The sequence below is a fragment of the Thunnus albacares genome, chromosome 9 (genome assembly GCF_914725855.1).
Source record: "Thunnus albacares chromosome 9, fThuAlb1.1, whole genome shotgun sequence".
Lineage (NCBI taxonomy): Eukaryota > Metazoa > Chordata > Actinopteri > Scombriformes > Scombridae > Thunnus > Thunnus albacares.
Genome location: NC_058114.1, coordinates 25,187,158 through 25,239,474, shown reverse-complemented (window position 1 = coordinate 25,239,474; position 52,317 = coordinate 25,187,158). Strand labels below are relative to the sequence as shown.

Sequence of the window (52,317 nt, the reverse complement as noted above, 5' to 3'; positions counted from 1 at the left end):
GCCTTAGTCACAAAAACTGCTGCGTAAGGGAAAGTGTATGTTTGCAGAAAGATCTTAGTAATGTAAAGTGTTCTGGGCTAAGAATATCATTGTCATTTTCAGGCGCTACTTCATTTGTGTAATCACTCATCATGACCACAGCTACTTCCATTATACAACAGAGAGCAGGAAGAGTGCGCGAGAAACACAGTACTGAAAAACTTACTGATTCAGTGATTCATTTTAGTCTCCCTTTTCTGGTTATTTTAACTGGAGCAGCAACACTGAACACAGCCTGGTTAGACCCCAAACCCCACCCTCCCACTAATACCGGTCTGTGCTGCCACTGCTGTTGCACTGCTGAGTCTCTTTCAGCATGACACTTCTGGGAAACAGACTCATCAGCTTGTAGAATGCAGACACATTGTGCAGTTTATGGTTAAGTTTGACGTAATTACCCCTTAAGTTACAGCTTTGTATGCACAATGCAAGGTGGGTTTCTCTTTGCCTTTACAGGGGCCTGGAGAAACGAAACGAAACTACTTTTAACGGTGGACAGGGCTGGGTCCTTAGAGCTTCCTTTGCAGTTACTATAATACACACACAAAATACAAAATTACTTTTTGCACAGTATAAAATACTGGCTTGGCTTCACAACATAATGAGGCTTTTGTGTAACTGAAGTTTTATGCAACACTCCTCTTCAGCAAGGTTATTTTTCACAAGTTCCCATGTATGAGGTTGGAAATATGCCCTTTATCAAAAACCACCAAAAGCCCACTAAAGAGGGCTAATTACTATTAATAAACGGATTTTCTTGATCAACCAGCAGAGAAGTGCTAATGTCTTATGGAAACTGCTGCAACCACAGTGTAGGAGCAGCGTAATCGTGCAGTATCCTGAACGAACCCCAAAGTGACAGAAAGACCACAACGGTATGAACTGAGAGGGGAGGAAAGCGGCATTCTGCTTTCCTGTAAGCTCAGCTCTGTATTATCTGGGGTTAATTCTCACCTCTCTGAAGTATCACTCCCTCTGTCACAAACCTGCCTTTCTGTCTCTTGCTACTAGGTCCTGGCAAGCAGCAAACAAAAAAGCCAATGCAGAGACATATGTCTTTTTCATGTGGCAGCACTGTCTACCCACCAAGAATACGCTGTGTACTACTGAAACTGCTGTATCACTGTTTACTAACACACTTTGCCTCATAAAGAGTAATATTCAGGAATAATGCATTTTACTTATAATACAACAATACAATTTGAAGAGGTTGAATCCCTAAATCAAATATTCAGATTCAGTACATGGTTAAGAGTTGAAGAAGACACCCCTGAGAGGCCTGTATGGCGTGCCCAAAAAGAAAAAAAAAAATCCCCAGTTCTGTGAAAAAGAAAGTTAACATGTCCACTAGACCAGATACATTGCATATGAAGTGCTAGTCAGGTAACTTTGTTTGCGGTAACTCAGTCTTTCCTCTCGTGGAACATGTGAAAAGGTCTTGGTGGTTAGTGAGGTGGGGGTCAGTTGAAACCTCTTGCTTCCTTTCTCTCACATTTTGCTACTGTTTTACAGTGGTGGAAGAAGTACTCAGATCCTTTACTTAAGTAAAAGCATAAATACAGCAATGTAAAAATACTCCATTACAGGTAAAAGTCCTGCATAAAGTAGAAACTTAAAGTACTCATTTGGTCCCTCTGACTGATATATTATTATATGTTATCATTAGATTATTAATACTGAAGCATCGGTGTTAGAGCAGCATGTTACTGTTGTAGCTGCTGGAGGTGGAGCTAGTTTCAACTACTTTATATACAGTTAGCTAGTTTAGTCCACTGGTTCCCAACCTAGGGATTGGGACCCTCCAAAGGGTCACCAGATAAATCTGAGGGGTTGTGAGATGATTAATGGGAGAGGAAAGAAAAAAAAAACAAAAGTTCTGATACACAAATCTGTTTTCAGTTTTTGGACTTTTGCTCTAATCTTTTTTTTTCTTGGTGAAATCTTGAATCATTTGAACATTTATTGAAATGAAACCATGTCAGAAGTTTAGAGGGAAAAATCACTATTTGGTGGAGCTGTTAACAACTCATAGACGTCTGAAATGTGACCTCGACTACACACTGCTTTTTGTAAGACGTCAAAAACCAAATAGGTTGGAAACCACTGGTTTCATCTTTAACAATGTGTTGTATTTTAAAAGCTTGTTATATTATCCATTGTGTCAAATCTTCAACTGAAAAGTAACTAAAGCTACCAAATAAATGTAGTGGAGAAGAAAGTACAACATTTCCCTCTGGAATGTAGTGGATTGGAAGTATAAAGTAGCATCAAATGGAAATACTCAAGTAAAGTACAAGAACCTCAAAATTGTACTTAGGTACAGTACTTGAGTAAATGTACTTACTTACTTCCCACCACTTTGTGGCGGTCAGCTAAAACCTCTTTCTCTCACACTTTGCTAACATTTTAGATGTACACAGTGAAAAGAAAGTGGAACTGGTAATCACTTACAAGAACCAAACTGTGATAAAGTTTAATAAAGTTTTGTAGTTGTAAATAAATACTGTTTAACAAGTAATTACAGATAAATACTTTACAGCAATGCAGACCAGAGGAGAGTAATATTGTAGATGTATGGACAGATACAAGTAAATGGATGGGTTGATATAGTTTCTTGGGTTGTGTGAGTTTATGAAAACTACGTTGCACTTGTCTGCAGTCCATGCTATGTGGGAGGGACCTATGTGGGAGGTGAATATCTTGACAGCTGATGCTTGGTTTTTAAGACAGAGGTGCTCAGACAAAAGTACACACCTCCTGTATGCAGAGGCAGTAGATGCACACACAGTTTCTCTCACGGTAGGACCTACAACATGATGGGTGACCAGAGCTATCCATTCCCACAGGTGTTTCTTGTGGATGGAGGTGGAGGTCAACAGAACTCTGGCCAGCTTCCAAATCTTGTGCCCTGCTGGTCCTTTCCACCTGCCCAGGGCAGAATGCGGAGCCGTGGGAAGAGTCGGGGATGCATGGGGGTCAGTCCTGGTCTGGCCATGGTTGTGTTGTTCCTGTTCCTGCTTGTGTTTGCAGCTCTGGGGTTCGAAACCTACCAGATTTACAAAATAAAGGCAGAAATGAAAGAGATGAAAAAGGTAAGAAGCCACTGGGTTTGGATGGATGTGGAGGTGTACATGGAGAGTGCAAGAAAGGACACATAAGAGAAATGTTTGAAATTCAGTGAGCTTTTACTGAGTTAAGAGGATAATGATGACTGCAGCAGTGTTTGAAAATGAATTGTTTCAAGGTGGAAAAACAGGAGGAATGTGAAAATGGAACCAAAAACCGGTAAAGATGTAGCAGAATGATGATCCTATGCAAATTATGTAGGAAAGTAGTTGAGTGTTGATTAAATGATTTGGCTGTAATACTGCCTCTTGTGCCATTTTTAATGGGAGCATAGCTGCAAACATTTTACAAAGGTGTGACCTTTCTCCCCATTACATAGAGAGGGGGTGATAGGTGTAAGGTGGGAGTATGGAAAAAGTAAACTGGAAAGTTGCCACAGAGCCACAGACTTTAATAACTTAATTTATTCTTTGTTATAATTTAAAGAATTAAAATACCTCAACTCTGCTCTGACATTTAAAAATGCAAACCAATGACTTAATCGTTCCATCTGTGGTCACTGGTCCAGAGAGACAGGATATCCTCTCTCTGCCTCTCTGCTCTGAGAGAGGTTTGAAAGAGAAACACAAGCGTCTGTGTGATGTGGTATTGAAGTTTCTCTGTCTTTCATCTCATATAAGGTTGAACGTGAGCCAGAGATTAATACACCTGCAAAGCAAATTGGTAAGTTGAACACCAACACCATGAAAGAGTTATTCCCAAAACAGGGAAAAATCTTCCCAAATAAAGGAAAAGAGGTGATGTGACTTTAATCTGATGGTTGTTTCAGGTCTCTATAAACCTGCGTCGAACGGAGAAAACATAGACAAGAGAGCTGCGGCACATGTGATAGGTAACATTTATAATAAAAGTGAAACTATACTCTGATTCTCTAACCTACATAGGACTAAAAGAAGTAACATAATCTCTCCCTTCTTGCAGGGCGGATTGAAAAAAATGGATTCCATAAAACCTTGCGATGGGAGCCGAGGGTCGGTCGGGCGTTCACAGCTGGAGGAGTGACGTACCGGATTGAAGATGGAGCCCTGCAGGTCAATGAGAGCGGACTCTACCACGTTTACTCACGAGTGGAGTTAATCTTTAAGCAGTGTTTAGCTACAACTGGGTTTGATCACACTGTGTTTGTTAGGAGAGTAGGACACCCCTCACCTCTGACCCTGATGGACGCCCACAGAGCAGGTTTCTGCAACCAGCTGCCGGGGCACCCATGGACCACCGAGAGTTACCTCGGCTCCACCCTGCAGCTGCAGAAATACGACAGAGTTTTAGTAAATGTGTCGCAACCCTCTCATCTTAGCCCTGCACATTATGCCAACTTCTTTGGTCTCTACAAGATCTAAAGAGGACAGGTTGATGGGCTTTGTGGTTTTTTTATGTTGCTCAATCTCTTAAGTAATTTTATCCCAATGAAAGAATGTAAACTGCTCAGAATGTCTCAAGCGGGAGTACTACTTACTCATCACTTTACTCAAATGATTCCTACTCTGTGATACCTATGAAGTACAATAACTGCACTGAACAGTGTAATATTCTGTAATGTTAAAACCCAGAGAAAATATGTTGCACATTCTGTTTATTGCCGCCAGCTTTACAATGGGTGATGAAATGATATGAAACAAATATTGTGCCTTTTATCATTATCGATGTAGAAACAATCTGTTAACACTAAGGTGCTGATTTAGTTGTAGCATTTTTTAAAAAAAATATTTATTTCAGTGTGGATCGACACTGTTGATGTCTAAGTGTGTGCTTATGAAACAGAAAGTATTTTAATGGCGGGTGTTTTGAAGCTAATAAAGACGTAATTTAACTTAATTTCCATTTGCTGGAACAGCAAAGTGCTTTGTTAATGGTCGAAGTCTTTCTCATTGAAATGTTTCAGAGTGTGTCATGTTTGTTCAATCTATCATATAATAAACACCCACATGAGTTTTGTTCATGCCCACAGGAAAGTATGTAGATAAAGACAGACACCAACTCAAATTTGGTTTTGCTCCAGGCTCATTTTGATTCCTCATCATAATGAAGTTGATTTCCATAGATTCCACTGTGGTAAAACAGGGCCAGGTTTTGAAAGCAGCCAGTTAAAATCTCCAATCAGGCTTACATGGATAAGAGTTCCTGGTTAATATAAAGCTTCAAAAAATGATTTAGAAACCATAGTGCAAGCGCACTTGCATTGCTGCAGTACGTTTTTGTTTTTTTTAACATTTAACACCCTCATCTTGCTGCTCTTTTTCTGCACACCACAAACACAGATGTAAGTTGATGCGAAGAGGCTGGGCAGAGACAAGGGGACAAAACAGTAGCAAGTCTGACGTGCATTTCCTTCCTGTGTGATCATGAGGGTCTTGTTCGCGAGTTGATTTTTGTTAAAGGTTGCACGGCATTCAAAGAGTTTCTTCTAAACTCATTTATGTTCAATTTTGTTTCCTTGTGAGCGTCACAATAAGAACTGAATCTTATACACAAATATGAAAGGAATACTGTAAACAAAATTTGAATGTACAAACCTCAATGTTTCAGTCATTTGGGTTAAACCACATACTGCTCACAGAATCTCAGTGGTTACTGATCAATGAAAACAAAAATGGAGTCGTATCTAACAGTTTTGATGTGCATTACACTTAAGTGTGTGTACTGTTTCCATATGAGCATGTTATCACAACAAGTTGATTCATAAGAATATAGCAGAGTTGAGCTACTGAATCATCTCCATTCATTTTTGCATTACTGAGCAAAAGTGGACCTTCAGTGCAGAGCACGACATGTCAGGAAACAAATGAGCAAAACATAAAATACAACATTTCAAAAAAGAAATTAATTGATAATTCATTATGTTAAGCATATCTGCTGTGTATGTTCTGTATTCCGAAACCTGCTCGGAAATGCAGGTTTCCTTGGTTATCTAGGTATCTTTTTTTCAGTGAGACCATAGATTTGTCTGCAATCTACAATCAACATACTTGTGGTTGCATCTTGTTCCATCACTCTATACTCATCCCAATACTGGCAGTTCAAGGTGAAGTTTTAACTGTTAAACGTTCAACCACTGCAGACTGAGAAGGGGGCTGTAAAGATTTACATGTTTCCGTCTCAGTCCTGACACACTACACTGTCGAGTTTGTTGGAATCAGACGAGGCTGCACAATCCTCAAAATTAGCCTTTTTTATGATAAAGAATGTTAAGAGATTGTGGTCATTAATACCTTAATGCTTGGAATATTTGGGCTCTTGGAACAACGAATTGTGCAAAGTTTCATGTGAGTCAGACTCATTAGTTATAACCATTTAGATTAATCATTTTGCCGGTGCCTGATTTTCCTGTCGTTGCCTTCAACTTTAAACGTCATTGTATTTGCTGATCTTCATTCTCTAGATCTGAATATCAGTAAATGCTTTATGAACCATCCTGTAGGTGGGTCTGACCTCTTTAGTGTGAAGTAACTGAAATGTAGTCTTAAGCTCTTCCTGGTTTCATGGAGGGTCTTGAGCCGGAGAGTGATGTCTTCATTTATTGTTCTCATTTAATGGTTACATTTCTTGTCACATTACACTGGCCTAACTGTTTTGTAATATGTGACCCCTTGGACTGATTTTTTAAATAACGTATTGTTGGAATTTAGATAGAAACTAGATTCAAGATTCAAGAGATTTGTTACATGTACAGCAACCCAGCAGATGGCAACACTGAAGGCAGTGAAATCTGGCTTCTTCGAATTCTAGTTCCAGCTAGAGTATATAATAACATGAGAGAAAAGAGGAAGATAAGAGAGAGACAAACTAAATATATATATATATATATATATATATATATATATATACATTATATCACACATTGGTGTGCAGGTGCGGTATCGCACATAAAGTAGTAAATAGCTGAATAGTGTATTGAACATAAGTGATAGATGATAAATATAAATGCTGTCTAGTGGGGAACAGAGTGTGTGTGTTTGGTGGGGGGTGAGTAAATGTGTAGGAGAGGAAGACTGAGTGTGTCTGTGTGTGTGTGTGTGTGTGTGTGTGTGTGTGTGTGTGTGTGTGTGTGTGTGTGTGTGTGTGTGTGTGTGTATTGGTCTGTGATAGATGATAAATATAAATGCTGTCTAGTGGGGAACAGAGTGTGTGTGTTTGGTGGGGGGTGAGTAAATGTGTAGGAGAGGAAGACTGTGTGTGTGTGTGTGTGTGTGTGTGTGTGTGTGTGTGTGTGTGTGTGTGTGTGTGTGTGTGTGTGTGTGTGTGTGTGTGTTTATCTATGTTGGGTGGATCATCATATTTAAAGATCAGCAAGGCAAGCTGTGTTCCCCATTGAAGTTTCAAACCACACCGTGAGATAAAGCTATGAGACAGGTTAGAGAAGCAGCTGTGTTGTAACTCACTGCCTGCACAAAACATGAGCGGAGGTTTTCTACACCACCAAATTATAATATTTGCAAAGCACATCATGTACAGCAACTGAAGTTTAAAAGTTTGCTCACCACAGTCATGCCAGGGCTCACACTTCATCTGTATAAAAAACGGATGATTGAAGTTTACTCATCACCATTACTGATGTTAGAAATGCTCATTTTTATTGTAAGCATAGACATGTATTTGAAACATTGATTTAAACTAACTTATCTTAGAATAATTGTTTATTGTATTAAAAGTAGTTGCAAAATAGATTCCAGATACGCTATAAAACCAAATAGACACCCTGTCCACATACTTTTGTGCACTTTTGGTCTGTGGCTGTTTTCCCAAATTCCAGTTAAGGGAATGATATTTCAGACTGTAGCGTGCTTCCAACTTTGTGGCAGCAGTTTGGGGAAGGTCTTTCCTGTTTCACCATGACAATGCTGGTTGGCACACAGCCACAAAGACATAGTTTTCCCAGTTTTGGTGTAAAAGAACTTGACTGGCCTGCACCGAGCCCTGACCTCAATACCAACCAATACCTTTTGGATGAACTGGAATGCCGACTGCAAGCCACAGCCCAACATCGGTGCCCGACCTCACTAATGCTCTTGTGGCTGAATGGGAGAAAACTGCTGCAGCTAGGTTCCAAAAATCTTGTGAAAAAACTTCCCAGAGGAGTGGAGGCTTTGATAGTAGCACATTAATGCTCGTGGTTTTGGAATAAGATGTTCTTCAGTCACGTATGGGTGTAATGATCATGTGTTCTGCAGATGTTTCCAGACATTGTATAACCCATGTTCTGAAATAGTGACAAGGAATTAATAGGAGACCTGAAACTAAATGCTGAGTACCATCTTCACCTTGTCCTTAGCTCCATCTAGCAGACATTCACTGAACTGCATCTAATGCGACAGCATGATGACATCAAGAAAGAAAATTTGTCCTTATTTCATGGATCATTCTTGCACTGATATAAGTAAGTTAACTGTCATAGAAATCAAACACCACACTCCTTATTGTCTATCACAGATTTTGTACAGGTTCACTTAAGACTTTGATTATCTTTAACTCTGACCATCTTATGTTTACTGTGCATAACTCTAAATGATTCATCTGAGATTGCTGGTGGTTAAACTAGAGATGATGATGGCTTGTTATATCTCAGTGCTGTCTCCTAACTATATCTTTGTTCCATTTAAGAAATCTCATAAACTTTAGCACAACACATGCCATTCACGCAGCGATATTTACTACAAAGCTCAATGAGTTGTTGTTTACTGAGAGGATCGGACTGAGGGAACTTACATCATCCCATCAAGTAAGAACCACTCTTGTCTTCTTGACCTTTGGCCCCATGGAAATTCAAATCCAGCCCTGACATACTTGTGTGTACAAACCCTAATGCTAAAATGGACACACTTTGGATGTAACTAAATCCTCCTAATAGCCAATCAGATCAGATCAATTTTAAAGTGCCTTTATTAACCTCTGTAGTATGAACTTTCTCTGCTTGGTGTCTGTTCAGCTCAGATCATCCTATAAGAGGATTGTTTTTCAGTGCAGGAAACATAAGAAAACTGAGAGTGTTGGATGCCAGTAGTGAAAATGTTTTTTCTATCTTTTTGTTTAAGGAAGGAGACACCAAAGACACAGACACACACCCTGCAACACACCGCAGTAGTTCCCAAATACTGAAGTTCAGCTGTGTCACAGTCTGTGTGTTTTTTATTCACAACTAGTCAGACAGAAAATTAGCTGTCAATTCAATCATCATACTCCAACTACTCCTAATCAGAGGAGAAATCATTTCACAAATTTCAAACCACTATGGAATAATTGAAACTTTGGCGCCACTCACAGGTGGTATTAAAAAAGACACAGTGTCACACTGATGCACCTTCAAACTCCTCTCAGGTTGAAGGTGGGCAGCGCTATGCTGAAATAATATGATATATACCAACACTGCAACAAGTCTAACTAGGACTGGGATATGTATATAATTAGAAAAATACATACATACTTTTTTTTAATTGAATGCATTTGTTTGTGTCAATTCAAATAAACCTCATACAGTTAATCTTTGCACCACTAGAGGGCGTCAAAGTATTTCATGCTAACGGCACTCCCTTCTCAATTAATTTAGGGGACACATAAAGTATATGACATAACTCAGTGAAAATAACCATCACATTTATATGTTTGTCTTGGACTTTTTCACAGCTCCTGAGGGATGCTCAGACTCTAAGTTTGCACTTTGACTGCCAAGGTAACATTGGTTTTACAAACTCAGGTCCCAAGTTATTAAGTTTAAGAGCTTAAAATACTGATGTGGTATGTTTTAGTGTTTAAGTAGGAGATTCAAAAGTGCTGTTTACTATCCTGTAGAAAGCTGTCAGTCATTATTCAGTTGTGTGCTAAGTGGCAGACTCACCTGCTGAATTTTGTGAACAGCAACCACAGAGCTGTTTGTCTTTAAGAAAACTTTAGAAAGATGAGAGTTATGTTTTGTATTCTACAGAACTGTACAGATGCTTGATGCAGAGTTGTTTTCCCCCTGAATACACATTAAGAGTTAGATTTTGTAGGGTGGATAACTTTAATAATAATTGGCTACAGTTTCATCATAATATGCCTCCAAAATATCGGAAAACATTTGTTATCAACTCTTTCATGAAAAGTGCAGTGGTTGCAGAGTGCAAAGTGCAGTTAACTCTCCAAATGAACTCTCAGTTTCTTCTTTGGCTGTTATGTGGAAACATGCTGAAACATGAAACACTTAACATTTAAAGCAGCGGAGACTGGTGTTGAATTGATATTTAAACAAATGTTGGCCCTATGGAATGACATCCTCTGTTTAATTTACAATGTCAGGTTGGCATATATATGATTTTAAAATGTCATTTTAATTACTAGTATTGCAGAGCTGCCAGTAATGATCATGATCCCATTCCTAAAGTAATTGGGATAGGGAGGGAGATGTCAATCAGTCCTGTGAGCATGTCTAATCAGCCAATATAATGTATGTGAAATCACCTGTCTAGGCGTGCAGGGCCTATAAGTTTACATGGCCGTCATGCAAGTGAAAGTCATCAGAGTCACATGATTTTCAGTAGGATGTGAAAGGGTGTGGGATGAGAGTGAGGAGAGTTTGTACAAGCTGACAAGTGATTCAGCAACATGGGGGTGGTGAGGAGAAAGGTAGTGGATAGACATTGACAAATCTACACTATTCAAACTTTATTTTGGTTATGTTCATAAACCTTTGCCTCTCTTTTCTTAGACTGCCTTACACTGTTAAAAAATCACAAAACATGTAAAGAAGTTAATTTTCTAAAGATGACAAACATAATTTTAGATGTTATACCCAGCAGGCTGAAGTAGCCTGAATTATGCATCAGTTACATCATGAAGGATGTCATGAACAGTGACGTCATTGCTTTTATATGATCGTGAGCCACAGCACAAAAACTAGCATTCACACTGAACCGTGTAAATAGATTTGACATGTTGAAAGCTATATGTACATTTACAAAATACAAAACATCTGCAGTTCTGACAGTAAATGTCTTGCAACAACATGCTAAACAGTTTTATGTTTGCATATGGAAGATACATTTTTGCGAACTCATGAGAACATATGAGATAGTTCATGTCAAATTATTTCATTCTCTAGTTTTTTTAGTCAATTATTTTACTGTTTTTGCCTTTTCTTTCTTTCTTTTTTTTGCTCACTTTTTTCTGAGGTGGCTGAAGCTAAATATAAAAAGCAGCATGGCCTTCAGTGAAAACATACTAACATGAACAAATACAGTCAAATTAAATCAGAAACTAACATGAATAATATTACTTTGACTGGTTTCTGCATGATAAAATATTTAGGAATGTATTTCTTAAACTCATTGATAAAAAAGGAAGCTCAAAAATCACATATCATGATAAATCTGAAATATTAGTTAAATATTTTAAGTGATAACCATCTGTGGAGGTCAAAATACCAAAAAAAAATGATGTAGCATGTATAGATGTGAATGAAATAGATGTCTGATTGTTTTTACAACAAAGAAGTCAGAGGTTCACCTTAAAATCAAACATTTCCCCGCCTAATTCTGATTTTCTTATTAATCCTTTTTCAAAACCACCAAGTATTTTATTACTCTGCTATTATTGCATCTTTTATCATTGTAGATGTCATGAATGTGTAGAGTATTTCTGAAATATGTAGGAGTACAGACATCAAAGGTGTTTGTTGATTAAACAAACCATCTTTTTGTGATGTATTGCGGGATGCCCTTATATCTGATTACCACTCCACAGTGGCATCAAGCGTGGGTTAAGTGTTGTGTGTGTCGGCATATTTTTGGATGTGGGACAAAATCACCTGCTTATTTAATGCTTGACATCATAAGTGTGGGTGTTTACACAGAAATGAGTTGTACAGAACAATTCATTACTATAAGTATGAGTATTGTTATTATACTCTTATTATACTCTTTAACTTAATATTATACCACATTGCAAGTAGTAAGCAAGCAGAAGTCTGCAGCATATGGTCTCCTAGAGAATACTGACAGCTTAAACATTTCTCTACTTATAGACAGTGAAGAGGAAAACAGAAAATTCAACATTGGTGATTATGGTGCAGATGAGTAGTGTTCCTCAAAGTCAAAGTTATTCCATTTTCACCTGTTTTTTTTACTAGTGTGGCTAACTATTGAAAATAGCTTAAGTTAATTTGCTACAGCTGATAAAATCAGCTGGTGACAATGTTAACTTGATGCTAACTGCTTTCAGTTTCTTCTTTGGCTGCTTTGTAGAAACAGTAGGTGGACAGAAGTGAGAAGCCCTCTTAAGTAATATATAAAGCAGCCATGGATGTATTATAAGAGCTGGATACCAGATAAAAAATGGCACCCATTCAGTACTATAGGAATTGCTTGGCTGGTGTATACACCAAAAAGTTTCTAGCTTCCGTGTTTGCTTCTGCATTTTGCAACCCACTGAATATGTGCAATGGTGTTTCCCCCGCTGGCCCTCCCCATGAGTTCCCGCTCGGCCCATAGACTTTACATTGTGATGACATCACAGATCTTTAAATGACCTTTCTGGGCTCAATGAAAATTTTTACAAATATAAAACCTCCATGGATCAAAAATTCATAATAGAAAGAGTCATAATTGATGTTGTTTGCAGTTCCAGGTGTCCTGTCAACAGTTTTACAGACGTTTCTTTTACAATGGTGGTCTATGGGGAAAATGCTTTTTGCGCCACAGGGGGATTTTTCGTTGCAATACCACAAGTGACCACTGGTAAAAATTGGCTGCAAGGCTGAGTGGTGCAGCCCTATCCAGCTCTTATAATACATACATGAAAGCAGCATAAACTGGTGATAAGGAGTGCAGGGTTTTGCCTTTCATGCTCTGGATATACACCCTGCTAACTCAGACCGAAGCAAATGCAAGCTTAATGGTGACCCGCCTTACTCCGCCTCTGATTGGCTTACCCTGATATTCTTACCCTAACCCTAACCAATCTCACTCCTCATACCAAAACCTAACTAACGAAGACAACGAGTACTAGCCAATCAGAGGCAGAGAAGGGCAGGTCATGATTTTGCCATCCTAGGAAAAACAAAATTTGACGACCGGCGCATACTTGGGCTATTGTTAGCTACGTCAGCTATCTATGACTTAAGCTAAATTGTGCTAACAAGCCAGTATCATAATCAAATAACATCCTGTGACAGTCTTGTTAGTGTAACTCCTTAACCACAAACACAGTAGAACTGGAGAAAAATCTGTATTTATTCTTTAAGCAGAAGCTCAGAAAGACAGCATGAGCAGGGGAGAGATGCAGACGAGCAAACTGTTAATTAATGCCCTTACAGCAGGCATCAAAGCCTACATGTCTTCAAATCTTATTAACAAAGCAATAATTTCCAAAATTATCACCAGCACACTTATTGGGGGGCTTAAATTTAGCGATTGAGACCATGATGACTTGTTGAAAAAAATTATAGACTTAGGCTATTTGGGAGATTATCTGTGTTCCCAAGGTCCTATGTTCCCCAGTTCAATATTTTGTTAACACAGAGGCAAGCCTGGGGCATGAGGGACGGCCAGGGGGAGAGGGACCCATCAGGAGCTTCCTCGAGCCCTCCACTGGGGCCCTGGAGGGTCCTGGAAGCAAGCTTACTCCTAACCCTTAAATTTGATACTTAAGTCATGATGTCTTGTTTTTAGAAGACAGATGTGAAGTGTGAGAGTTAGATTCAAAAACATGTATAATAGGCTAGTTTTCACCTAAGGAAACTTTAAGATATGACCTTTGGTGATTCCATGACTCCAACCATTTGATTAGTCCCCTCAAGGGTGGGCTATTATATTGGGAGCCATACAGCAGTGGTGGGGAACAGAAAACCACTTGGCCAAGTTCCCACAACAGCCCACGTCATATTAAGCAAAACAACTTTTTAAGGTTCCCATTATGTGCTATATAGAGCTGGGGAACATATAGGAACCTGGGAACACAGGACCCTGGAAGCACAAGACCCTGGTAACATAGGACCCTGGAAGCACAGGACCCTGGGAACATAAGACCTTTGGAACACAGGACCCTGGGAGAGCACATATGTAGAACGGGGAACATAGGACCCTTTGTCAAGTTCCCATTATATGCCGTATAAATCTGGGGATTTTTAGACTATTTTTAGAGAGTTGATTCATTTTGAATGTGAATCAATTGGAGCCACTTCAAGGTACTTCCACATTGGCTTCAGCCTCAAGCTGTGGTAGTTGCCGCTTCATGGTTAACATCATGAAAATCATGTGCAGGCACAGGTGTACACATAATAGTTTTAAGGTTCAGTTGTGGCTTTGACTGTATTCTCTGTTTAATTTACAGTGTCAGCCTGGCATATAGATGGTTGAGGTTTAATAGCACAGCAGGTTTAATAGCATAGCATTAATAATTGACATTATAGAGCTATTTATAATTATCAATAAATCAATAATTCCCCCCATCCCTAAAATGCACAGGACAGTGAGGGGGTATTAGTCAGTCTGTGTACATGTCCACAGTCCTGAAATCTGTACCATGTGTGTGTTGTGTGTGACACAAAAGACAGAGCAACATACCAAGAGTAATGCTGCGTTTATTTTGTTTTCATAAAATGAGGTCATGGGAGATTCTATGAAAGTGTGTGTGTGTGTAGGAACCGTTCACATTGTCTGTGCGTGGGTAAGAAAAAGAGGATTAAGTGAAATTTCCAGATGTAATACTGATAATGTCACACTTTTTAAAGAAAAATAATAACAGCAATAATATCTGTACCACTATGGAGACCTAAGGAAACGATTGCTGAGAAAAAAAAAACTCATCCTCACAGCACAATAAGACAGTAAGACACATCAAACATACACAGTACAATAAAGTCTTTGTAAGGTTGGGCATTATGGAGCATCAAATTATGGCATTATTTGACACTGCTTTTGTTTATCTAAAATGAACATTTAATTTTTTATTAACTTATTAAATATTATGAGTCATTTTTATCCATTGAATAATACATTACAGATAAATCTAGCAGAACTTGTGAGACTTTGAAACCCGAAACACTAGACTTTGAGCTGTTGCTAAAACATGGCCTGTGACTAATCATAGTGATGAGAGCCTGTCTGCAAGGTGAGGTTTAAACTCAGTAAAGTGGCTCTTTATGTCTGGAGATCTGGCCACAAAAACATTACATGTGCAGAAAATTTGTAAAACTGATGAGAAAAGTCTCAATAGTATGTAGAGTTTAAAGAGAAAACTGGATGTGTACCTGGAGGAGAAGATGCAAGGGAGTCATTCAAGCTGCTAGAAAATAACATGTTTTGCAGATGACTTGATTTTTTACTGCGGTGTTATTGTTTTATTATCTGTCTATTTCTTTTTTTTCTCTCATGTCCTTTTCTGTGCAGTTACCAATATTCCACACAGGGGTCACTGAACCACTTTTCTTTAATCTAATACAATCTGATTCCCTCAAACTGCTTCATTTATTATCAAGATAACACTCATAGATTGAGTTGAACTGCTTATCTGAAACTGAGACCACAACTTTCTCCCAAATAAAAAGGTAAAGAGCAGAATCCAACTGTTGTTGGGACTGCACCTTTTTTCTGACAGTGTATCAAAAACGACACTGAGGGGGTCCACCAGTATTTATTATTTTAGTCATCAGAAGGGTTCCTGGAATGGTACAGTATGCATTAAACCTCTATAAATTGCTCATATAAGCCTATAACATGTCTATGAAGTTTAATACAGCTGGAGAAGTTCACAGATACTGGCAGAGAGCTGCGGGGGGAGATTCCCCGTGTCATTTTGAAGCTCTATGAGCCTGTTTAGGGAAGGCAACGATAAACACAGGCAGCCGTAGACAAACATCTTTGACAAAAGCCCACTCATGATGCGAGATAAAGCCTATCACCCAGTGTGGAGGTGGGACGAGTAAGCCGCGGCCTAGCTAAGCCCGGGGACTCCCCTGTCCATATATTGGGAAATCTATCTCTCTCTTTGTCTCTGATTCTCTCTTTCTCTCTGTGTCTGTCTGTTTCTCTATCTGTCTGTGTTTCTTCCTCCCATCTCCTTTTCTTTCTTTTTTTTTTCTCTCTCAATTTCGATCTCTGCCTGCCGTAGCATCCTCTCAGCAGTTTCATCTCACCCCAACTACGCACACACACACACACACACACCACACACACACCACACACACACACACACTCACACACACACACACACACTCACACACACACACACCACACACACACCACACACACACACACCACACACACACCACACACACACACACACACACACACACACGCCAGTTTTTGATTTTCCATAGAAGGTGTGAGATGTTTATCTAGGTCTCTCTCTCTCTCTCTCTCTCTCTCTTGCTCTCTCTCTCTCTCTCTCTCTCTCTCTCTCTCTCGCTCTCCTTCAGTGTCCCTCTGACACTGTCCTTTCTGATGCATAAACGGGTTCATAATGAGTCAGCCTGCAGCAGAAACCTGTTCCACACTGCTCTCCACTCCCCACAGCCATCACACTTGCTGTTTTGGGAGCACAATACCAAAAAGTGTGGGTGTATTGTCCAAGAAATGTGCCCATCTTCTCCCTGTGTGAATGAAATGGAAAGTATGAATTTACCAGAAATGTAGGTTGCAGATCATTAGATTATATAAACATTTCTGTAAATAACTAAGCAGTTTTTATTATTTTTTTTTGTTCATCACAAGTTCATTGCAAACATGATTACTGCAAATTTCCAATGTGATGTCACATAATAGACATGAAGGGTTTTTTGTTTGTTTTTTTTTTAATTAAAGGTGTTACAGTACATGCAGCATTTAGACATCAAAAGACCATAACCATACCATGTAAAAACTGTGGTGCAATTACCATAAACAAGCAGACCATGCCACGCATGCTGTATGTCGAATCATGTAAAGGTCACATTCTGCAAAATGTGCTGTGTTGCTTTTTCAAAACAGGAAAAGGGGCGCTGCTTTTCAAGTGCAAATAGAGTTTCTGGTGAAGCCACTATAGAAATGTAGAAATTGTTTCCAACATGTTTGTTCTGTTCATCAATAGGAAAAGAAGTGGTGCCATAAAGTGGGGTGATTAACAAGAAGCAAGACTGAGTTTATGGCTTTATGAGAAGTTTGAGATTACCAGTAGTGTGAGACAGCAGTTTTAAAATGTTTAAGGTAATTTCAACAATGAGATGTAAATGGACATCACAACATGTAGGAAAAGCAAAGATGTAAGTTAAATTAATGATGGCTGAATTTCATTTAGCTGCTTCAGTTTCAGGGTCCCGGTGTTGTACACGCTGGATCGCTGTCACACTGTTATGTCTTACTGGGACACTTGAATGGAACAGAGCCATTGTTAATGTTATTAGTAGCACCTGTTCTTTTCCTACTATGACCACTTTCTCCTTGAAAAAGGCCCATTAACCTATATAATAATTTTGACAATGAAGGAAAGAATCCTGTGACTCCATTTAAAATGCAAAGGTTGATAGCCCCCCGCTGTCACTCAAATCACCACCCAACATTTTGCAGGGTTTAGCCACTGTTTGCTCTTTGCTTTGGTTAAGTTTAAAGAGCTAAATGCTAAGTTAATACTGAACATCAATTAGGTGGCAAGCAAGAAGATTCATGGCATGCTCCTGTTAAACTGTGCTGAATGTTTAAGTTACATTTGCTGATATGTTAAAGGCCGTGAAAATGTATGTAGTCAATACTATGAACAATGGTGTCCTACTTGAAAAGACTATTTTCTGCCAAAGTTAGAACAGTTTTGGTTATTTCAAATAGGAAACTTCTGCATGTGTGTTTCTCTCGTTGTTTTTCTCTCTGGTTTGAAGTTGACAGGGTTCAGTTGGAAAAAAAGTGATGTCACACACTCCAGTGTAGCAATCATAATTACAGCAATTATCACTTTTTATCTTTTACAAATCAGACAAAAACATGAAATCTAACCTATTGAGCCACATATCAAAAAACATATTTCATTTATCACAAGGCCTAACAACATAATTAATAAACAATAAATGTATAAACAGGACATACTAACAATACTAAATCCTAATTCTCACATACAAAGTAATAACATTATCAAAAAACTGGAAAATTAACTATCTCTCAGAACAAATACTTGAAGTAAATGTGTTCATATTTAAGTCAGTGACAATAACCCTCTCCAATCTCTTCCCCCATGAGCTTTAAAATAAACCTTTTTCTTACCAAACTTATGTTAATAATGTAGATGTAACATCACCTAGTCGAACAGAGAAAAAACTACACAACTTGAAAAGGCAGAAACAGCATGACTGTGCCAAATCAGAGGAACTATTGACTCAGTTTCTACAGAGCAAACACAGCATTCATTTTGTCCCTTTAGTTGGATGTTTGAGCTTCTCTGCGCAGAATGATGTGCATGCAGACTTCACCACTAGAAAGTTGTTTTCACATTCATCTGCTGAAAGTGGAAAATTTTTCTCAGATCACCTTAAATCTCAGTTCAAAGTGTGCAGATGCAAACATGATATGTGACATCACAACTAGTTTGGAAGCAAATCATGGTCCAATATTCAACTTGCACAAGTGTGATGTGGAGACTTTAGGCCTTCAGTGAACATACACTGAGAATGGACTTTTCATTCTGTAGGAGACATGTTGTCTCCAGCAGTTAAACTAAATTAAATGAAATATATTTGCATAGTCATGAATTCTGCAATATTTAGAGGGATAAGGAGTAGATGCCATTTTACAAAATTTAACGTAGTGATTCAGTTCAGTTTCAGTTTATTCACAAATCAGTTGAAATACAAGTGCAATCATATAAGACATAATGGAGATGTGTGAAATGCGACACCCTGATAAGCTATCTGAAGCTTGAGAATAGGGGCCCATTTTAAATGTAGTGCATGTATTATATAGTAACACTTAAAACCTACAAAACACCTAAAACTAACCCAAGACTCTAAAAAATACTACTAAATGGTCCCGACATTTTTCAATCAGTCTAAACATTAATTAAAAAGGTAAGATACAATAAATAGAGACGTTTGGCAAATGGAAATAACAGTACAAAAGCATACAACAGTACGCTTTTTGAAAACAGACACAGACACTTTTATAGTGTTATCAAGCTCATTCCACACATGTGAACCTCTGCTAACCACACTAAAGCTTATACATTTAAGTTTACATTTCTTACCCTTGTTGAGCTTATATACAACATTATACATTATACAAGCACTGTGAAAGATATTACATTCAGTAGGCTTCAGATGACTGTAGCTGTGGAGAAGAGGGTCAGTCAATAGTGTCAAATGCTTTTGATAAATCTTATCAAATTCATCTTATCTAATTTTATACACGTGGTGCTCTTTGTTCTAAAGCCATACTGTGATGGAACAAGAATATTTGATCAATCTAAATAATCACTGAGTCTACTATACAATCCTCTCCAATACTTTGGAGAGAGAAGGCAATATAGATATAGTTTGGTAGCTGTGCATATCATTTTTATCACTAAGACTTAAAGATCAGTACAATTCTAGCAATCTTTGTCATTTTAGGCAGAAACCCACAAAGTAGAGAGAGACTGATAAACAAGTGGCACCACAATTTTATCCACAATAGCTTTAAGCATTTTGCTAAAGATTACTGTAGCAAAATGCTGTATGGGAGCTTTTCATATTCATAATGATTTTAAAGACTTCATTTCTGTCAGTTGGTGTCAAAAAGAATGACTTAAAATAACTGCCTTGAAGATATTGACTGAAAGTAGCACCCTCTGGTTGACTAATTTTGTAAGAGTGATTTTCACCTATGGCGATGAAATGATTGTTGAAAGTGTTAGCAAGATCGGAACAGTGAAAATCATTTCATTTCTGGCATTGAGTTTGATTTTGGTGTCAGGAAGCACAGTGGTTTTGTGACCCTGGCTGAGGACTTCGTTGAGCACCTTCCAGGATTGCTTCTCATCACCCTGAGAGGCTTTAACAAGCTCAGTGTGGTGTCTTTTCTTCCTCTTTTATATTACATGTGTGAGCTTTTACTTTACTTTTACTTTTTATTTTAAGATACCCCTAGTAAGCTATAATTTCTGATCTACAGCACCACGTTTAATCATCTTTTCAGGTATGGTGTGATCAGTGGAGCCTGTTATTTCATCATTGAGAACATTATATGTTGTGTCTGAATCTTTACAGTTACAGACTGAGTCCTGAAGGTTTTTGCATTGTTGTTGCAAGGTTTTTCATTTAGGACTTTAACTCTTGCTTTAGTACATGAATGATCAATCTTCTTAGCGAGATCAATGAAGAGTACAATATGAAAATGGTCTGTAACGTCAGAAAGTATTACACCTGAGTCAATACATATATTGAATACAGTGGAGGCTGGTGACTCAAAAAATTGGGGAGGACAGGAGGAAAACCAACATGGAATCTTACAACAAACCACATCATACTATATCATTGTCCCACCTGATGAAATCCGAGGGGTGGGGGGCAATTTTATATGCCAATAAAACAATTTGCTTTCAAAAACAAAAACCCCTGAGTGGTGAAAAGGCTGCTTCTTTAAAGACATTTAGCATATACATAATGTCTCTAAACAACAAAGTGCTCATTTTAGCCATGGAGTGGTTCAAATGTGTCATTTTACCAACAAAGTGAAATTCAAATTTATAGTACTGTTCTATTGTGAAAACAAATGTATGTTCTCATCAAAAACAGACAACATATCACATGATTTACACGTGTTTCCTTTGTATTTTCTTAGTATACAGAAATATATAAAGTAGCACAAAGCTTATAATGTGATACAGGTTCAGATCAGTGCTGAATACTAGAAAGATTGAACACTAAAAACATTCACAGATCTAAAAGTGTAGGTTCACATCAGAAAGTATTAATGTGTATCAAATACATGACTTACACACCCTTATCTATATGTACAATATACAAAATATAGGCCTGGTCTACAAAGCTGACATATTAACACTGGGGGTGTTAACATGAACACAAAACTCACGGTTTGGATCATATCACGGTTTTGAGTCACGGATCAGATCATTATTAGGATCAGTGAAAAAAAAGGGGGGAGACAAATAAAAATGTGTTTTCCATTTATTCTATAACACACTGACAGCCAGAAACAGCAAGGAACTTTTGTCCATGGTCTTAAATGTAAACAACATTTAAGATGTCCAATGTTTAAATAAAATAAAATAAAATATTCAATGCTCAGTTATTGCAATATGAGGCACGAAACCTTCCTCTTTTAAACAGTGAACGAAACAGCCTCTGTCCACATCATCAAAACTTGATGATAACAAACATTCACCGCTAACGTCAGTTAGCAGCTAGATGCTAATTAGCTGCTCAGCTGCAGCACATTAAACAGCAGCCCTGCACTTTGGCTTGACAGCAATTAACACAACTCTGAATAGTCTTACCCTTTTCTCTCAGGTAACGTTACATCCAGCATTGGCACAGTGAAACAAACGGATCATTCCAGAGCTCCACAGTTGAATAACATGTAATTGATCGGTAGGAGGTTTAACTTTTCCTGGCCCCTGGTTTTGACTTATTGTTGTAGCCTATATGCTCAGTTCACAAAGTTTGTGAAGAGTTCATTTAGCCTTCTGACTACATTTAATAAAATAAATTTTTTGGATCATAGTGTATGTGTTTTTATGTTTTATTGCTGTTTAAATGCAGGTTATTATATGGCTATTTAAAACCGGTAGTTTTTCTATATGGCTGGAATTCTGCAATATTAACGGCCATATTGGCCATCAAAAAAAAAAGTCTAGCATTAACTCTGGTCGATAGCCTTCGATGAGAGATCCACCAATATCTTGCTGATTTTGCAGATGAAATTAGAGTCCTGAAATAGAGTATCAATCTTGCTTTCTTACTCTTGTGTCTTTGATATCAGCTCTGGGCACAATTATTCTTCGTTCAGATTCCACCGATGTATCTGTGCCATCGCTTTACTTGATCACCCGTAGCATGTTGAATTGATTGTTGGTCAACGTGTACGGTCCCGATTACCTTTTTTTTGTGGAAAAACATATAAGACACAAATTATTATTAAAATCAGAGTATTTTTTACAAGTCTTTAAATGTGTGTGAAGGGGATATTTAAGATCTTTATGATAAGTTTATATGATGATGTCGCTAGAAATATCTGTGGATGCATGTGCAGTAAACACACTGAATTTGTCCTTTCTTAATTCCTTTAAAGAACATTTTGCAACATCTACTGCACATGTGCTTATATGAAGATATTTACGTGCATCAGCACTGGCACCAGTTGTAACCACATACAGTATCTTTTGAAGACAGTTTCTCTGACCCATATAATTCATCTGACAGGAAGCAAACTTGCCTTCCCAAACATCCCACGCTGTTGTTGTTTGTATCTTTGACAGTAAATCAATCAACTTAATCACAAAATGGAGTAACTAAATTGAACTGACCTGTTTATTGACCTGTTTAGTAAAATGCACAGTTGCTCTACTTACAACAAAGTCCCTCCTCTCACTCCTCTGAGTTTGACATAAAAAATAACTTAAGATATAAATCTGATCCAAACTAAGGTACTTTTTGACTGTCAACATCAGAAAGTTTTCGTAGACTAAATCTCCTATATTTTAAAGAAACTGAACTGAACTAAATTTTTTTTACAGACAGAGGTGGGAGGTGGGAATGAATAAGCCCCTGCAGAGCTGAGCCCGTGGGACACCCCCTGTCCATATCTTATCTGATTCTCTCTCTTGAAAACATCTTTCATGTTATTGTAAACAGTGTGAATGTCCCACACTCCCTGAACATGAGTTGCTGAATAATCAGACTTGCAAGAATCCCCTCAGGTCAACTGCATGGATGTGTGCCATGTGCATATACTTCTAAAATATACAGCACATCATAACACTCTCTACATTACTAAACAAGAACATCTACCCAAGCAAGTAAAGATATAGTAGCAGTGCTGGTGATGAATGAACAATGAAGGCCTCTACCTGTCTGGAAACATTGACTTTACTAATAACTGAGAATTTTGTTTCAAGTAAATCTTTTCTCAAATCTCCAATAGTCATTCTGCAAATATTGTCACATTATTGATATGCTGAGATATTAAGTCAAAATTATTATCAAGTGCAGCTGCATTTACACATGCCATTTAGGGGTTTGTTTGTAATGTTTTCTATAGAGTTGTGAAGTGTGAGAGGCTATTTTGAGCGCCCGTGGTTCTGGAATTAAAAATCCTTTTGTTTCTCATAAACAATGGCCGAGTGTTTAATACTTTCCAGCACTTGGATGGATTGCATACATTTAAAATTTCAGAGAGAATTCAACTATGACTATCCAATCAGCAAGCTTAAAATGGTACAATTATAGCCAAGTCTTGGCAATCATTCTCTTCATATAGGGCAATGTTTCATTCCAGACTCTTAATTACTGAGATGGTTTACATTGATGTAAGGCATTCCATTGATTTCTGAAGTCGCACTCCACAAAAGATCTGACTAATCAGATAAGCTAGCCAAATATGCCAGTTGAACCTGCCCATCTTAGTGTACCGTTTTTGCTGCATAATCTAATGAGAAGTAAACACTAGAATAGTCTTTTTGGTAGTGTGAGTTAGCTAACTAACAATGTAACCTAAATTATCATCTTTACACTTACACTATCAGTCTCAGGCAGTGGTGGAAAGTAACTACGTACATTTACTCAAGTAGTGTACTTAAGTACAATTTTGAGGTCCTTGTACTTTACTTGAGTATTTCCATTTGATGCTACTTTAAACTTCCAGAAATATTGTACTTTTTACTCCACTGCATTTATTTGACAGCTTTAGTTACTTTTCAGATGAAGATTTGACATAGAATAACATGATAATAAACTTATAAATCACACTGCATTATTAAAAATTAAACCTGCGGCTCCCAAAATTTTTGGCTTGTGGCCCTTTATAAAGAATCTGTGTGTATTTGTGTCTCTTTGTCACATTTCAGATGTCTCTGAGTTGTTGTTCAGTTCCACCAAAGAGACATTTTCCCTTACATAACTGCTATATATTAACTGTTCAAGGCCAAAAGTAAAAAAAATGCAGAGATTAAAGAAAAGAAAACAAACAATAACTAATCCAAATTGATGTAGCAGAACGTTGTTTTTTCTTCCGTCCTAATCTATCATCTCACCACCCCTCACATTTATCTGGTGACCCTCACAGAGTAGTTTATACTAGCTCCACCTCAAGCTGCTGCAACTGACTCATCAAGATTAATAATGCACTTTGTTTAATATATGTAAAATATTACAGCCTGATTTTCTGCAAAACCGGTACTTTTACTTTAATATTTTAAGTACATTTTGCTGTTAATACTTATGTACTTTTACTTGAGTAGGATTTTAAATGCAGGACTTTTACTTGTAATTGAGTATTTTTACACTCACTGCAATAAATTGCTGTAAAAATATGACCAAATTCTAACAGTAAGGTACTGTTCTTCCTAAATATGCTAAAATACTGTAAATTTGGATGCTTTTTGGAACCACAATGAAGAACGGATATTAACAGTAGGGCTACTGTAAAATTTGATGGTAAAATACAGTATTTGTCATTTGAATGGTTATTTTGGTTATCTTACCTCAACCCAAGTGTGTTTCTGAGCTGTAGGTTGCTGCAAAGAAACAGTAATTTTTTGCCAAGCTGTACTAAAACCTGGGACATAATAGGTGGTTTCCAGGTTGTGTTGTTTACTCATACAAGTGTTAGATGTTGTTTTAAGGTACTTCATTGTGATTAACCCTGAGAAGGGAACAGAGGCCAGCCGGGGAAAGTAAATAATACCTAAGAAGACAAGTGAGCTGATGGTGAATCCTTGTCACAACTCTTCTGAAGAACTTCACGTCACTTAATAAAGGTAAGTGAGCTGTCCCTCTTGTTTAGAATGTTTCTCTCTCCCGTTCAAGTGTTTCATTTCTCTTTCTTTCAGTCTATCTCTCTTCTTTCTCACTCAGTGAGCTGTGAGCCTGGAAGCCTGGATGGCATTACAAATCGTGTATCCTGCAATCTGTTTACTTGTGCTTTTATATTTTTTAACAGTAGTTTGCAAAGCAGTTGCTGTTTAGACTCAAGACAAGGTTTTGCTGGTATCTCAGGATATTGTAATTAACAGGTTTACATTGATCCCCTGTGAAAGGGGCGTGAACCTTGAGAATTATTTTTTCAAACATGCATATTTGAAAGCTTATGAATAAATGTTCAGTTCCGTAAAGCTGTCACTTGTCTTACCCTCTTTTGTGCTAGATGTTAAGGGTTATGTGTTTTTAAATGTAAAACTGAGCTGATCTCATTACTGGACCATTAAGATAGATAGATAGATAGATAGATGGATAGATAGATAGATAGATAAATAGATAGATTCTTTATTGTCATTGTATTACAGTTTGGCAGCAATCCTCGGTTCAACAACTTGTCCACAGCTCTTGTGAAAAAGCTGTTTTTCAGACGGTCGGTCTGTGCCCTAATGACCCTGAGCCTGCCTGAGGGGAGGGTGGTGAGTGGATGTCTGTCAGTTTTGGAAATGGGGAGCCAACGATATGCTGAGGTGTCTTCACTATCCACTGTAGGTCCTTCCTCTCCTCTGCAGTGCAGCTCGAGTACTAGACTGTGCAGCAGTATGGCGGGGTTTGTATTTGTGTTTGCCCGCCAGAAGTTGTGTCCCGCTAGAAGCTGTGTCAGAAATCGCCTTTTAGCCAGTTTTTAACCAGTTTTATGCCATATAAATTCAATACTCTCAGATATTGGTCATTTTAACAATGCATTCTAACTGGATAAGGTTTTTCAATCATCGGACGCAGATCTTAAGCGGTTTTAAGGACCTGATTTCTACAGTAAATTCAGCCATAATGGCTGTGTGTGTGGGCTGCAATCATCAGTGCTCACAGTTGAAGGACGATATCCACCACCTAAAGACAGAACTTCGAAAAAAGGATCAGCTGATTGACAGCTGTATCTCCATTACCGCCGCCCAGGCAAAGCATATCTCCCATATGCAATCCTCCAGCCTTATCGCCCCGGTGGCCCGGTCGCTCTCCTCCCCAATGTCACAGCTGATCTCGGCCTCTGCTGCTACTCTTCTTTGGCTGCCTTCAGTGCACACCGGCACAGCCCGCCCGGAGAGCCCTGCAGTCGAAGCGGGTGGCTCCAAATGAGAGCTCGTTGCGGTGGCACCGGACACCACCACCTCCGTCGCTGCATTGGAGCTGCCAGCTGATCCGGATGTCGGCACGGGAATGGCCCCGGTCCACAGCTCCACTCCGATGCCATCCCAGCCATCCTGGGCTGAGGTGGTTCATCGCGGCCAAAAGAGGGATTTGGTCAAAGGGAAAGTCTCTCTGCCACCTCCTTTCACTCTCTCTAACTGCTTCATTTCCCTGATGGATGGCTCCGTTCCATCGTGGTGATGCCCCTGCAGACGCGCCGGCGTCCGAGCCAGCGGACCCCACTCCGGCCCCTCCCGTCACCGCTGCGTCTCCTCCACCTGTGGCCAGCGCAGAACGGGCGGGTCGCTGCTCCACGAATGGGAATAGGTGCCGTAGGATGCTGCAGGAGGCCGTCATCAGACGCTCAGGAAATCTTCCTCGGACTGAGTCTCCTCGCTCCTGCCCACTTGCACAGACTCTCCCACCTGAACAGCTGTCATTACAGAAGGAGTGCCCGCTGCCCAGTCCAGGTAGATCGCACACTTCACCTCCTCGTCCTCTCATTCCCCCCACTACATTAATCATCAGTGACTCCATAATCAGGGACATCCGTTTCATCAATGCTATTACTCACTGTTTCCCTGGTGCCACAGTACCCGTGATTCTGGACAAATTACTGTGCTTGCTGCCCTCACTCCCAACCGCTATTACACGAATAGTCCTGCATGTAGGGACGAACGACACTTCCTGTCGGGAGTCTGAGCACACTAAAAACGACTTTAATCTCCCTTTTAACGTTTTAAAGGACACTGGAAAGTCTGTTTTTATCAGCGGGCCTATTCCCTCTTTCGGGCGCGGAGCTGAGCGCTTTGAGGCTTCTCAGCCTGAACACCTGGCTCCACTCAACATGTAGTGCTCAAAACTTGGCTTTTATTGACAATTTTAACCTGTTCTGGGATCGTGAGTTGCTCTTCAAGAGATATGGGATTCATCTCAACAGGCAGGGTACTCAAATGCTGTCGGCAAACCTACAGCATGCAATCTAGTCTGCACCACGTGCATGACTATGTACACAGCATACACCCACTCCGAACCCCCCTCTTCTTCTCCTGTCTCATCCCATCCCACCGCCTCCTGCGCCAGCACCCCCTGCTGTCCTCCGCCAGCAGTAACTCTTTCACCCATTCCTCTCCCCACCTCAGGTCCTGGCCCACTGATTCCAGGTATAACAATGCTTTGTGATAAAGCTGCTAATGGAGTGTCTAATGTCACTGGAGCTGTGCCTGTTACCCCTGTAATCATGCCTTTAATATTGAAACTGTTGTCTCTGTTAGAGATGTTATAGCTACGAGGAGACCGAGGAGAGGGCCGGTTCTGGTGCCTGTACCTCTCAGTGACCGTAGTCTAGTGAATATGCTTACACAAGATAAAAAGCTAAACATGGCTCTGTTTAATGTCCATTCTCTCACTAATAAGACATTTTTTGTGAATGATCTTATTCGTGAAAACAAACTTGATTTCATTTTTCTCACTGAAACATGGCTACCGTCAGATGGAGCATCCCTCTTACTTGAAACATCACCTCCAAATTATAACTTTATCCACTCGACCCATGAAGGGAAGTGAGGAGGAGGGCTGGCTGCTATCTTCTCAGATGCTTTTAAATGTAAAAACCTCAGCTTCAGTGATTTTTCTTCTTTTGAATATCAGGCCACTATATTGGAAAGTCAAACTCCTGTGCTCCTAGTCACAATCTATCGACCACCAAAGTATTCAGCCTCTTTTCTACCTGAAATTGTGGATTTACTCTCAGTCTGTGTCACCAACTATGACAGCATTCTCCTAACTGGTGACCTGAACTTGCATATTGATAATACCCTTGACTGCAGGGCTGTGGATCTTCTAAAAGTTTTACATTCCTTTGACTTAATGCAGCATGTTATCGGGCCAACTCACAACTGTGGCCACACTTTAGATCTAGTGATTTCTAGAGGGTTGCATACTGTGGTCGATAGTTGACCTAGCTGCGTCAGACCACTACTGCTTGTTTTTTAATGTTACCATCTCACACTTAGATAACAATGACACTAAATCGTCTTACTAAAAGACGATTTCTTGGTCCCTCCTCAGCGGCTATGTTCTAAAACCATTTGCACAGTCAGGCTTTCTCTGATGAAGCTACATCAATCCATGAAAAGGTTAATAACTTCAATCATAAATTAAGGTCATCGCTAGACATAGTGGCACCGGAGAGAATAAAAAGAAATCACAAACTAAGGCCACCCCCTGGAAAAATGAGCAAATATGCCTCCTAAAGAGGGAATGCCGTCGAGCAGAGCATGCATGGAGGAAAAACAAGCTAACAGTCCACCGCGAGATTCTCATAAAATCTATTTCTGCTTATAACAATGCCTTGCGCTGTGAAAGGCAGGCATATTTTTCTAAAATTATTAACACCAATGAGAATAATCCCAGAATCTTATTTGAAACCATTGACTGTCTCCTAAAACCCACCCACTTTAATGAGCATGTCCATCTTCCCTCACAGTCAAAGTGTGAGGAGTTTGCCTCGTTCTTTGAAAATAAGATTGTCAGCATCAGGACTAGTATTATAAACACTACAAACTCAAAAATATGCTCGAGGAAGTCTTAACTTTTTTAGGAAAATTAGTGAAGGGGAACTCTGGAATATCATCTCTCAACTGAAATCCTCCACCTGCTCACTCGATGCCAGCCCCACTTCCTTTTTTAAAGAGGTTGTAGATAGTTTTATTCTTGATGTTCTAGATATTGTAAACTGTTCCTTAGAATCAGGTATCTTCCGGATCCACTAAAGACTGCTCTAGTTAAGCCTCTGCTCAAAAAACACACTCTGGATTCCTCTGTTCTGAGTAACTACAGGCCCATATTCAACCTGCCCTTTCTAGGTAAAATCCTGGAAAGGGCAGTGTTGATACAGCTAGAGGCTTTATTACATAACAATATTATTTATGAAAAATTTCAGTCTGGTTTCAGAAGTAAACATAGCACCGAGACTGCTCTCACTAAAGTCATAAATGATCTAAGAATGAGCGCAGATAAAAAGAACATTTCTGTCCTTGTTCTCCTCGATTTGACCGCTGCATTCGACACCATTGATCATGAGATACTTCTGAACAGACTCGAAAGCTGGATTGGTCTCTCAGGAACCACACTGAGCTGATTTAATACCTACCTCACAGACAGAAACTACTTTGTTAGTCTTGATGACTATGTTTCCGAGAAACGAAGCATTCTCTATGGTGTTCCTCAGGGCTCAATCCTTGGTCCGTTGGTATTTTCTCTTTACACGATTCCACTTGGTGAATTATTCGTAACCACGAGATTAATTTTCACCGCTATGCTGATGACACCCAGCTGTATTAATCTGTAGCACCTGACAATAAGGATGCCCTACACCCTCTACTAAACTGCTTCTCCAGTATTGTGCAGTGGATGAATGGCAACTTTCTCAAATTAAATGTCTCACATGCTGGGGTCTGTTGGTGAGAAACTCCATGATCCACAGACAGAGAGTGGTGTCACACTGTAAAAATACCGTATATTACTGCAAGTCTAGCTACAGTATGAAACTGTAAACCTCATATTCTACAGCAGAATACTGTAATCATTTTTTACAGTAATTAACTGTTAAAGTAATTTATGGTAGTGACACTAAAAAAAAAAAAAAGGTAAAATGCTGGCAACTACAGCTGCCAGTGATGTCAGTGGTTCCTTCTAATCCATCAGGAGAGGTACCCAGCATAACTAATCTTGTTAGCCAGAGGCCAGACTTTGTTACCTTCATTCTGATGGCCTCTTCAAACAGTCATATCGCCTCAGCTTCATTAGCAATGCCCTACTCTGTCTGCACTCCGTGCAACTCTAAATTGCTGGCTGTTAGTCGTCCTTTTCTCATAATGTACCATGACCCAGTGTTCTTGCCTGGATTACTACTTGTTCTGCAGAAATCTTAAATCTATCAATCAAACTTAATTTGCAGTACCTTTCATACAGGTAAGTAGAATTTAAAGAACATTACAGAAGTCTAGTCAGCTTCAATAGCCTATAAAAGCATGTATCAGTCTCTCTGTATCATTCAGTGAGAGAATGATACACTGAAATGTAAACTAAAGGGCATCCCCACTAACAAAAGTCAAAGCACAAGATAAGCTGTGCAAAACCACATGTTTTGCAAGGTGTGTAGGGTGGACTTAAATGTTGGTCATGGTGAGAAAAATGATGTTAACCAGCATGCTAGGTCTGTTAAACATAAGTGTGACTAAGAAGCCACAAAAAATACATCAACCATCTGTTTGATTACAGCAGGGCAGGCTGTAAAGGCACCTGGTGCTTAGATCTCCAGAGCTGAGAGAAGAAACCTTTTTCTTAATGTGAAAATTATGGTCAGGTGGGGTCCCAGAAAACCTCCCATATTTTCAAGACCCAATGTTGATAGATATGATCTCCACCACCACAGACACCAAAAGGTGTTTATCTGTAACCAGCATGAGGCTCTGCATCAAGGATCCTATATGTTTTTCTTAGTATTACTGTGTTCTATGAAGAATCTCATCATAGAAATGTTATAGATGTGTCATTACCTGTTCAGTTTTTCTGTGATATGAGACTGAATTGTGTATTCGTGGGTGAACTGACTGAGTACATGAATGGGCGATTCGTTTACCTGCCCTCAGCATTAAGCGGTTACACAGGAAGTCAGCTGACCTGTGTGGTGTGAGCTCTGCTGTCATGAAGGGGATGTTTATGTGTCACAGCGGAAAGACAGACCAGCAGTATTGGTAGACATCTTGTGTTCCAGCTTCACCTCCCCCAGCAGATCAAAAGTCGAGGAAATGGATGATAGTGGAGAGAATGTAGGCGAGAGCCACTTCTACTATGCAACAGGCACAAACAAACAGACATGGTGGGGGGATGTGTGAAGCTGATCAAATGGGCAACCTAATGGACTGTGGTGTGGATGGAAAAATAAATGGTTTGTGACGTACAGCAGCATACCACAGAGTTTCCCAAATGCACAAGAAGAGAAAAATCAACTCCTTACTCCTACTTGTCTTTATTCTCAATTTGGACTGTGCTTTACATGATCTCCTTCTCAAGAAGTGGTTGTTAATGTGTGTGTGAAAAAAATAAGTCAAGTGTCATATGAGATATAATCTTAATCACTGTATACCTTTGCACTCTTGGTCTAGTAGTAAAACAGTGAAGTCAAGTTCAGCAGGTTTTAAGGAGGTTTTTTTTGTAAAGTTAGAGTTCCTTTTTTTATTATAGATGCTAAAGCCGTCACGTGCAACTTTTCACAAGTATGGTCAAGCCCTCCTCATGAATCACCAATATGCGATGGCGAAATCACTAGACGGATGCAAAGGTAATCTGAATCAAGCCATAGCAGGTAAAGAAAAAGTAAGAAAGGACTGCAAAAATGTAAACAAGAAGAAAAAAACATGTCTTACTGGGATCAGCATCAGTTCACCACTGGTCTCACCCATAAATATAATAGAAATTTACTGAAAAGCTACAGTAGCAGTGTGGTTTGAGACCAGACTTTTGTGGTTTTTGTCACATATAGCTTTCGTCTTCACCTGCATTTTTTCTGAGTTTTGATTCTCAGGAAAAGAAAGACTTGCCAAAATATCCTCATACCAAAACAGACACCTTATTGTCATCATCATCAATAGATAGGTTGTCGGAAAAAATGTTCATGGTCATGTAAGTGTTTGAGCAAACATATTAGCCTATATATCATAGTCCACTCTAGAATGAAAGAGAGTGGCTGCACCAGAGTTGGGCTCCTGAATACCTCTCAAAGTTGGACCTAAAAAGTGGGACATTTTGCAAAATAACCTTCAAATAATCTTCAGAAAAGACTCTTAAGAAGAGGTAACAGCATTAGAACAGCAAGAACAGAGGAAATATCATCTTTGGGTATATTTTTTAAATCAAAACAACTAGCTAGCTGTCAACTGTTACCAACCTTCCAAAGTAGAAACTGCAATGAGGAAGCTAACAGAAAAGTTATTTTGTGAAGACAAGAAGAGAAATTAAGGAGCCCTTGTTGGTGGTATTCTCTCTCTCTCCATGAACTGGTGTGATGGCGGCACGACAACATTTGCGGTGGCCTCCCCTAGTTCTGACTATGCAGTGTCTTTATCCATGTATACGTCTATGTCTATGGATTATTTCACTCCCCCATCAGTGCTGGTCACTCGTTGACATGCAAGAGGTGTCTATATTAAACTGAGACATGTATTTTCTTTATCCATTCTGTTGTTGTTGTTGCACTGCTGTGGGCTGGGAGGAACAGCAATTTGTTTGGGGTTTTTTTTGTGTGTATGCAAATACACAAGAAAATGACAATAAACTAAATCTTGAATCTTGAAAACAAATGATGCTGTATTTTTTCAGGAATTGACTCTAGAATCATGGTTTGAACAAGAAAAATGCTGGCAGTTATAAACTGGCATTATCATTGCTGCTGGAAGTGTTTCATAAAGCCAGATTACCAGATAAACCAGGGGTCCGTTTCACAAGGCAGGTTCAACAAACTCCGAGTCTAATGCTGAACTCTGAGTTGATCTACTCTGAGATAGGAAACTCTGAGTTTCCGGTTCCAGAACAGCTGATTTGAGTCAGTTTATTCAACTCGGAGTAGTTTCACCTGGAGTTAAGCGCGTGCACAACAACTATAAAAAGCCAGCATCAATGGAGCCCCGATTCAACGAGTCACCATGGCAACGGGGAAGAGGAGGGCGGCGTTTTTCACCCTACTAGCACTAGAAATCTTAATGCGATAATACAGCGAGTTTGAACATGTTTTCAAAAAGAAGTGCAACACCGCTGCAGCTGCAAAAGAAAGGGAGACGGCGTGGGAGAACATCGCTGCTCGGGTCAATGCGTAAGTTTAAATGTGGTCCTTTGCAATCACAATAATATTACAGAGGAAAACTGCTTGATTGGTCGCCTATTAATTTATTTCATTTAGGTCCAATCCCGCGAGGGAGAAGCGCACTTGGCAGCAGTTTAGGATGAAATATAAAAACATTGTTCAAACAGGTGAGACCTCGGCATAATCTCATGGGGGTACCTCATTTTGATCATGTTTTACATTGTAAAGTAAATATTAAGTGGCTGTTTGACTGAGCAGCTGTTTTATCCCCAACATAATGCTGGTTTCACACACATAAATGTCTTCTCATCTACATCATGTTCTTTTAAATAATTAAGCCTATTTAAATTAACACAGACTTCTACTCAGCCAACAGAAAGAAGGCAGATGCCCGTAAAACGGGTGGTGGTCCAGCACCGCCACCTCTAACGGAGGCAGAGGAGCTGGCCCGAAACCAGACTATAGGAAGGCCAGTGGCTGGCTCCGACATTGTACAAAAAACTTCCGTTTGCAAAGAATCGCAGCGCAACACACAATATCTGCTGGGATGTGAGAGCATGACTACGATTGGTAATGTTGCAAATGTAAGGACGGATTAGGTTGTGTATGTAGATGATGGACTGTGACGTGAAACGGTACCGCTCAAAAAGATAATTATCTGGAAATGCTAGAACATCTATGCGCGGTCTGATAACCTCAACGAATATTTAATTCTCTGCGCAGTAATGCTGCACCTTCATCCACGGGATCGTTATCAAAAGGACATGCCATGTTAGTGAAAAATGTTACTGTGGCTGTTACTGTGCCTAATGGACTTCTAATATACTGACTCTGATTTTTTTTTTTCTTTTTAATGATTTTTTTAAATGACAGAACTAGGCTACGCCAAAACTCGCCTGCTGACTGAATGAATGAGGAAATCAAATGGAGTGTGTGGCTCTGAAAGAGGGCGGAGACTGAGAGAAACTCGAGGTTCATTGAGAAAAACCTGGTCCCGACCAGGTTAGGTTCATAGAGTCTGTTGCTACGGTAACTGACCGAGAGCTTAAGTTACCCCTCTCTCTGAAACAGGCTAGAGTTACCCCTCTTTCTCTGGTTTGAGTTACCTCCCTTTTTGAAACGGAAAACTCAAGAGTTTCCCTCATTTCAGGGTTAACAGACCCTGAGTTTTCACTAAACCTGCTTTATGAAACGGACCCCTGATCTACTTCAGTAAACCAGGCTCATAATCAGAAAGTTAAAGGACAGGTTCACAATTTTTTAAGTCTGTCTTAAAACAACAGTCAGATGCCCATATGCACACTGAAAGAGGTTTTGCTCGTTGCAATAATTCCTCCTGCCAATACTGGACATTAAAATATCTCTTCTAAAATGCACTCACAATGTCAGTGATGGGGAACAAAACCCACAGTCCTCATTTTGTGCACAAATGTATTTAAAAGTTTATCTGAAGATAATATGAGGCTTCAGCAGTGTGAGTTAGTCAAATACTCAATCAGTCTTCCACAGTTACTGTCTTTTTTGTGGACAGTGTTTCCCTGTTGAGCTGCAGCAGAAGTATAGTAACAAAAAGAGGGACTTTGGCACTAAAAAAAATTAAACTATAAAAGATGTTGACTTAATTTGATTTATTTGGACAGTTGAAGCCTCACATAAACTTTTAAATACATTTTTGGAGGAGGGCTGTTTTTTTTTATCTTCCATCATTTAGACTGAAAGCACATTACATTTTAATGGCCATTATTAACAGGAGGAATGATTACAGCAAACAAAACCTATTTCAATGTTAATTTGGGCACAAGAATAATGTTTGAAGACAGACTTTTAAAAAATGTGAACTTATCCTTTAAGTTTCATAAAGCAGGTCTAAGTAAGTCTGACCTAAGGTATCATAAAGTCAGTTTGAAACAAATGTCAAATTTATCACATTTTGACCAGAGATAGTTTTACTTTATTTGTATGTATTTACATATATTGATAATTACTTTTACATACTATATACATATTTATATACATTTATATTACATGTATATACATGTTATTATGAACGACTGCAAGGCCAGATTCAGCAGATGAGTTCATCTCTACTTGTGTTAAAGTCTGAACTCACTACTCACATAGCAGCTCTGCTTGGTCAATGCCACCTTTATGAAACACCCCACTGGTGCTTTATAATGTTTCCCACTGTCACTTATATTTAGTGGGTTTATCTCATAGGATTATCATCTGTATCTGTGGCATGACTGACGCTTAAAGCTTACTGTTCCAAGTTTGGCAAGTTTATAAAGTGACTAAATTGTAATCAAAGAGTTTTTTAGCGCTTTATTCATTTCACAATATGGTGAACATCTACAGTCCAATAAAATGCATTTTAAAACATCTCTGCTTTACAGATCAAATACATTGAAATTGAAGTTCAAGTGCTTGTGTGTGTGCTGGATGGAAAAATACTGTATCTATTCCAGAGGTATTCCAGTATTTTCTCCTGTGAGCTGGACGTGACTGTTTCAAGTGTGAATCATGTCATATTTTCTACTTTCCACATTTTCAGCTTTACCACAAATTAACAGAGGTGTGTGCGTATGTGTGTAGGAGGGGGGAGGGCAAGTTGAGTGGTATGACGTAGTGAGGTTTGATATTCCATATGATTACTGAACACCCTCTGATGCTGCTTTAATAAAACAAAACTGTTGATGGAAAAAACACTTACATGTTTGATCAGTAAATATTATATATAGATCAAATAAGAAAATTTGAATGACACAGAAGCCAGAAAAACCCCTCAGCAAGGAAGGAAAGGAAGAGGAATGGAAGAGGCCTTGCAGGAGAGAAGACCTAATAGTGATAATGATGTGCTCTCAACTACTTAGAGTACTTAGCTGTGTGGCAATAGTCTGTTTGAGAAAGGCTCAGATGATATCTGTCACTATTGCCTCACAGCTACACACAGTCTCTATCTCTAAGCCATCAGTTTCATTAATACATTTCATCTGTTCCATATGACATTGAGTAGCTGCTATTTGCAGTATGTGTGTTTAGTGCGTACTTTTATGCTGCTGCTCCTGATTCACCATGTGCCATTATGTCAACATACCATACGTCATTACTCTTTATATAGCTGTGCTATTGATATCACGCGATTACAGCCTTCTTTCTTACATGCTGTTCTGTGCTAGGGATGTGCAGAGAGCCCAGTATTTGTATTTGTATTCGAATAAATGTGGAAAGAGGCTTAACAATCCTCTTTTTGTTTTTACTATGCTTTTAATTTTAGAAAATTAAAGTGCTACAATAAGTGTTCATGAATAAACCACCTTACGAAGGAGGTCCCCACACCGGATCTCGAACTGGAGTCTCTCAGATCATAGACAACTGTGCTGATTACTGAGCTAAAACCTTACTCATCGCCTCATTGCAGACAGACCTCTACTCATATATACACCCATTATACAGAGACAGCACACCGTGTAATGTGTAGGGAAGAACATCAAAGGCAATTCTTGCTGTGCATTTTTCATTTATTGCCTATTTTTGCAAATGCAATTCAAATGTTACCAAATTTGGAGCCCACAACAGAGCAACACTCCAGGAGCTTCATCTGAATGGAGTTTTATTTCAGCAGTAACAAAACAGGCAGCGATCTCAGGGGTCTATAAGTCTGCATATTCATTGGGCCCCTTTTTGCCTGATATCGGACAGAACTGTCAACTTGTTACACTCCATTTCCATCTTCAGTCTGACATTGCCGTCACTCTAATCGATTTCCATGGGGGAGGGGGATTTGATTCGATCACCATTAAACACTCCGGCTGGTGGTGACTTGGTGGGTGACGTACTGCGAGTTGAGCAGTGCTTGTTTTTGGCTCATCTGTTTTCAACATGGCAGCCTGGTCACAAGCTTTCTCATATTACAGATAAACAGTACACTAAGATATGTTTCTGAAAACATTTGAGGCAAGAAATAGGCAATGCAGTAACATAATCTTGATTCATATTTGATCAGCAGTTTTGCTCCTCCTTGGTTCTGGCGCACAGCTTAACAACGCTTGACAACGGCATTAGTCCCACCCGTGGTGCTGATTAAATTGATCATTTTTTCAACCAAGAAACCATTATTTCATGTCATGGTGGAGTGGGCAGATTCAAAGGTCTGGACCCAGGAAAGGCCCCTTTCCCTTCTTGATGCTTTTCACATATTTACAAATAACTAAATATAGTATAGTGTTTATACCAAATTTCATATTACTCAACAGATTTTATACTATTTTTGCTTTAATCTGCAAAATCTGAAATTGTAGCATATTTCAGCCCTCTTCTCTGACACTATTTATATGAAGTTTGCCTGGAGAGAGAGTATTATTTTCTTCAGGTTGTTCAGGCCTAGTTAGGGACCTGCTGAGTGCTAATTCTCTCTCTGCAGCTGCTTCTGAAACTGAGGGCAATGCAGCTGAATTTACTGCTTCCTGAAGTTAACCATTGTCGTGTTGTGTTAACACTTTCTTTCTTTCCTCTGTAAACTGCTGCAAATTATTGCATTAACTAACTTTAAGTAGCTGCTCTTTGGGCTCAACTTCTATCACATCCTCTGTAACATGAGATGGTGTGACAGATCTGATCAACTTTATAGGGCTTTTTCTGCAATTCTGCATTCTGTTTTTTACAGCTGGTTAGCTACCTGTAGCTAGGGTTACCAAGCTAAGGTTAGCTAGCTAACCAGTCTTACTTTACATACCAATATTAAACCCCTGCAAAACTGTGCTGGCAAGTTATGTTTATTCAACTTCCTTTGGAAAGAATTTGGTTAAAGCTGCTGTAATCAATATATTTTTACTATCAATGAACCAAATGACTGCGTGTAATGTGAAGGGGGTTGCTCGTAGTGATAAATTCAGGGAATTATCACCCAGTTCTGTTGATCTCTTCAGCTCTATGCCTTTTAGCATCTTTTAGCTTGTTTTAGTTTTACATTCTACAACTTTACTTTTTTGGTTCAGTTTCACCGTCCTCATCAGCTACGTTTTGGGCCACAGCAGACAGCTTTAAAAAGATTTTAAAACCCACTGTACTCTACCTGCACAGCACCAAACCATGGATACACAAAATTAGCAACTAGCTGGTGAACATAGTGGAGGATTTGGCAGCCAAAGAGCCAGATTTTATTTAGTTGGTGGAGAGGAAAATAGTGCTAAAAGGAGAGTGAATATTGGATTTAAATATTTACAGCTGTTAGCTAACACATTTGGTGTATCAACTTAAACGATGTGAATATGTCAGTGTTGTGTTTAGAGCTTGTTGCACTGCCCCCAAATGGCAAAAAACTTGTTTTCCCTCAAAGTGCTTTCTTTCTTGCTCCTGTCTTTTTTGGTTACTTAACTTTTTATTCCAGGCTTCTTGAGGGTCCTCCCATGTTACTCTCAATACACAATATATTTATGCATCAGACGCAGGAGTCAAACTGTTTTGATATGGCTCTCAGCTTCATCTTGTAGCTCATATCAATGTCAGAGCTAACAGTCATAAACTGGCCTATTTCAATCTTTTTTTAGGCCTAACCTTCGGTCAATTTTGTCAAAGACATGAGATTTTTGCGCACAAAAGTGAATGTAAACTCTGTAAAGGCGCTAAAACTGGCATTTATTGTCATGGTTTCATCTGCTCTCTGATCTACACCCTTATCTCATCCACCCCCTTGGTTTAGTTCCTTGATAACTGACATCTCATCAGTAATTCTTCACCATTCTTGTCATCACAGCTGGGTTTCCTGCCCATCACCTGACCTCCTTACTTTTACCTGCCTACCCAGGTGCCTCCTATTTACTCATTAACCTCAGTATAAACAGCAGCTGTTGACACACTCACAGTCAACAGCAAATGCAACAAATATGAGTTATTGAAAATAATATGTGAGAAGTGAATATGAAACAAAAGCTGTTGTTATGTAAAGACAACCTGTATTTCAGATACTATATAGAGCATTGGAAAAGAGATTTCAATACATCATAGATCCTTCTGGCTGAAATACCACTGAAAGTCTTTAATATCAGGTGCAACATGTCTTCTCTATTCATGTGCTCACAGCCTGAACAGTATCATCTATTAAAAGTCCAGTGTGTAAATTTAGTAACATCTAGCGGAACAGATTTGGGAGAAATGGAAAATAAATGGAATATATGGAATATTCATATGTTCTCATTAGTGTATAATCACCTGAAAATAAGAATTGTTGTGTTTTTGTTACCTTAGAATTCGCCCTTTATATATACATAGGGAGCGGGTCCTCTTGCATGTTGCAGCGTCATGTTTCTACATCAGGCCAGAATGGACAAACCAAACACTGGCTCTAGAGAGAGCCTTTTGCGTTTCGTGGCCACTGTAGGTTCTCTTACACGCTTGGAAGGGGAGGGGGAGGGTTATTCAGTTGGTTGCAATCTGCAATTTCACCACTAGACGCCACTAAGACTTACACACTGGTGTACACATGTGTATTGACTAAGTCCTACACTTTAGCTGCTACTGGCTGCTAATGGGCTTAATTGTTTAGACGTGTGCTTGGAAATGATGTTCAGTCTTTTCCAAAACGTCATATATACTGTGTTTATTTTCTTACCAATGTCCATTTTCCGTATTGTTTGTCACTTCCAGTAAGCTTTCAACATAAAGTTAAAACAAATACAGCCAAACAATATATCTGAGCACAGTCAAAATCTGTTTGCTCCTTTCGATCAGCAACACCTGTGATTACTGGGATAAATTTAAATAACCTGTTACCAGCCTGGTCTTTACCATACACCCCCCAGTGTTTGGGAGGAATATTACATTTAACACAAATCAAATATATGGCTCTCACAGTATGTAAACAACTGTGAGAATGTGTGTGGGTGGATAGGGCAGGGCATTAACCACTTACCATCTATTGTAAAGTCAGTGACGTAATGGTTTTTTTTTTGCTATAATGTATTTATAGTTTCAACTTCAACAGTGTGGCAGGTAGTGTCATGTACTGGATGTTTTTCTCCTGTCTAATGGTACTGCAGGCACCATGTGGGTGGACCAGCTCCAAGGTCCTGGTACTGTGCGTGCCTGTTCAAAGCTGGAACAAACTTCTCCACGCTGCATATCAGCTTATGTGCGTGGGATTCATTCAGAGACTTTAACATGAATGTTTCTTTTACATTTGCACAGGCTTTGAAAATAATTTTTTCATAGGGATTGGTATTGTTAGGATTTTAATGATACTACTACTCTTATCAATACTCATTCTAATCACTTTTATTTATTACTATGCAAAAATAAATAAATATATTTCTGACTTTTAAAAAAATGTACATCCAGAACAGCAACAGTATTGTTCACAACAGAAACCTCACTGTGTAAACACGATATATCCTTAGCAACAAATCTAAAATCTCAATAAAAGAAATAATATTCCAGATATCAAAATACTGACTGAAGTTTGAAAAGAATGAAGAAAATCAGTCCCAATGACTCATTCATTCATCCTGCTTGCCAGGCTGGTAGAGAGAGGAGGGCTGATCTGCCGAAAAGAATTTGTCAGATTTTAATAATTATTTAATATACCTGGCTAATCAGGCCGGTGGATGGGAGACTCTGAGTAAAGCAGTAGAAAATATTGGTTTTCTGCAAACGTATGCTTGTTGAACAGGTGTTTCATTGACAAATCGTGTTTTTCGAATGAATGAAGCATACATTTATGTACCACACTGAAGTTGTAGGGAAGGTGGTCGGGGGGAATGGCAAATATACAAAACGTAGGACATTCACACCAGAGACCGAGGTTTGCATCCTGCATGTAGTTAAGTTTAGCCAACAAAAGCACCTTGGTTAAGGGTAGTGAAATATTTTGATCAAATGTTAACAAAAAGGCATCATGTCTAGTACTTCAAGTCACTGCAAACTTTTTTCTGTGTCAAGCCAAGACCATGATCTTTCCCTAAAAGGGAAAAAACAAAATAGATTGCCACTAATCATTTTGCTCTTATGTTCCATATTGACATTTTTGCAACTTGCCAGATATGTTGATTAACAGCATTTTCTCATTATGTTGACAGAATGCATGTTGACGTAATGTGGGCAGCATTATGTTTCCTCCAAAACATATTTGCTTTTTCAGTTTAGACTATAAATGTAATTTCCAGGGGCCTACTGGTAAAAACATTTATTTTTAGCACTGCTGGTGGTCAAAAACTCCACAGGGTTTCTCTAAGTCATGGTAAGGTATTGTTTAATTTTAGAGAAGTTTCTTAACATTTTATGGCAAGAATTTCTTTGGCCATTGTAGAACATCTTCAGTTTTAACGCTGTTCTTCTCTTATGACTGGCTGGGTCTCTGTTGGGTCTCAATTCACATCTGCTGAGAGAACCTAATGTAAACCATTGGCTCCTTCAGAACTGAACTGAAATATTTCATTTTTGAAGATTCTGCGTCACAATTCATAAAATGTAAAGCTAAAAGTATGTCATATAGGGTGTTCTTACTGCTTTCAAATGTAAAAATGTTTCAAATTTGACCAGAACAGTATGTAAGGGTTAAAGGGATTAAACTCAGATTAAACGCACAGTTACACATATGATACTATTCATAGCTGTACCTAATACATCAAACAGTCATGACAATCATACATATCATGTCATATCCTCTGGACTCTCATTGTGGTTTTGCCCATAAGAGGTCAAAAGTTGGTACTCTCTAATTGAAACATGTGAGGAGTCAGAAGAGACACTGTTAGCACGTATGAGCATGCTCTTGCTGTGAGCTACTTGAAAGAAATGTGTCAAAGTTGGCCCATAATCTTCGCACAAATTCAGATAAGTTTATATAGTTTAAGTTTCACAGACAGTCTGCTGAGCCAGGCCGTTCTGCAGTACAGCATGACACTCTGAAAAACTGATTTAAAAACAGAAAAATGATCTGGCTACTGGCTCCAAAAGATCTGAGTTTACAAAGAAAGTAAATGCACTGCTACATCTACTTACAAATAAATTCTATATGAGGAGTCCATGATAGGGAAACATCTATCATAACACCCAGGTGTTTGTACAAAGAGACTTGCTTAATATCTACATTGTGGATTGTCACTGGAGGCAGCTGACAACCAGGCAAAAGGTCAAAAAGAATTTTTGTCACACCATTCAATTAGCCAATCAGCATTACACTGGTACAGTCTGGAGTCATCGCTGTCAATCAGCAGAGACAATAAGGTGGAAACATCAGAGTATTCTTTGAAGAAACTGGTTGGACACACTGGTGATCCAATCAGCACAGTAAATGTAAATAAAACAGGTGAGCTAATGCAGCCTTGAGGAAAGTTATCAACTCATTTATTAAACCAAATAAATAATTGTAGTATTACCTTTGAAACCCATCTGTTAAATCTCTTGCTTACTCTTTTTTGTTTGTTTATTTGTTAAACAAAGAATGGTACCTAAACCCAGCAGAATTTCCAATTTAGAGCTGAAAATTTTGTGACATTTGATTGCACTGTACATTGAGTCAACCTGTTTGACAAATTACCTCCCAAACATGCATGTGAAGCACTTTATTAGTCATTTCTTTGTTTAAAAGTCTCAGGGCCATTTTTCATCCGCAGTCTGACCCTGGTTTTTAAAAATATAGCAGTGATGAGGTTAATTAAAAGTCCCTTGTAGGTAATTGGTATTTGTGTTTGGTTTTGTCTGGATGAAGTAATGCTACTAGAATGTGTATGGGTGGATGTTTGGGGCAGGAGAACAAAAAGGTGTCACTTCAGACATTGCATCATGATGTTGACACACAGCCTTGCAGCTCTAACACATCGCCTGCATGTAAACTTTCACTTCCTCTTTAACGCAGAACGAGTTACAGCACACAAAAGCAGTCTAGAGGAAGTTTACTAAGTACGTGGGTGGGTGTGTAACAATGGAGCGTCATGCCGAAACAGGTAACTGCTGGTATCGGATTGCAGGTTAGCTTTTTAACTGAATTATTACTTGCAGCCTCCAAATTTCTATCTGGCTTATACTAAAAATACTAGAAATGTAACAGAAATGAGTCTCTGACTTTCTTTGTATACATAATAACATAATAATATATAAGATTAATATGATTTATCACTGTTCCCAATGTGATAATACCAGGAAATTTAGAATACAAAACATTGTCATGACTTCAAAAAAACTGGGTTTTTCTAGTTCTACTAAACACATGTTGGACTGGTGATAACAAAAGCATAACTTTTCTCTCTCCAAAGAAAGACATTAATTTTAACTGCTGCTGCTGGCGTTTCATTTTTATGAACTGCCGCTTGCTCATTCAGTGAGCAATTTTTCAAGTACACATGCGTGGAACATGTCCGCGTTCACAGATGCCAAAATGTACTATAGAACCACAGAGGCAGGCTGTCCATGTCACTACTCATCCGTGGCAACTTTTTGGAGTATATAGGGCCTTACAATCAATTCACATTCTCTGCCAGAATCTGACAGTTGGCCAAACAGTAGCATATAAAGCACAATTTTTGTGGTTAAGGAAATAATAAAAAGATTTTGTCACCCCCCCCTGTCCCCAGTGGAAATTATGCACTAGGGTAATACTAACCCCGACTTTAAAATGATATTACAGATTTATTCCGGTACAAGAATTCAATAATGACAGATATGTACACGTAGAAATTAGCTAAATAACAAGTTAGTAGATAAAAACAAAAAAACCCCCAAAAAATACAGTTGTAATTAGAAGACAAAAGATGTTTCAACAGAGTAAAAGGGGCATTTGCAGTTTAGTTACAAGGTAAAGTCTGGGGTGGAATCATCAGAGTATTTTTAGAAGAAACTGTGTGGCAACACTGATGATGCAATCAGCACAGAACAATGTAAATAACACAGGTTAGCTGATGCAGTCTTGAGGTGCTCCAACATTGGTTGGCTAAATACTAATACAATTTACAATTTACAATTGTAAATTGGTGGTTCAAAAATAAATGTAGCCTTAACTGTAAAATAGTTTGTGAATAAACTGAATTACATTTCACTCTGAATGGAGCATTCAGAAAATTTGTTAAAGAGAATATGAGTACCAAGTCTCACAAAATTAGACAAATGGTTTGGGAGTTACAGCCTTCAAAGTGTACAATAGGGATGTGCAGAGAGCCCAGTATTCATATTTGTATCTGTATTTGTTGAGGCAGTAAAATTATTTGTATTTGTCTTTGTATTCAAATAAAAGTGGAAAGAGGCTTGAAAATTCTGTTTTTGTTTTTATTATGCTTTTAATTTTAGAAAATTAAAGTGCTACAATAAGCGTTCATGAATAAACTACCTTACGAAGGAGGTCCCCACACCGGGTCTCGAACCGGAGTCTCTCAGATCATAGACAACTGCGCTGATTACTGAGCTAAAACTTTACTCATCACCTCATTGCAGATAGACCTCTACTTATATATACACCCATAATACAGACACAGCACACTGTGTAATGTATAGGGAAGAACTTCAAAGGCAATCCTTGCTTTGCACTTTTCATTTATTGCCTATTTTTTACAACATAACATTGTGGAAAGGAGATTGGGTACAACAAGTTATGGAGAGTCCCTTGGGAGCACTTTGTGTGTGTCAGTAGCTCAGATTAATATCTGGGAAAGTAGCAGGTGGATGCAACTCATCTCGTTGAGACCTGCTGATACACGTCACAACGGAGCAGAGGAGAGAGACTGAGATAGTGATGTAACTGACCTACGTGCTGGTATTTGACATGGGCTTTTATTTCTTCCAGAAAACAAATAATTTTTAAAATATTTGTATGGAACAAATATTTGTAAAAAAAAAAAAAAAAGAAGAAAACAAAACAACCACTATTTGTGCTTTGCCGAATAATGTATTTGTATTCGGGCACACCCCTAGTGTACATTTTTTCAAACTTTAACAATATAGTCCCCCAGCAATAAAGGTGTAGCCCTTTAACCTTTAAACACCCAATAAAAGACTTCAAAATTCCAGATGTGTACACAAAGTAACATAGATTTCAATAATCATGCAATCATTACAAACTGAATAATCAGTTTTATTTACAGTCACAGTTACAGGACTTTACAATCTGTACACCACACCACCCCCTCTGTCCTCAGACCCATGATTATACTGAACACTGGACTAATACCAATATGGCACTCCAATATTACAGCAAGAATCACTGGCTACAGTATGTTATTAAATCATTTCACAACAGAATTAAATACAGTCTTTCATCTCACAATTTCCGCAGTGTTCATTTGACCTTTTACAGGATTTTTACAGTTTTAAATCCTACCTTATCTGTAAATGTTACAAGCTTTAATTTAATAAACAGTCAGTTGGAAATGAAAATGAAACATGTGGTTTCTGCCTGGTTGGTCAGAAGTAAAAGTAGTCAATTAGAGAGATGAAAATGACTAATTACACAAGAAGATTTTTCTTGTGAAAGTGAGATTAACACTATTTATATGGTATGTGCTATTGCAGAATGATGAATGATGGCTGGAAAGAAAGTAAAGCCTGTTATGAGTTACTGTTAAAGTTATGAGACATCTCTGGTCTTTGTAGCAATTTCTTGTCAAAATATGTTTCGAATTAAATGAACAGCTTCACCTGATGGGCCTGATAAGATTTTAATCTAGAGTAATTACAACCAAGGGCATTTTTACTACTGTGGAGCAGTTTCTCTGTCAACATTCATCCACAATAAGCCGAATAAACATCAGTCAAGGAAAAAAAAAGAAACATCTGTTGACTGCACCTTCGGTTTCCTGCTCTGCACCAGAGGAATTTTTCATTCGTCTTTGTGAGGAATGAAAGCAATCATAGTCGCTCCATCCAAAGTAAATGCAACACAACCATGAAACCACTTATCATGAAACTAGCCTCTGATAATCTGTATTCACAGAAATTACATAATATCTAGACAACAGGTTTTTTACAGCTCAATACAATAGTATTCCACATGTAAACATGACGCCCTGACAGAAGTTTGTGTTGCTTACATGCAGACAGTGTGATTTCAGCCTAGTCAGAGTTCATAGACATGAACAGAGCTGTCTGTGCAGATAGACTTGAAGTAAATGCTCATTCTGCTGTTATTGGCAAGTTGGACCCTGTCGAAAAAAGAGAAAATCTCTGTCTCATTTTTCTCCCTGTGCTTCTTTTGGATGGTTCTATTTGTATTCTCCCACATACACTGGAGAATAATCTCTTCGCTGGTGTTGTCTGAGATCTTCACCCATCCGTAGATTAAATATGTTCCAGCTTTATCGGTGGTGAAGATGTCATATCTCCCTTTTTCATCACTCTCTAGGGAGGAAACGGTACATTTTTCCATCAGTACACCAAGAGATTAATAGGAATGTTGGAAGTCGCTCAAATAAAAGTGATGCTTACCTTTTAGTATGCGGGTTATGTTGACTTTTGCTGTGGCGCTTGGTGGTCCTGCATCCTATAGACAGAAAGATTTATTAAATAAAGACAAGCATGCATAAATATAAGAAAGACATCAGTCAAAACAGATGGCTTAGGAGACTTTCTTTCAGTGTTTTGAGGAGTTTCTCACCTGGTTACATGATGAAGAGAACATGAAAACATGGAGTATGAAGCCTGCCATCACAGCTACAATGACCAATCCCATCACTATTGCCAAAGCAACCACACACTTGAAGCAGCCACTGCGGTCAGCAGGTGAACCTCTGGGTTGACTGTCCATCTCCATCTTGACCTCCACCAGTGTCTCCTCTTGTCCTGCTTGATGCTTCTCCATGATGCAGACTGTGATCCTTGTAAAGGAGATTGACTCTTTGAGCCTTAAATAGCCCACGTCTTCCCACACTAACAGAGAGAGTGGGAATCCCAAACTCCACCCCCGCGTAATAAAAAGCAAACAGAAAGGACTGAGGGAATCCCTCCACTCCCACACAAAACTGGTTTAATAATTACACCGACTTTTTTGATCTTCCGCCATCTCTGCAAGAGCTTATCAGGATCTGAAAAACATCTGATTTATATCTATCTTCGGTTGCATTTGAATTAAAAATAAGATGTGTTCATGCTTGCAGGTTTTGTGTAGTGAGAGTGACCTTCCTTTCAACTCTCCAACAGTGACATACAGAAGCTAAACCAGGAGATGGGTTTAAAGTCAGGTATATTTGATGAGGGGTTTGTAAAAGTTGCATTAAAACTCTGAACCTGCAGCAGGTGTTTTTGGCCTACTGTGATGATGGATTGAAGCTTACAGTCAGTCAGTCTCCAAGGATTGAATTTCCTTTACACCCACATACTCACGCAGCTTGAGGGGCTCCAGAAGAAGATCATGGGAACTGGATTTAATCACTAATTATTACTACTCGCACTCCTACACTTATACACATGTCTGAACCATAACTTGTTTGTAGTTTTGGAGGAAGACTCGTTTTTTGTCTTCCAAGAAATATTCTTGATTCTCTTTAAACAAAGAAACAAAAAAAAAGATCAAGTCGCTGAGCAGAGCATGAATGAACACCTGAAACTACTACACTGTCATATCAGGGGTCTGTTCTGATTTTTATCCTTCCCACTCAAATGTACTGTGAGAAAGCAGAAATCGTAGGTAAAGGTACATTACAGTATGTAGTATTATCAACACGGCAGCAGAGTAAAGCTGCACAATGTCTTGGCGGAAATGAAGCACATCGTTTTCACATGTCCAAGTTTATCTATTCGTTCATCTGTTTCATTCAACTGCAGGGCTAGCAAAAACACTGAAAGCATGACTGAAACACGGACGTATTTTAAACAGCCGCTCTCTCTCTCGGTCTCTGTGTTTCAGTCTACCTGTTAACCTTGACCTATTTAGCAGGAAATTTCTCCATGAGAGAAACTGAGAGCCAGCGTGCTGTTACATCACTGTTATTGTCCCGCCCACACTTTGACAGCCGAGGAACAGCCCTTGCATCAGCGATGTTGTTCTATATCCGTCTTGGCTGCATTCCTATCTGCTGGCAGGTTTGATGACTTGATTTCAGTCTTGAGTGAATAAACACACAAACACACACACACGCACACACACTGCTCATCTGTCTGGCTGTTAACACAGTCCAGTATTGTGCTTTTCTTATCTCATTTGTGTGTGTGTGTGTGTGTGTGTGTGTGTGTGCGCGCGTGCATATCTTCAGTTTCATTGTCTTCAGAGTGAAAACTTGATCTTCAGCAAGTTTCTCACTCTAATGATATATTTCCATGGAAATTGTTGCTCACCGCCGACAAGAAGGAGCAGATCCAAAAAATTCATGACTTGGAAATAATACAGGGCTTGGCATGCAAGTGTGTACAGTGTTTCAGGAAACTTGATCCAGGTAACAAACTGCTTTTTTTTTAAAATAAGGGTAAATAGACATCGGAAAACAAGGCAAGTATGGCACACACCTCTGGTTTTATTTGTGTCCCTACTGTTCATGAAATCACACAGGTGTCGCATCATGCAAACTTCTTTTGTCACCAAATCCACTTTTGTTGCATGAGGTATGGACTCTTAATCCAAAAATCTAACTGTCTAACCACACAGACCTGCCTTATTTCTCTTTACATGTAACCGAATATTGAGAATAGTTTCCAACAATGCTTGTGAACCACAACAACTCATTTCTGCAACAGGCAACCCTGTCATTTCCTTTGAATATATTTCTGTGGAAGAGGTTTCAGTTCTGTGTTACTATAAGGAGAGGCTGAACCTGCACGAAATAACACCCTAGATCACAACAGTTGGTTCTGTCTAATATCTCTACACACATTAACCCAATTACCTCCTCTACCTCTCGTATTAGCTGGAACTTATTCTTCTGCAAGAACGTTTTACAGCTATGATTGGGCAAGTCATGCAGTATTTCTAAGAAATGACTAAATGACAAGATATATCCAAATTTTTGCTGTAAAAAATCTACATCATACCTGTCAACACTGAGCTTTGAAAATAAGGGAGATTTCCTGGGACTCCACCTGACTGTAATTTTTACATTATGAAAAGGGTTTCCTCTCTTGGCTCCAGAGATCTAATCACCAGGTGCCTTTACTGCCTGCCCTGCTGTAATCAAACATTTGAAGTGTTCTTTGTGGCCTCTTGGTCATGCTTATGTTTAACAGACCTAGCATGCTGGTTAAAATCATTTTTCCCACCATGACAAACACTACAGTCCACCCTACACACCTTGCAAAATGCATGGTTGTTTCCTTACATGCCTTTTGTCAGGAATGGGAAAACAGTCCTCCGGGTATTTACCTATTTCATTAGGTACAGTTACTGAGGTCAACAACCTCTTAACAGCTGAAGAAAACATCATGTTAGTTGTTGTGTAGTGATAGTTGCCAGCATTAAAAGATCTGTAAATCCTTTTAATCTTGTGCTTTGACTTTTGTTAGTGAGGATACCCTTTAGTTTACGTTTGGATTTGCATTTGGACATTTTGCAAACAGATTGTGCCTTTAAAAATATTTACCAGAACAGTAATCCATCTAGTTACAGGTGTAAGTTCCTTACCAGTTTTCCCACTTTGAATTTGTTCATGTCTCTCCATAAAATTTTTCTTTCAATCTTGAATCAGTTGCGTCTTAAGCCATGTTTACACCTGGCATTAACTTGCGTCTCAGGTGATCCGATCACAAGTGGACAGCTCTAAGTATGTCTGTTCACACCTGGTCTCCACATGCATCTTGAGTGACCATTTGTGATCAGATCCCACGTCCCCGCTCCATATGCAAATAAACACCTACATCATTACCGCTTGTAAAGACCAAATTCGTTCGTTTTTAATCGGCGGGAGGACCAGTGTTCAACTTGTTTGATAACAGGATAAAGAAATATACAATGCATTGTGTGCCCCCTCACAAAAATCAAATGCCCATCCTATTGATTTATTCTAGCGCTGCTCAAAATGGAATCACGGTGGATATGGAGTTCGCCATTTTTATTTTCCTACTGCCATTTTTTAAACACTTAGTTTTTTGTGTTTGGGAAATCATTTACCCCCATCATGTAGGCTATGCTATATTTTCAATGTCATTTATATGTTATGTTTCTTCTTTTATTTTTTTAAATTAATTTTAGAATGCTGCAATATATAGTCCACATATTTGACAAATATAGAGTTATATCAGCCATCTCCCCGCAGCTGCGTCTCCCCATTGAGAGACGCTGTGCGCATTTATGCACGAGGCACAGCAGCATAACTTCATTGATTATTTAAATCTCTGACACGCCGACAGGATCGGCCAGGATCTAATGTTAATTAATGTTCTGTGTTCTTCTACACATCCAATAGGTCAGTTGTTACACACAGACAGTCTATGTTCATACTGTGAAACTGTTTGGAGTAAAGCAGCCGAACTCCTGATAAATCCTGAGCTCCATTATGTCGAGCAGCGCAGCAAAACTAAAAACTGTAGTTATCAGTTTGACAGGACAGAGGGAATTACTCAGCAAAGTTAAACTTCTGAAATATTTTTTTTGACAGACAAGTTATTTCGTCGATTTGAAGAGGAAAACGGGTTAGGGGAACAGGAAAAACAGGAAAAACGGGAGGTGGACTACATCTTTTTTTAATTTGCATGAAAAATGGAAAAACAAAATAATGCATTTCTTTATCCTGTTATCAAACAAGTTGAAGAGGACACCAGCTAAGTAGGTGATCCTTGGGTGAGGCCCAGGACGCATTGCAAATGCTAAATGAATGTGGCCACATGCGGCCCAGATCACCTCCGAATGTGGTCTGAGTGATCGGATCTCAATCCGTCCTCAATGCGTCTTGAGTGCATTTACACCTGTACTTAGAGCTGTCCACTTGTTATGGTTTCCCGATTCATTTTTAAAAAGACAAAAGAAAAAGAGAGAGCAGCAGTGGTTGAGAGAGTGAAGCTAGAGAGTGAATGAAAAGAGAGAGTGGTGGTGGTGAGAACACCGTTGAACAAGAGAAATAAAACGTTATTTTCTGATTGTTTCATGGTGATTAGAAATAAGCCTCGGGTGTAGTGATTTGACCATCGCCATATTGGATTTGGCCGTCTCCATGTTTGATTTTTGGTGCCAGAGGTGTCCATATTTGGACGAGAGGGTGGAGCTGATCATAGCGCTAGCTGCTAGCATGGTTAGCACGGTGCATTGACAATCTATGGTTAACAGTGATAATACTAATGCTAATGCTAATTATTTCTAGCAAAAAACAGGCCTAAAACTGTTAAAACAAAATGTACTCACCGGAAAAACGGATCATCCGACTCATTGATGGGTCTTTTATTACAACCAAATGCTGAACAAGACTGTTTTTAGGCGACCACAATGTTACAATTAACCTTACTTAACTGAAAATACACTGTGAAATAGCAGCGGCTACGCCTATATGCAATTGTTACGTTACGTAAGCAATGTTATCACCATGGTAGCGACTTGTCAATCACAACGTAGCCACGCCCTAAAGCATACCCTGCTTTATCGTCAAATTTAAATTGAATTGGACCATAATTTACAAAACGAAAATCATGCTGTATTGAAGAAGACTTGAAACTAGCGATTGAGATCATAAACTCATTAGGAAAAAGTTTACTAAGGTATTAAATCAAGAGAGAAGAGGGGTCATTTCCTCATGGACTTCTATACAATCGGACTTCTTTTTGCAGCCAGTGGAGTCACCCCTTGATGGCCATTAGAGAGAATGCAGGTTTTGCCGCTTGGTCTGAATACAGCCTAACAGCTTCCTTAGTGTCTCACACAAGGACTAAATGTTCAAATGGAAAACTAAACAAGCGCTCCTAGAAGCTACAGCAGAAAGTGCGGTAGGAAGCCAGTCTGAGCTATGGAAGTATAAATATAATATGTATAACTGGATACAGTGTCAGAGGCAGGGCCCCATTCATTCATATGGAAGTTGCTCAGTGGCACATGAAGCCAAAAAAGTTCAACTTCCAGGTATGAAATTACCCGGCCCATAGCGCAAGCGCACCGGTGTTTCCATTAACCAACCACATGCGCACCAGAGACTTCCACTGGCCGAGTCAGCTAACT

At 38.9% G+C, this 52,317-nt stretch overlaps 1 protein-coding gene and 1 long non-coding RNA gene across 2 annotated transcripts; both read left to right on the top strand.

Annotated features, from left to right (window-relative positions):
- Positions 1-2,434: 2,434 nt before the first annotated feature.
- faslg (Fas ligand (TNF superfamily, member 6)) lies at positions 2,435-4,980 on the top strand. The gene is made up of 4 exons (XM_044361735.1): positions 2,435-3,131; positions 3,786-3,828; positions 3,935-3,997; positions 4,087-4,980. Exons 1-4 carry the CDS (start codon positions 2,853-2,855, stop codon positions 4,503-4,505), a joined length of 804 nt encoding a protein of 267 aa, XP_044217670.1. The 5' UTR covers positions 2,435-2,852; the 3' UTR covers positions 4,506-4,980.
- Positions 4,981-9,753: 4,773 nt separating this feature from the next.
- Positions 9,754-25,373, top strand: LOC122989259. Its single transcript, XR_006404998.1, has 3 exons — positions 9,754-9,829; positions 24,931-25,065; positions 25,138-25,373. It is a non-coding gene; the product is annotated as an uncharacterized LOC122989259 (long non-coding RNA).
- Positions 25,374-52,317: the final 26,944 nt, after the last annotated feature.

Bases quoted from the DNA above. Each gene is read 5' to 3' on its own strand.
- faslg (XM_044361735.1), top strand. From the start codon at position 2,853: ATGATGGGTGACCAGAGCTATCCATTCCCACAGGTGTTTCTTGTGGAT. The intron at 3,132-3,785 runs GTAAGAAGCCAC...ATCTCATATAAG, and splicing joins AAATGAAAGAGATGAAAAAG to GTTGAACGTGAGCCAGAGAT. The intron at 3,998-4,086 runs GTAACATTTATA...CCCTTCTTGCAG, and splicing joins AGCTGCGGCACATGTGATAG to GGCGGATTGAAAAAAATGGA.